At 33.5% G+C, this 56,746-nt stretch overlaps 1 protein-coding gene across 1 annotated transcript; it reads right to left on the minus strand.

Moving 5' to 3' along the window:
• Positions 1-28,617: 28,617 nt before the first annotated feature.
• Positions 28,618-37,277, minus strand: LOC143237112 (uncharacterized). The gene is made up of 2 exons (XM_076476003.1): positions 36,667-37,277; positions 28,618-30,532 (listed from the first exon to the last, which is right to left on the minus strand). Exons 1-2 carry the CDS (start codon positions 36,764-36,766, stop codon positions 30,291-30,293), a joined length of 342 nt encoding a protein of 113 aa, XP_076332118.1. The 5' UTR covers positions 36,767-37,277; the 3' UTR covers positions 28,618-30,290.
• Between the last annotated feature and the right edge of the window lie 19,469 nt (positions 37,278-56,746).

Consider the following 56,746-nt stretch of genomic DNA (forward strand, 5'->3'; position numbering starts at 1 on the left):
CTGTGTTTCTATCAGTGACAATCATCAGTGAGACTGTGTTTCTAGTGATAACAATCAGTGAGACTGTGTTTCAGAGGATAACAATCATCAGTGAGACTGTGTTTCTAGTGATAACAATCAGTGAGACTGTGTTTCTAGTGACAACAATCAGTGAGACTGTGTTTCTAGTGATAACCATCAGTGAGACTGTGTCATCTACTGTGTTTCTAATCATCAGTGAGATTCTTTCCATCAGTGAGACTGTTTCATAGTGACCATCAATTCTTTTCTTACTTGTCCATCAGTGAGAATGTGAACAAAGCAGTGAGTTTCTAGTTAATCATGAGACTGTTAGTTGTGCACATACATGTGGCATATCATGTGAAATCAGACTGTATTTTACTAGTGATACAGTTAGAGAGACAATCAAAACAATTACATCATCAATACTGTAAATAAATCAAAAGTGAGATTAATGTTTCTAGTGAATTCTATGTTACTGTGTTTTTTACCTTAGATCTGTGAGAGTTTCTAGTGACAACCAGACAGTTTCCAACAAAAAGAGAATTTTCAACAACAAAATGTACCATATCAATGCAAAGCACGAACACAAAAAACAAAGGTGGTTTAAGTTTCAAAAGAGAACAAACGAACTCTGAAAAACACCTCTTGTGGAAACCTGTAACCTGTAACATCAAAAAAAATAAAAAAGAATGAATCGTTTATCGACATTCTTCAGTAACATCTTTCGTAGAATGAATAATAACAAGGTTCACCCTATTCGATCCAAAGAAAATATCGAAACGACTTCAGAGACAGACAATGACTCTTGGAGGAAGTTCGATAACAAAGTTAATGGCGAGTTTTTTGAAATGAAGAAATAATGATTGAACAAACGGAGATATCAATATCCGGAACAGGAAAATAAAAAGTATGACTCGTTTTTCCAGGTATTTTAGTAACATTACATTTAAACAACAAACGACTGGTAAACTCACTGAAGACAAAATAAAGCTCAGAAAACAACAGAGCAAAACTGTTTTGTCCATCATCAACATTTAATTGAAACATACAGCTAAACCGAATTACCATCAGTGAGACTGTGTTTATAATGACAACAATCAGTGAGACTGTTTCTTGTGATAACCATCAGTGAGACTGTGTTATCTAGTGATAACCATCAGTGAGACTGTGTTTCCAGTGATAACCGTCAGTGAGACTGTGTTTCCAGTGATAATCATCACTGAGACAGTGATTCTAGTGATAAGCATCAGTGAGACTGTGTTTATGGTGACAACCATCAGTGAGAATGGGCTTCTAGTGAAAAACAATCAGTGAGCCTGTGCTTCAAGTGACAACCATCAGTAAGACTGTGTTTTAGTGACAACCATCAGTGAGCCTGTGCTTCAAGTGACAACCATCAGTGAGACTGTGTTTATAGTGATAACCCTCAGTTAGACACTTGTGACTTACGACCAAGTTTACTTGAAAATTTTTATACTATAAAGAAAATGGATAACATTTTGCTATTGGCATTTATTACGATTAATTGAAAACTAGAAACTTGAATAAATTATTCAGTATTATTTTTTTGCCATTTTAATGAGAAAAACATATAACTGCATAACATTTATTTGATGTGAGACAAATTCAACAGAAAAGAGATAATTACAGCATGTTTTGACTTTTCCAATGTGACTGTTTTCTAACACTTTGACCGTTTACAAAAAACTGTTTTAAAATCTCGAAAAGATAAATAAATTATTCAAGTTAAAATTTGCTGTATTATAATGCATTATTAATTTTACTTATGATTTTAATTTCTAGTCTTTACAAGACAATATGTTCACAAAATTACATTTTTGTGAAGAATCGGCTTAAAAAAAACAACGTAAAACTATTATTTTAGTGTAGTTTATGCTCTACAATCCACATTCTAATAAAACTTGAAATACTCAAATATCTGAGAAATTAAATGACTTCATCATACTTTAATATATATTTTATTGTGGGTCCAGTTGTATTTTCTTTACACAAATAACACACATGGTACAAGTTCTGAGAGAGAGATATATTTGGCAGACAAGGACTTTGAAAAAACACTCTAAGTAATAGAATCCATTTACTTACTTGAATAACCATACTTGATATATCTCCTATGTTAATTGGAAGTAACAATGTATTTTCTTGTTTTAGCTAATATACTGAAGGCATTTATGTACTTTTCTGCCATAAACCAGAGATGCAGCATCCATGCCATACTATAAATCCACACCCTAAAATTTCAATGTAGGAAAAAACAAGTGTATCTCAATAAAAAATATATATGTATATGGTAATTAGTTTCTTAACATAAAGCCACAAAGTGCAAGCATCATGTGATTTTTTGATCAGTTGTTATTCTGTTTCTTTAACAGGTTGTCCCAAGTTTATCGTGTGAATTACAGAAAATATATCATTAATGTATACACGAGGACTGGGTTGTTTAAAATATCTAATAAAAAAGAACTTCTGGTTGTTACAAGTGATTTTTTTCACAAACATTATCACTGAAAGTAGTGAAAACGAATATACTGAGTAGAATGCATTTTATAAGATCACAGAACATTGAAAAGTTATCATCTTACAAACTTGACGTGAGAACCTTAACTTTCAGATGAATCATTATTATTATTATTTATTAAAAATGAAACTTAGGACTTCAAATTACATAGATTGTCTGGAAAAACGTTTATCAAATTCATAAAAGTGTCAGAGGAATGAGTTTCTATCTCATACTGAAACATCAGGGACACAAAACAACAACAAAAATTAATCTTCGAATAAAAACACTCACTTTTAGTGATCATAAACTTTTAAAGAACAGTTTGTTTTTTATATATTTGAAAAAAAACTTTAATAGATATAAAACACGAAAACATTTTCAAACAACAAAATTGCTCTTCAAATTTGGAAATCACAAAATCATAGTTTCAAAACTTTTAACACAATAACATTCAAGTGTATGTCAAAATATAGTCAAAATTATTTCAGTTCTTGGATACTCAGATAAATATACTTATATCTCATCAGATGAAACAAATATATAATAAAAAGTGTAAATAATGTTGTATAACAAGTCTCTAGTCATGGATATTGTATGAAATGACTTCAGCTTATCACTTTTTTCTCTCTATTGTAAGCTAAATAATAAATTGATAAATACGTAACTAGCTGTTCTTTCCCATATTTAGAAGCTGAGACATTTGCTCTGGTCTAAAACTCCGTAATTTTCAAGCATTTATTACATTTTCACGTTCATCTTATTCTGTTTCAACATTAAATGACCGGTTTCTGCACAACACTTTCTGTGAAAGTTCTTACTTGGAAGGAGAAGTGTGAAATTTTACAGACGTTTCAACAAATATTGGTGGTGATAACACAAACACACATATACACATATTGTTCTCACCTAAACCACTACAATGGATAACGGTTTACAAAACAACGATACCTAACACTACAGCAGTCAAATATCTAATTATAACTATAAACAACTGCATTCGTTGATTTGACCTTCAGCACGCTGTGTTGAACATTCATGTAAAAATATAAATCTTAGCTATCGAGTTATAAACACGAAGTTACAAACACTAAATAGTTAAAGAATCATGATATAACAATGTTACATACATATACGTCACATTGTTGGACAAAGTGTAGCTTGACATATAAATAACCAGAAAAAGAACAAATTTCTACACGACGGTATCCCACTATTAAAGATACCCCTCATAATTACTTGCTTTGAGAGTAATTCCATATATGTTTTACCTGCATTATCTTTTGTTATTATTCTAATAACAAACAGCTACATTTTTGTTTGTTTCTGTTTACAACCTAATAACTATTCTCACTTTCTTCTGATTGGTTGAGTCAAACTTGTGCAAGTCATTTTGAAACTTTGTGAAATAAAACGTGGATACCTCAGCATCAAGAATATTTTATGTTAAAAATAAAAAATCACCATTCATAGTTGAGACCAAGGATAAAGAAGTATTGTTGTCCCAGAGATAAAAACCTTATTTTCAAGAGGCTGGTTCTACAATATAAATAATGTGGTGATTAGATTACTTTCTGAACAATTTGGCCGCCCAGTGGCTCACAGATATGTCTGCAGACATACCTCGCGAAAAGTCGGGTTTCGATACCCGTAGTGGGCATAGCACAGATAGTCCATTGTGTAGCTTTGTGTTTAATTCAAAACAACAACAACTGAACAATTTGCACTAAAATCTTTAAAACTCAGTTCTATATAAATAATTTCATATCACAAGTGTGCTAAGAAGGAAAGTTATTTTTCCTATTTTTGTTCTGTGTTACAACAGTTGTTTTCCATAAGGGTTTGTTCCTCAGGGAGGGGTGGTTAGCCCTATACTGTTCATCATGTATGAAAACAATATGTCACTGAGGGATTCGAACCATGGATTTTCTTCACAGTTCGCAGATGATGTGGTGGTGTGGAAAAGTGCTGCAACACCCACGATAGCAGCCACTAACATAAAACCGCAACTAAACAGAATACTGTCAAAAAATATAGAATGAAAATCAACAGCAAAACACAACTTGTAGTCTTTACGAAATTGACAAAACACAAAAAACAATAGCCAGAATTATATATGAATGACACACTACTCCAGATTACCCCATCGGCAAAATGTTTAGGTCTGACCTAGGATTCAAAACGAACTTAGATCAATCATGTGAACAAAATTAAAAATAAAGTCTGGCGAAGAACTAACTACACTAGGAGTTTAACTGGTAAAAACAGTGGAGCATCTGCAGATAACATTCTAAAAATCTATAAAACATATATTAGACCTGTAACAGATTGTTGCAGCTCCAGTATATATAAACTGTAAGCAATAAAATAATTGAAACCAAACTACAAACAATCCAAAACACACTCCTCACAACTCCATACAGAGTTCCAAGAACTATATCATCTCAGTTCATTCCCAAATAGTCGAACATACCAACGATACCAGATAGATTCCTACATCGTACAATAATGTACTTTAATAAGAATTGGATGAAAACGAATTAATATGCGAACTAGGTAGGTACCTCATACATGATGAAGCTAGTCCTAAATACCTCTCATAAGTTAACTTATATTTTAAATATATAAATAAATATATATATATATATATATATATATGTATATGTATTAACGAATAAAAAAATGCTACCAACAAACTTGACATTCTGCTGATAGAATAAAATAATCACAGTATACGAGCCACAATACATGGGCATTGCCCTGAAAAGGATCAAAATAATATTCAGTTCTACAATTATAAATACCAATCCGACAAGAACATAAGTAAGGGGAGGAGAAAGAGGTCACAGAGAACCTGACCCACCAGAGTATGAACTTTATTACCCAAACACCGACAGACATTTCCATTCAAGGTTCATGAACAGAATCACTCATTATGTCCTACACCTTCTGCAATCAGAACGCACAGTTATAAAACAGCGAGATTCCTTGTACCTGTTCTTAAACCAATAATATTTAATGAATTTACCATCCTGTACTCATTTTCACTTGTTAAAGTGTTAAAAGATATACACCTTTGTTATGACTGTTTAGTGTTTAGTTTTCATATAAATTATTTATTCAGAAACGTTCCACTGGATTAACTTATTGACATTTGTTTGCAAAAAACTCTTTCAAAAGGGGTCGGTTGTTCATAGCTAATCCAGATCTGGCTTTCAAAAGACAGTTGGCATCACTACCTGTGTTTCTACTGAAAACCATCAGAAAGATGGTGTTTCTAGTGATATCCATCAGTGAGATTGTGTTTCTAGTGACAACCATCAGAGAGTCTGTGTTTCTAGTGATAACCATTAGTGAGATTGTGTTTCTAGTGACAACCAACAGAGACTGTGCTTCTAGTGAGAACCGTCACTGAGACTGTGTTTCTCGTGATAACCATCAGTGAGACTGTATTTCTTGGGATAACCATCAGTGAAACTGTATTTCTAGTGATAACCATCAGCGTGATGGTGTTTTAGTGACAAGCATCAGTGAAACTGTGTTTCTAGTGATAACCATCAGTGAGACTGTGTTTCTAGTGATAACCATCAGTGAGATGGTGTTTTTAGTGACAACCATCAGTGAGACTGTGTTTCTAGTGATAACCATCAGTGAGACTGTGTTTGTAGAAACAACCAACAATGAAACTGTGTTTCTAGTGACAACCATCAGAGAAACTGTGTTTCTAGTGACAACCATCAGTGAAACTGTGTTTCTAGCGACAACCATCAGAGAGACGGTGTTTCTAGTGACAACCATCAGAAAACTGTGTTTCTAGTGACACCCATCAGTGAGACTGTGTTTCTTGTGACAACAATCAGTGAAGCTGTGTTTCTAGTGATAACCATCAGTGAGACTGTGTTTCTAGTGACAACCATCAGAGAGTCTGTGTTTTCAGTGATAACCATAAGTGAGACTGTGTTTCTAGTGATAACCATCAGTGAGACTGTGTTTGTAGAAACAACCATCAATGAAACTGTGTTTCTAGTGACAACCATCAGAGAAACTGTGTTTCTAGTGACAACCATCAGTGAAACTGTGTTTCTAGTGACACCCATCAGTGAGACTGTGTTTCTTGTGACAACAATCAGTGAAGCTGTGTTTCTAGTGATAGCCATCAGTGAGACTGTGTTTCTAGTGACAACCATCAGAGAGTCTGTGTTTTCAGTGATAACCATCAGTGAGACTGTGTTTCTAGTGATAACCATCAGTGAGACTGTGTTTGTAGAAACAACCATCAGAGAAACTGTGTTTCTAGTGACAACCATCAGTGAAACTGTGTTTCTAGCGACAACCATCAGTGAGACTGTGTTTCTAGTGATAACCATCAGTGAGACTGTGTTTCTAGTGATAACCATCAGTGAGACTGTGTTTGTAGAAACAACCATCAGAGAAACTGTGTTTCTAGTGACAACCATCAGTGAAACTGTGTTTCTAGCGACAACCATCAGTGAAACTGTGTTTCTAGTGATAACCATTAGTGAGATTGTGTTTCTAGTGACAACCAACAGAGAGACTGTGCTTCTAGTGAGAACCGTCACTGAGACTGTGTTTCTCGTGATAACCATCAGTGAGACTGTATTTCTTGGGATAACCATCAGTGAAACTGTATTTCTAGTGATAACCATCAGTGAGACTGTATTTCTAGTGTCAACCATCAGTGAGACGGTGTTTTTGTGATAACCATCAGTGAGACTGTGTTTGTAGAAACAACCATCAGAGAAACTGTGTTTCTAGTGACAACCATCAGTGAAACTGTGTTTCTAGCGACAACCATCAGTGAGACTGTGTTTCTAGCGACAACCATAAGTGAGACTGTGTTTCCAGTTATCAATTTTCACATTCTTATTTGCAATTCTTTTCTTAGTTTTTCACAAGTAAATCTGAACAAATCAGTGAATATTAATAAACAGCAAAATGTTAGTTATTAATATATATGTGGAATTACTTGTGAGATAATTGTATATTTTACTATGGATAAATTAAGAGCAAAAAACAATAACACATATCACTTTAACAAATCGCGAATATCAGCTTTTCATTTATGTTACGTATATTTACCTTTAATATGTAGAAAAGAATAACAGTTTTTGTGCCAACTTGAAGAATATAGAACCAAATGGAAATCTAAAGTCTTCAAAAAAGGAATTTTCGAACAAGAAAATCGACATTGTCAATGGAAAGCTGCCGAACACAAGAAACAAAGCTGGTGGTTTGAGTTTCCGTAGACGAACAACGAATCTAGAAACTCACAAACCAGTAACATTGGGAAAAATGGAAAGTATGAATCGTTTATCGAGATTCTTAAGTAACATCTTTCGTGGTTTGCATAGTAACAAGGTTCATCCTGTTCGATCTGAAGAAAATATCGCAACGGAAAGAGGCGATTTGCCAACTGAAACGACTTCAGAGACAGATAATGAATCTTGGAAGAAGTTTGACACACAAGTTGATGGTGAGAGTTTCAATGGAGAAACAATGAATGAAGAAACTCACATATCAATATCGCCGGGAAAAATGAAAAGTATTACTCGTTTTTCAAGGTACTTTAGCAACATTCCATTTCAAAAAGAAACGACAAGTAAAATTGACTTTCGACCAATAACAAATGGAAAACGTCCACATGCAATCAAACGTGATGACAATTTGAACCTCTGTGGTAAAATGGAACTTTTCACAACAATTCTGAAGGCGTTTGTGGCACCTAGTGCAGAAAAGCTAAACCATATTAAGCCCAAAACAATCTTGAATATTGGGAAAGACAACTTACAATCTACAATTACAATCAAAGAAGCTTTTGGTGGACTGACTGGAGACAAAATAAAACTCAGAAAACCACAGAGTAAAACTGTTTTGTCCAACTCCAAAACTACAGCTTAAACAGATTACCAACAATCGGGTTCATGGTGTCTGGACATAACTGATTGTCCTTTGGTATTAAGTGGAAAAATACGCTCGTATTACTGGTGAACAGGTCTCTCCTATAAAGGTTTAAACAGTACGGACTGTGAAAATCAGGGGGTAAATACTTTGTTTTACAAGGAACTACGTTTGAAGAAGGTTGGCATGTTGATGTCAAACCGTTCAGTAAAATTCCGAACTTCGTCTGCACTGGCGAGGGTTCCTGATGTTTTAGGATATTGTCAACAGTGAAGTTTTCATAGTGAAGAAACTGGTTTGTCCGAACAACTGTTATTATTCTGTCTTTCAAAATCCAGAAAAAGATAACTGTGTCATAATGTGTCTTTTACCAACGAACCTTTCAAGATAACAATATTCCTTATCAGTGTTTTGCTGTTTCTTTTGCAGATTGGAGCGTGATTCAGTCTGCTATATTTATCTTCCATAGCAATGTTACTAAGTTTGTCTGATGCCCCACGATTTTCAAGTGCCGGCCAAATGGAAACGGAAGGCAGTCGACTGACAGCACCTATCGCCAACTTTTGGGCTTGTTTTTTATTAATATATAGACGATTTAACCGTTACATTGTATTGTTTCCACGGCTGGAGAGGTAAGCATGTTCGTCACTGGATTGCGATCTCACAACCTACAGCTTAAGGGGAGGACAGTAACTATTAAATGTACTTCTTGTGAAATGTGAATTCTTGAAAGAGACAGTGTATATATATTTTTTTTAGCAGTAGAGCAATTATGGGTTAAACATATTGTGGACTGCATTACCTTAGCATTGTGACAACTTAAGCTAAAATAATATCATAATTTTCAACATTCTAAAGCTACGACTTGAAATGTTATTAAGCGTTGCAACATATACAGGAAACAGTCTGAAAACAGTACCGTGTAAAGAATAAATACACCAATAAAACAACAAAGAAAGTAACCTGTGTTTTCATAGTCAGTTAGTTATCTTGTGTGAACGCAGACGAGTCGTAATTCTGATAAAATATATGAAACTAATTCTAAACATTAGGTTTAATAAAATAAGTTGGCATCTAATCTTCACTGCGTACTTCTATTATTTTAACACTCTCATGACTGAAGAGGTGTCGCTGTTGTTCGTCAAATGTTTATTATAATAGGCCTAACGTTTAAAATTTGTTTCAAATATTTCGCCGAAATTGCGCCACTACGCGGTATTACAATCCTTGCGCACAAGATGGCTCAGTTGTAAGATAGAGCTTATAACGTTAACATTCGGGGTTTGATTTTGAACTCTGCCATTTCGCAGTGCAACTTTAGTTTAAGTCGTGTCTCTAGTTTCTTGTCATTCTCAGTTATTGTTACTCAGTTCGTAATAACCTGGTTACCTACGTTTCTTGTTACTGTTAACCTGTGATTAGACCATCAGTTGTTTGATAGGCCGGTACATTTTAAATACTAATTGTTCTCTAGTACGTTCGAGAGTTGCGGGTTTGAATCCCCGTCACACCAAACATACTTGCCTTTTCAGCCATGGGGGCGTTATAATGTAACGGCTAATCCCACAATTCGTTGGTAAAAAAGTAGCCCAAGAGTTAGCGGTGGGTGGATAGAAGGTTAAGTAATCAGTGATGACGAGAAAGTGATGACTTGCATATAAAAATATATATAGAAAAACGTCTGGTTTGAGTTGAGAAAACTTTTTATATAGAGGAGGGAACAACGTTTCGACCTTCTTCGGTCATTGTTAGGTTCACAAAGAAAGAAAGAGGTAACTGACCGATAACTGACCACATGTTTGAAAGGGGTTGTGTAATTGAGTGTAAGAATGTAGAGGGCGGTGTTAGATGTTTGATTATATTTATTAATATAGGTATAAAGGTGTTCCTTTGTATTGGTTTATTTTGGGTTTGAGTTGTTGTATAAGTAAGGCTTCTTTAATTTTGCGTTTGTTTCTTTATTTAGTATTTGGATGTTTTTTATAATTATGTTGTGTTTATTTGATTTGCAGTGTTCGAAAACGTGTGAAGGTGACTTTTTGTGTTCTTTGAATCTGGTTTCCATTTCTCCACTTGTATCTCCAAAACAGAAGTCGTGGCAATTATCACATTGTATTTTATAAATAATGTTGGTGTGGTGTTTGTCAGTGTAGTTTTTACATAGTATAGACCTCAGTTTTGTGTTTGGTATTTGAATAAATTTGGTATTAACTGGAATGTCATATTCTGTTACTAGTTTTTGCCAAATGTTGGTTATTTTTCTGCTGATGTCGGGAATATATGGTATACAGCAGTATATGGTTTCGTGGTTTTTTAATTCGTGGGATATATTTACTTTTGTTGGCTGATTTTGCTTTCTGTCTAGGTGTGTGTGTATGTTTTCTGCGGTTTGTGGAGGAAACTTACTGATGTTGATGAAGTATTGTTTAATTTTATGTAATTCATCGTTAATGGTGAGCATAGTTTTATGGCTGTGTTTATTTGGTTTCTTAGTATGTTGAGTTTTTGTTTTGTTTCATGTGCTGAGTCCCAAGGAATGTATAGTCCAGTATGGGTGATTTTTCGGTGGATTTTTATTTTGAATTGTGTGTCGGTTCTTGAAAATTTTGAGGTTAAGAAATTATATTTGATTGTTTTCTTCCTGTCCACATGTGAAGTTAATGATGGGATGTATAGAGTTAATGTGGTTGAAAAAATTAAGTGTGTGTTTTGTAGATGTGAATCACGATTGCGGATTCACATCTACAAAACACACATATCTACATATCTGTACAAGTATAGTGGTGAATGTAATGCTGTGTTAATTGCTTGTGTTTCAATCTGTGTCATAAAAATTTTGGCTGGAACTGGTGATACTGGGTTGCCCATGCTTAGGCCATTTTTTTGTATATAGTTGTGTTTGTTGAACATGAAGTTTGTCTTCATCGTGGTGAATTCTATGAGGGTTGCTAATTGGTTGCTGGGAATGTCTATTGATGGGTTAGGGTCTCGGGTTGTAAGGCTATCTTGCAGGCTTCAGCGGTTGGAACTTCTGTAAAGAGGGATATAACATCGACACTGACCATTAAGGCTTTATGATTAAGTTGATTAAGATTAGACTTGAAATTAAAAGAGTCTTTGATGAATGAGTTGGCTGATGTTACATATTTGGAGAATGCCCATGCTATGTATTTACCAAGATTGTAATTAAACGATTCATATATGGACATTATTGATCGTAATGGACAATCTGGTTTATGAGGTTTTGGGATGCCATTTATTTGTGTTGTGCGTGAGTCAGTCTTGCGAAGGTAGGAATAAAGTGTTTGTGAAATTGTGTTGGCTAGTGGGATTGACCGCACATTATAACGCCCCACGGCTTAAAGGGCGAGCATGTTTGGTGCGAAGGGGATTCGAACCCGGGACCTTCACATTACGAGTGCCTTAACCCACCTGCCCATGCCGGGCCGTTTACATAACCTTACTTGTTAGCTTACTGGACAATTTAAAACTTTTCAGTAACAGAAATCAAGAATAATGAAACACGTTTTTACTTTACAATAAGTGTAAATTTGAATAAAAAAGATAATGATAGAAGATGTAACGTTCATTACTGAAAACACTTTCAACGTAAATTCTGTAGTCAGTAGTAATCTTATAATTAATATCCATTAAGTAATAGGAAAAAAGAAACGGAAACCTATATTTAGAGTATTGTTTGTTTGTTTTTGAATTTTGCACAAAGCTGCTCGAGGATTATCTGTGCTAGCCGTCCCTAATTTAGCAGTGTAAGACTAGAGGGAAGGCAGCCAGTCATCACCACCCACCGCCAACTCTTGTGCTACTCTTTTACCAACGGATAGTGGTATTGACCGTCACATTATAACGCCCCCACGGCTGAAAGGGCGAGCATGTTTGGCGCGACGGGGATGCGAACCACGCGACCCTCAGATTAAGAGTCGCACGCCTTAACACGCTTGGCTATGCTGGGCCGTGTTTAGAGGATGTCTTTATCCCAAAGATCTATTAAAAAGTAAAATACTTACACCATCTTTCAAAATCTCAACCACCAAATAAGTAAGAACCGTCAAAAAGGGAAGATAATACTTATCACATTTAATCAAATCACAGTCAAACTAAGCCTTAATTGAAACGTATTTGTTTTCACAAAAGTATTGCTTGGACTAAATATGTCATTAATATTGTAAATAAACTGCTAAAGCGAATCAACCAAACATCTCTGTATCAGTAAATAGGAACAGCAGGACATAAAACTACCATTTATTTCGCAAGATAACGAAACTTGTGTTTCATCTACGAAGAAAGGTAACTGAGATGAAAGTTTGTTAAAGCTAGTACAAAACAGATAGTATTCTAGTAATCAAAACGATCTGACGGTTTCAACATCACGTTAGATCTAATGAAAACAAATTCAGACCGAGGCTCAATAAAATATAAAAACATTTTAGCTTCAAGACTTCACATGGATTTCGTCTGCAGATACGTACGTCCTGTCATCTACCAGCACGCTTTGCACTCTACTTTGCCTATTAAGTAAAGGATATTCGTACTGTGATGTGGAAAATACAGATGTTTAGCAACTGTACTCTATATAAGTACGAAAAAGTGATATGTACTTCATTATGCCGTTAGCAAATCTATAAATTTAAAGTGAACATGAAATAATATATTTTCACTACAGTGTTTCGTTAACATGTAAAATAACATTTACAAAAGAAATAAGACCACTGAATTACTTTTAGTTTGTCAAGGATAAATGTGTGTTTACTAACCATTTGATACAAGACTAGGAAAGCCGTATAATTAAACGTACGGAAAATGATATTGGTATAAGATCTCTGTTGTGTAGATGTAACAAATACCCTAAACAGGCAAGGATTAGGTATATTGGAAAGCCAACACAGTTTCACTAAGGGAATATCTTGTGTTACAAATCTTTTGACGTCATTTGAAAAGGTTACTGCATATGTAGATGAGGGTAATGGTATAGATTTATTGTGTCTAGATTTACAGAAATCATTTGACAAGGTGCTACGTAGAAGGCTTGTAAAGAAACTTATCTAACTAAGCAGATCGAAGAATGGCTTGATGAAAGGAAGTGGAAGGTTGTTATAAATAGAATTCAGTCAAACTAGATTCATGTTGGAAGTTGTGTCCCTCAAGGACTTAGGACTACATCTCTTTGTTCATTTACATTAACGACATAATGGTCAATAAATTACGTTTCCAGATGATATCAAGGTCTTGGGTGTTGTTGGCTGTGAAGAGAATGTTACTGATTTACAAAAGGGTTTAGATCATTTATTGAGTTGGGTAAATAAATGGTAGATGGGTTTTAATTACAATAAATACAAGGTAATACCTGTGTGATATCACAATTTGAGTTATTAGTATAATTTGGATGGGGATAATCTTAAGAGAGTCATGAAAAAACAAAGTATCTTGGTTTAATGGTTGACCGGTCTCCAAGCCTTCCAAGCAGTGTGCTGTTGTTAGGGTAGGGCAAATATGATTTTGTGTTGTATCGACAGAAATACAAGTCCAAAGAAGTTATAATTTCATTGTGTAGATCACTTGTTAGATCAAAGCTGGAGTATTGTGTTTGGTCTTGGGCTTCTTACCTCAGGAAAGACATTGAATTATTGGGAAGAGTTCTGAAAAGGGTTACTAGAATGGTACCTGGGATGGAGGGATTGTTATATGAGGAGAAATTAAGATTCTTAAAATTGTTAGAGAGGATCTGACTGAATTGTTTAATATTGTAACGGAATTGATAATGTACTTAATATCAACATTCTTCATATTTAACAGCAAGAACTATAGGACAAGAGTTTCAGTTTGACTTACAGAATGGGATGGCCGAGATGAACCAACAAGTTCTCTGTTGTCCCTAAAGATTATTTATGTTGTGTTGAAACATAACTTAAGGTAAGAAGACATATGAAAAAAAAACTACATAGAATCCAAAGGACATAGATCACAATCCTACCTTAGAACGTTTGACTAGATCAATGGTTCTAACCTTTTCTGACTTGCAGCTCACTACGACAATCTGAAAATTTTCGCGGCACACCTGGAAAGCCTTAATGATTTTTTCAGGTACACGTTATACGGCAAGTGTTAAAAGCATTAGAACGAAAATCACGGTCAAAACAGGCGATAATAATGTCATTGTGCATCACGTTTAGATACACGTAACACAGAAGAGTTAACTTAAAAATCCTTAGAACGAAAATCACGGCCAAAACAAGCGATAATGATGTCATTGTGCATCACGTTTAGATACACGTAACACAGAAGAGTTAGCTTAACAATCCTTAGAACGAAAATCACGGCCAAAACAAGAGATAATGATGTCATTGTGCATCACGTTTAGATACACGAAACACAGAAGAGTTAACTTAAAAATCCTTAGAACGAAAATCACGGTCAAAACAGGCGATAATAATGTCATTGTGCATCACGTTTAGATACACGTAACACAGAAGAGTTAGCTTAAAAATCCTTAGAACGAAAATCACGGCCAAAACAAGCGATAATAATGTCATTGTGCATCACATTTAGATACACGTAACACAGAAGAGTTAGCTTAAAAATCCTTAGAACGAAAATCACGGCCAAAACAAGCGATAATGATGTCATTGTGCATCACGTTCAGATACACGTAACACAGAAGAGTTAACTTAAAAATCCTTAGAACGAAAATCACGGCCAAAACAAGCGATAATAATGTCATCTGCACATTGACCGTGAGTGTCGTTCTAAGGATTTTTAACGATTTTGTGGTAAAGCAGAAAAATCAAAACTTTTTAATTTTACATATCTTTTCAATGTGACGCTTGTGCCTGCTTCCAAGAGCAAATCAAATTGAAGCGAAGCTCTAACGTAGACAAACAAGCTCGCATTTCATCTTTGGCTGTAAGAAGCCTCTCTTTCTTTCTGGCTTTAATTTCAGCTGAAAGTGTTTCAAAAACACCGCGGCACACCTGCCAATCTCTCGCGGCACACAGGTTGAGAATCACTGGACTAGAAGAAGGACAATCAATAAGAAGCACCTGCCGCCTGAAGCTACTATTTATTGAATAGTAGGATTAACATTACCTAACATAACACTCCTGCTACTGGGTCACATCTGATCTAAGTTCTAATATTGTAATATTTTGATCTTTAATGTCTCTGGTTGTCACGCCTACCACTTTATGCTGTTCTAATTTACTTTGTACCTATATGTAAAGCCTACCACTCTGGGGTTCATACAGTTACTGATATGTTAACTTGTTAAAACCAATACAATACTGTTCATTTGGTTCAATAATGCCCAGTTGCAACATCTAGCTCTGAGCTGTTCTTCTAATTTACAACTACTTAAATTAATTCTATGTATGACAATCAGAAATATACAATTCGTGTAATCCCCTATGTCCTTCTATAAATATATTATTCGTGTAAATCCTTATGTTCTTCCATAAATATATTATTTGTGTAATCCCCTATGTTCTCCATAAATATATTATTTGTGTAATCCCTATGTTCTCCATAAATATATTATTTGTGTAATCCCCTATGTTCTCCATAAATATATTAATTGTATAATCCTTTATGTTCTTTCATAAATATATTATTCGTGTAATCCCCTATGTCCTTCTATAAATATATTATTCGTGTAATCCCCTATGTCCTTCTATAAATATATTATTTGTGTAATCCCCTATGTTCTCCATAAATATATTAATTGTATAATCCTTTATGTTCTTTCTTAAATATATTATTCGTGTAATCCCCTATGTCCTTCTATAAATATATTATTTGTGTAATCCCCTATGTTCTCCATAAATATATTAATTGAATAATCCTTTATGTTCTTTCATAAATATATTATTCGTGTAATCCCCTATGTCCTTCTATAAATATATTATTTGTGTAATCCCTATGTTCTCCATAAATATATTAATTGTATAATCCTTTATGTCCTTTCATAAATATATTATTCATGTAATCCCCTATGTCCTTCTACAAATATATTATTCGTGTAAATCCTTATGTTCTTCCATAAATATATTATTTGTGTAATCCCCTATGTCCTTTCATAAATATATTTAGTGTGTGTTTTCTTACAGCAAAGCCACATCGGGCTATCTGCTGAGCTCACCAAGGGGAATCAAACCCCTCATTTTAGCGTTGTAAATCCCTAGACTTACTGCTGTACTGGAGGAGGTCTTATGTTTAGTATTACAATCGCTCATGATCAGTGGTGAAACACGGAGAGAATGTTGCGTTGTCAGTACTTATTAAAAGCATAAACTGTTATTAACTTAGAATGAATAAATAAATATATAAATAATGTTTGTTATTAACTTAGAATGAATAAATAAATATATAAATAATGTTTGTTATTAACTTAGAATGAATAAATAAATATATAAATAATGTTTGTTATTAACTTAGAATGAATAAATAAATATATAAATAATGTTTGTTATTAACTTAGAATGAATAAATAAATATATAAATAATGTTTGTTATTAACTTAGAATGAATAAATAAATATATAAATAATGTTTGTTATTAATTTAGAATGAATAAATAAATATATAAATAATGTTTGTTATTAACTTAGAATGAATAAATAAATATATAAATAATGTTTGTTATTAACTTAGAATGAATAAATAAATATATAAATAATGTTTGTTATTAACTTAGAATGAATAAATAAATATATAAATAATGTTTGTTATTAATTTAGAATGAATAAATAAATATATAAATAATGTTTGTTATTAACTTAGAATGAATAAATAAATATATAAATAATGTTTGTTATTAACTTAGAATGAATAAATAAATATATAAATAATGTTTGTTATTAACTTAGAATGAATAAATAAATATATAAATAATGTTTGTTATTAACTTAGAATGAATAAATAAATATATAAATAATGTTTGTTATTAACTTAGAATGAATAAATAAATATATAAATAATGTTTGTTATTAACTTAGAATGAATAAATAAATATATAAATAATGTTTGTTATTAACTTAGAATGAATAAATAAATATATAAATAATGTTTGTTATTAACTTAGAATGAATAAATAAATATATAAATAATGTTTGTTATTAACTTAGAATGAATAAATAAATATATAAATAATGTTTGTTATTAACTTAGAATGAATAAATAAATATATAAATAATGTTTGTTATTAACTTAGAATGAATAAATAAATATATAAATAATGTTTGTTATTAACTTAGAATGAATAAATAAATATATAAATAATGTTTGTTATTAACTTAGAATGAATAAATAAATATATAAATAATGTTTGTTATTAATTTAGAATGAATAAATAAATATATAAATAATGTTTGTTATTAACTTAGAATGAATAAATAAATATATAAATAATGTTTGTTATTAATTTAGAATGAATAAATAAATATATAAATAATGTTTGTTATTAACTTAGAATGAATAAATAAATATATAAATAATGTTTGTTATTAACTTAGAATGAATAAATAAATATATAAATAATGTTTGTTATTAATTTAGAATGAATAAATAAATATATAAATAATGTTTGTTATTAACTTAGAATGAATAAATAAATATATAAATAATGTTTGTTATTAACTTAGAATGAATAAATAAATATATAAATAATGTTTGTTATTAACTTAGAATGAATAAATAAATATATAAATAATGTTTGTTATTAACTTAGAATGAATAAATAAATATATAAATAATGTTTGTTATTAACTTAGAATGAATAAATAAATATATAAATAATGTTTGTTATTAACTTAGAATGAATAAATAAATATATAAATAATGTTTGTTATTAACTTAGAATGAATAAATAAATATATAAATAATGTTTGTTATTAACTTAGAATGAATGTTTGTTATTAACTTAGAATGAATAAATATATATAAATAATGTTTGTTATTAACTTAGAATGAATAAATAAATATATAAATAATGTTTGTTATTAACTTAGAATGAATAAATAAATATATAAATAATGTTTGTTATTAACTTAGAATGAATAAATAAATATATAAATAATGTTTGTTATTAATTTAGAATGAATAAATAAATATATAAATAATGTTTGTTATTAACTTAGAATGAATAAATAAATATATAAATAATGTTTGTTATTAACTTAGAATGAATAAATAAATATATAAATAATGTTTGTTATTAACTTAGAATGAATAAATAAATATATAAATAATGTTTGTTATTAACTTAGAATGAATAAATAAATATATAAATAATGTTTGTTATTAATTTAGAATGAATAAATAAATATATAAATAATGTTTGTTATTAACTTAGAATGAATAAATAAATATATAAATAATGTTTGTTATTAATTTAGAATGAATAAATAAATATATAAATAATGTTTGTTATTAACTTAGAATGAATAAATAAATATATAAATAATGTTTGTTATTAATTTAGAATGAATAAATAAATATATAAATAATGTTATTTGAAAGAAACAGTAAGTACTTTTCTTCAGACAAATTTTACATTTTTATTTATGTTACATTTTTATTTGTCTCCAGGGAAAATGTTGAAAAAAACTCTGAGCATGATTGTGTGACTATGACTAGAAAATAAATCAAAATACTTAGTTTAATTTATGTTGAAATAACTTGAGAGTGATTCACAAATATAGCAGTGTGAAAAAGTTCATATTGTTCGTAACTTGAATGGAGACGTCTTAAAACACTTTTTACTTACACAACAATCGTACGTTTATGCAGGAATTTCAGAAGTATGCATAACTGATGCTACAAATATATTTGTGTGTTATTTAGTCAGGCCAGTGTTTAAAAGTCAATTACTAAATGCCAAACTAAACAATCATTTGATTTAGAACACAGTTCCAAGATACACGGGCATTGTGTTTCCGTAACGATTTATTGTTTACTACTTACAGCTCTAATCTTCCCATATTTTCATTGAGTACTGTTAGTGAAGCAGGGCTACATTACACACCAGTACCGGTGTTTACTGTTAAACCAAAAACATACAAATTTACAGTCATTATAAGTTTAAAGAAAAGAACTGCTGGTATTCAATATTTCAGTACACTCGGCTATCACCGTCTTCTAAAACATAATAGATTATGAACTTACAGTCGCGACAGTAAACATAACTCGGCTTACATACTCTAGTCCTGTAAGTTAAAAACAGAGACAAGTAAACGCAAGAGGCCTCCCATTTCCTGTCGAGGACATTCCGCCGCACAGGTGGTTCAGGTACGCGACTCGTAATCTGAGGGTCTCGGGTTCGAATCTCCGTCACACCGAACATGTTTGCCTTTTCAGCCGTGGAGACGTTATAATGTGATGGTTAATCCAACTATTCGTTAGTAAAAGAGTAGTCCAAGAGTTTGCTGTGGATGGTGATGACTAGCTGCTTTCCCTCTTGTCTTACACTGCTAAATTATGGATGGCTGGCGCAGAACGCCCTCGAGAAGCTCTGCGCGAAATTCAAAACAAAACAAACCACATAACTTCAAGACACCATCTCATAATCAAACATCTGTAATCCAGAACAATTAGTGCACTATCTATCCTAATTAAATTTTTACTGTGTATAGAGGGAAGGACATATCTGTACATTCTCCCGCTTATATAGTACACACAATCAATCATACCTCTTATGTCTTGGTTGTTTGGAATATCTGTAGTAGTTTTACCGTTACTACCTCTGTAACAGTTGATTTATTATTCCTTGTCTTATAAACATTAATGTTCATATTATCTTCTTAATTTGTTTCTAATCTTTATTCATACAAGCTATCCAACTTTTACTGTTTTCAATGAAATCCTAATATTTTGGCCCGGCATGGCCAGGTGGGTTAAGGCGTTCGACTTGTAATCTTAGGGTCACGGGTTCGAATCCCCGTCGCACCACACATGCTCGCGCTTTCAGCCGTGGGGGCGTTATAATGTGACGACCAATCCCACTATTCGTTGGTAAAAGAGTAGCCCAAGAATTGGCGGTGGGTGGTGATGACTAGCTGCCTTCCCTCAAGTATTGCACTGCTAAATTAGGGACGGCTAGCACAGATAGCCCTCGAGTAGTTTTGTGCGAAATTCAAAACAAACAAACAAACTCTAATCTTGCCAACTTTGTATGAATGATTTTTAATGAATTTTCTTTTCTTAATTTTTTGGTAGAAAGTTGACGTTAGTTTTTTCCACGAATTCTCTCACCAGTTACCATGTGTATCTGTTTCAGGAAGTCCCAACCCTGGCCATACAAATGTCGGTGAAATAAGATCAGTCTATATATAGTTTTAGGGTTAACATTGTATGGTGTTTGAAGTATCTTTCACTCACACTGAAAATCTATAATTTATAACATTTTATGTTCAATTTTTGATTGATTTCTTTCAGTATTTTCGTAAATTGTTGTTTGTTTGTAATTAAGCACAAAGTTACATAATAAGCTATTTGTGTTCTGTCTACCTCAGGTAACGAAACCCGGTTTCTAGCGATATTAGTTCGCACATGTACCACTAGGATTATTTTTAACGAATTCTTGTTACAAAAACATTCATTACGAGACAAAGCTACAGGTCAGACTATTGGACAGTCTGGGAACTGTGAGTAACAGAGAACGAAAATTGTGAGAAATATATTTATTAAGATACCTAACTTGTAGAGGTGGTCTGTACTTACTAAGATACCTAACTTGTAGAGGTGGTCTGTACTTACAAAAATACCTAACTGGTAGAGGTGGTCTGTACTTACTAAGATACCTAACTTGTAGAGGTGGTCTGTTCTTACTAAGATACCTAACTGGTAGAGGTGGTCTGTACTTACTAAGATAACTAACTTGTAGAGGTGGTCTGTTCTTACTAAGATACCTAACTTGTAGAGGTGGTCTGTACTTACTAAGATACCTAACTGGTAGAGGTGGTCTGTACTTACTAAGATAACTAACTGGTAGAGGTGATCTGTACTTACTAAGATACCTAACTTGTAGAGGTGGTCTTTACTTACGAAGATACCTAACTTGTAGAGGTGGTCTGTACTTATGAAGATACCTAACTTGTAGAGGTGGTCTGTACTTACTAAGATACCTAACTTGTAGAGGTGGTCTTTACTTACGAAGATACCTAACTTGTAGAGGTGGTCTGTACTTATGAAGATACCTAACTTGTAGAGGTGGTCTGTACTTACTAAGATAACTAACTGGTAGAGGTGATCTGTACTTACTAAGATACCTAACTTGTAGAGGTGGTCTTTACTTACGAAGATATCTAACTTGTAGAGGTGGTCTGTACTTATGAAGATACCTAACTTGTAGAGGTGGTCTGTACTTACTAAGATACCTAACTTGTAGAGGTGGTCTGTACTTACTAAGATATTCAACTTGTAGAGGTGGTCTGTACTTACTAAGATACCTAACTGGTAGATGTGGTCTGTACTTACTAAGATATTCAATTTGTAGAGGTGGTCTGTACTTACTAAGATATTCAACTTGTAGAGGTGGTCTGTACTTACTAAGATACCTAACTGGTAGAGGTGGTCTGTACTTACTAAGATACCTAACTGGTGGAGGTGATCTGTACTTACTAAGATACCTAACTTGTAGAGGTGGTCTTTACTTACAAAGATACCTAACTTGTAGAGGTGGTCTGTACTTACTAAGATACCTAACTTGTAGAGGTGGTCTGTACTTACGAAGATACCTAACTTGTAGAGGTGGTCTGTACTTACTAAGATACCTAACTTGTAGAGGTGGTCTGTACTTACTAAGATATTCAACTTGTAGAGGTGGTCTGTACTTACTAAGATACCTAACTGGTAGATGTGGTCTGTACTTACTAAGATATTCAATTTGTAGAGGTGGTCTGTACTTACTAAGATATTCAACTTGTAGAGGTGGTCTGTACTTACTAAGATACCTAACTGGTAGAGGTGGTCTGTACTTACTAAGATACCTAACTGGTAGAGGTGATCTGTACTTACTAAGATACCTAACTTGTAGAGGTGGTCTTTACTTACAAAGATACCTAACTTGTAGAGGTGGTCTGTACTTACTAAGATACCTAACTTGTAGAGGTGGTCTGTACTTACGAAGATACCTAACTTGTAGAGGTGGTCTGTACTTACTAAGATACCTAACTTGTAGAGGTGGTCTGTACTTACTAAGATATTCAACTTGTAGAGGTGGTCTGTACTTACTAAGATACCTAACTGGTAGATGTGGTCTGTACTTACTAAGATATTTAACTTGTAGAGGTGGTCTGTATTTACTAAAATATTCAACTTGTAGAGGTGGTCTGTACTTACTAAGATATTTAACTTGTAGAAGTAGTCTGTACTTACTAAAATACCTAACTGGTAGAGGTGGTCTGTACTTACTAAGATACCTAACTGGTAGAGGTGGTCTGCACTTACGAAGATACCCAACATTTAGAGGTGGACACCTATGTTCCTGAGAACAATAACAATGTAGATCCTGCAGTTTGCACAAAGTACAGATAGAATATTAAACTGATGTGAGATAATAAACCAAACATATATTTGAAAAATCTCTCTATCTTTAAGATGTACATAAAAATCAGACTTAAGCTCAGTATTGAGAGCCCAAACAACTAAATAATTGAAGGAGAAACACGATAAGTTACTATACTGACAAATAAACAAACATTTGTAAGTATAAAGAAGTGATGTAATCATAATGGAACATAATGTGTATTTCAACAGAACATAAGTGTATTAAAGAGGTGATTTAATAATAATGGAACATACTGTGTATTTCAACAGAACATTTGTCTAATAAATACAAGATTTAATCATGGTGGAGCATGCTATGTGTTTTAAGAAAACACCAATGTAATAAAGAAGTGATTTAGTCATAATAGAACATAGTGTGTATTTCATGAGAAAACAATTCTAACAAATAAGTGGTTTAACCATGGTGGACATACTCAGTATTTCAACAAAACATCAGTCTAATAAAGAAGCAATTTTAGTCATGGTGGAACATACTGTGTATTTAAAATGAACACCAGTTTAATAAATAAGTAATTTATTCATGGTAGAATATACTGTGTGTTTCAGGAAAACACCAATGTAATAAAGAAGGGGTTTAATCATAATGGAACATACTGTTTATTTCAACAGAACATCAGTCTAATAAAGAAGGGATTTAATCATAATGGAACATAATGTGTATTTCAATGGTACATCAGTCTAATAAATAAGTGATTTAATCATGGTGGAACATACTGTGTATTTCACGAAAATACCAATCTAATAAAGAAGTGATTTAAACATTATTGAATATACTGTGTATTTCACGAGAACACAAATAAAATAAAGAAGTGATTTGATTATGGTGGACATACTATTTATTTCAACAGCACACCAGTGTAGTAAAGAAGTGATTTAATCATTGTGAAACATACTGTGTATTTCAACAGAACATTAGTCTAATAAATAAGTGATTTAATCATGGTGGAACATACTGTTTTATGAGAACACCAGACTAATAGAGAAGTGGTTTAATCATGGTGGAACATACTGTGTATTTCACGAGAACACCAATCTAATAAAGAAGTGATTTAAACACAGTGGAACCTTCTGTGTATTTCAACAGATCATTAATCTGATAAAGAAGTGATTTAAGCATGGTGGAACATACTGTTTATTTCTACAGAACATCAGTCTAATAAAGAAGTGACTTAATCATGATGGAACATATTGTGAATTTCAGGAGAACACCAGTGTGAGAAAGAAGTGATTTAATCATAGAGGAACATACAGTTTATTTCAACAGAACATCAGTCTAATAAATAAGTGATTTAGTTATGGTGGAAGCTACTGTGTATTTCACGAGAACACAAATAAAATAAAGAAGTGATTTGATTATGGTGGACATACTATTTATTTTAACAGCACACCAGTGTAATAAAAAAAGAGATTTAATCATGGTGGAACCTGCTGTGTATTTCAACAGAACATCAATCTAATAAAGAAATGATTTAGATGATGGAGAAAACTACTGTGTATTTTAGAAAAACACCAGGCTAATAAAGAAGTGATTTAATCATGGTGTAACCTAATGTGTATTTCTAGAGAACATTAGTGTAATAAGAAAGTGATTTAATCATGGTGGAACATACTGTGTATTTCACGAGAGCACCAGTCTAAAAAAAGATGTGGTTTAATCATGGTGGAACATACTGTATATTTGAATAGAACATCAGTCTAAGAAAGAAGTGATTTAATCATGGTGGAATATAGTGTTTATTTGAACAGAACATCAGTCTAAGAAAGAAGTGATTTAATAATGGTGGAATATAGCGTTTATTTCAACAGAACACCAGTGTAGTAAAGAAGTGATTTAATCATGCTGGAACATATTTTGTATTTCAAAAGAACATCAGTGATATAATAAGTGATTTAAACTTTGTGGAACATAGTGTGTGTTTCATGGGAAAACCAATGTAATAAAGAAATGATTTAATCGTTGTGCAACCTAGTGTTTATTTCAAGCAGAATATTACTCTAATGAAGAACTGATTTAAGCATGGTGGAACATACTGTGTATTTCAACAGAACTTCATTTGAATAAAGTGATTTAGTTATGGTGGGACATACTGTGTATTTCAACAGAACACCAGTGTAGGAAAGAAATGATTTAATAATTTTGAAACATACTGTGTATTTCAACAGAACTTCAATATAATAAAAAAGTGATTTTAATTATGGAGGAAACTACTGTGTATTTCAAAAGAACGAAAATCTTATAAAGAAGGGATTTTAATTATGGAGGGAAACTACTGTGTATTTCAAAAGAACGAAAATCTTATAAAGAAGGGATTTTAATGATGGAAAAACTACTGTGTGTTTCAACAGAACATCATTCTAATAAAAAGAGTGATTTTAATGATGGAGGAAAGTACTGTGTATTTCAACAGAACATCAGTCTAATAAAGAAGTGATTTAATCATAATTGAAGGTACTGTGTATTTAACAAGAACACAAATATAATTAAGAATTATCATGGTGGAACATACTGTGTAATTGAACAGGACATCAGTCTAATAAGGAAGTGATTTTCAATCATAGTGGAACATACTTCGTATTTCAACATAGCATCATTTTAATAAAGAAATGATTTAGTCATAATGGAAAATACTTTGTATTTCACAAAAATACCAGTCTAAAAAAGTAGTCGTTTAGACATGGACGGACATACTGTGTATTTCAACAGAGCGCGATTTCAGTAAAAAGTGGTTTAATGATGTGAAATATAGTGTGTATTTCACGAGAACAGCAGTGAAATAAAGAAATTATTTAATCATGGTGGAACATACTGTGTATTTTACGAGGACACCACTGTATTAAAAAGTGTTTTAATTATGGTGGAACATACTGTGTTTTTGAACATGACACCAGTCTAATAAAGATGATATTTAATCATGGTGAAACATACTGTGTATTTTCACCAGAACAACAGTGTAGTAAAGAAGTGATTTAATCATGGTGGAACATACTGTGTATTTTAACAGAACATCAGACAAATAAATAAGTGATTTAATCATTGTGGATCTTACCATGCATTTTATGAAAACACCAATGTAATAAAGAAGTGATTTAATAATAATGGAGCATACTGTGTATTTCTCAAGAACACCAATGTAATAAAGAAGTGATTTAATCATGGTGAAACATAATGTATATTTCTCAAGAACACCAGTCTAATAAATAAGTGATTTAATCAAGGTGGAACATAATGTGTATTTTAAGAGAACATCAGTCTAATAAAGAAGTGATTTAATCGTGTTGGAACCTACTATGTATTTTATCAGAACAACAGTGTAGTAAAGAAGTGATTTAATCATGGTTGAACATACTTTTTATTTAAATAGACCACCAGTGTAGTAAAGAAGTTAATTAATCACTGTGGAACATACTGTGTCCGTTCACAGAACATCAGACTAATAAATAAGTGATTTAATCATTGTGGATCTTACCGTGCATTTTATGAAAACACCAATGTAATAAAGAAGTGATTTAGTCATGGTGGAACATAATGTGTATTTCACAAGAAAACCAGTCTACTAAAGAAGTGGTTTAATCATGATGGAACATACTGCATATTTTGCGAGAATACCAGTGTAATAAAAGTGTGATTTAAAGAGACTTTAATTAGCCATAATGGTATGTGCTGACCAGTGAATACAGCAGTGTTATCCAAGAACAGACGCAATTCATCCAAGTATGTCCCACTGAGGAAGGAAAACACAACCCCAGGTGGGATGCTTTGATAAGGAACGAAGTTTCAAAGCATACATTAAAGACAGTTACAAACAGTGGAGGTGCATGAGCCTCTACATATAAACTCTGACCTGGGGAAGTGCGAAAAGCCCCAGTGCAGAGCTGAAGTCCTTGATGATGAATGGGCCAAGATTCTGGTAGAGCCATAGACCAGTGATTCCTAGTCCAGTTTCAATCTAATAAGAGCACGATATATCTCATAGTGTACATCATCAGGTCCAACCGATGTACTGCCAGACTGATGAAGGGTCAGTTTGAGTTCCACCAGTGGAAAGGGACGATTATAGTCATTGAGACAATCAGCTCAAAAGGAATGAGGTGATCGCTCTGCCCAAGTCTTGATGGCTAAAAAGATGGAGGAAGAAGCAGAAGTGCTACATACCTGGCAAAAGCTTTCACCTAGAGTATCGGCAAGGCTCCAGGTATCAGCTACTTCTTAGCCATGAGAGAGCAAGATCGAGAAGGGGACAGAATTATGTTGCCCACTGACCTTTCGAATCTTGTCCCATATGACTTTGGAACTGGTGGTGGAAGATATGATGGTTGTGAACTTAATCCAAGAGCCTTTCTGGATTTCACGTCTTACCCATCAAGCATGTGCATGGGCCTGTTGGAAAGCGATGTGGTGCGAGAATGTGGGATACCTTCGTAAAGTATGCCAGGCCCGTGTTTGAGTCTTCCATGCCACGTGGCAAGCAGGATTCCACCACGGACGAGGATATCGTAAAAAATGTGTCAAGGTTTTAGGAATACATTGAACAGCTGCTTGTATAATACAGTCAGTTACTGCTGCCACACAGTCGTCTATTGATGGCAGGATCAAGTTCTGTGAGAGCAGTGAAAGAGGGCCAGTTTGCTTGATCCAGCTTCCATGCAGGTCAGGTGGCATTGACCACAGCCAGTCTCTCAAAATTGTAGGAAAATGATCACTGCCTAGTGGATTATTGTCAACCCTCCATGAAAAGAGTGAAGGGGAACAAACTAAGAGATCAATAGCAGTAAAGGACTGACTAGATGCATGGAAATAAGTAGAAGAACCAATATTGTAAAGAGAAAGATCGTAATTGGAGAGCATATCCTCTACGAGCGACCCCTCCCATCAATATCAGCACTTCCTCAGAGGGGATGATGTTCATTTAAGTCCCCCAGGATTAAAAAGGGAGACAGCAACTGTTCAACGAGAGCATCAAGGTCTGATTGATCATATGTCTCTCCAGATGACAGGTAGAGAGAACAAACAGTAATGGTATGACCCAAGGAAACACAGATCAAGTAGCAAAGACAGGGTGGGCACATGCTGATCAACCAACAGTGCCACCCCTCCATGCACTTGTCCATCATTTCATATTTCACAGTCATACTCTCTAGTTGGTTCTATGAGTTTCTTACTTTTTGCTGGATTATAAAGTTTTGTATTTTTACCTAATTTCTAGTTAAACTATTTAGTTCTTTATCTACTGTCTGGTAGAACTACTGGGTTTCATACTTTCGTACAAACACAGGGGAACAAAAATGCATCATGTCTGAACCAAAATAGCTTAGAAGCTTTAAATACATTATATCATTTTGAAAAGCTAATACGAGAAAGAATGCAGCCAAAGTTGGATATGTACAAGTGTTTTATCATCTTCTACATGATTCACAGATAACTCCTGTTTTAAGTTTATATGCATCACAAACTTGTAAAGTAAAGTAATACTATTAGATAACTCGTAGACTGAAATTACGTCTTCAATATTATAGCTAGAAAGAAACTTCACAATCCACCTTTTACTTGCTAATGATGTAACCAGTCATTACCAAATGGTTCATAATAAGTAACAAGACACGAAAGAAAAACAAAAACTAACAATTTATTTGGAAACTTCGTGCTGCATTTCTGTGAAACATAGATGTATTCCTACATAGCGCCTTCTGGTGGACAATACAATATTATACACAGGAAGCTAAAACAATATTTACACAAACTGTACACAACATAGGGCTAAATGTTTTATATACATAATCACAATAGCCATTCAAGAAATACAAATTACCTAAATATTGTTCATCACCAGATTTGCTACTTTAACATATGTTAATTATTAGCATCCTACCTTTCAAAACAATATAATCTCAGCCCTAAATAAACATTGATTTAAACAATATCTTAAAGAGATCATAGTCTCAGACCTAATAAAAACAAATTAAACAGTATCTTTAACAGATTGTAACCTCAGTCATAACAAAACAGATCATAGTTTCAGACCTAATAAAACACTTAAATTAACCAGTACTTTCAACAGATCACAGTCTCAGTCCTCATAAAACACTTCAACATTTTTCAACAGATTACACACAAATCAGTAAGTAAAATCCACAAAAATATTTAATTTACTGCTATTTAAAAATAATTTTACACATTACCCCATTACCAATGTAATATGTTCCCAACAGCTTCAATTCTACAAATAAAAAACCAACAAAAAATATAGCGATTCCAATAAAAATCGTCTTTCCACTTTTTCCTACCAGAGGGCTTCTCACAGTTGAAAAGTATTTTGACAGAACAACGAACTTGCTTCATATATATTACATTTTCTTCACAATCTTTCCTTATTTTCTCTTTTGTAAAAAAAATACAACAAAAAACAAATAAATGTAATATTCAGAACAAAAACTGCAAAATATCATTGGGATTTTCTGTTTCAGATAAATGTCATTTGTTCTGTTTGGCCAGATTTAAAGTCACAACAAATGTATACTGTAAATAAAAAAAAAAAACCAACAATAAAAAAGATTACCAAAAATACCACCATCTCTTAGAAGCCACAAATGAATATTTTTCAAATTCAATGTAACATACATCACAAGAAGATTCTATACCACCATCTCTCAGAAGCCACTAATGAATATTTTTCAAATTCAATGTAACATACATCACAAGAAGATTCTAGGTAATATATAGGATCTTTAAGAGTATTTAGTGCCCTTTAGTTGTTTTTAACAAAAAGCTTCAGCTGTATTCACTTTTAATTTCACTGAATTGAAATATGGTTTGAGTATCACATAGGTGGCGAAAATTTGTTAAACAGCACTAAAAACTATGATAATTTAACGTTTTCTAAATTTGTCAAAACTATTCAAGCAAGAAAGAAAACAAATTAAGATTAATTTTATAAATATTGAAACAGTAAGGAAACACAGTAGAATCACCAATACGTATTGGTAACTATTGAAAATAGTAACGTTAAGATTTAAGTCCTAAACCTTTTTCCAAGGCCTAAAGGACTGCAACAGGAACCTGATAAGTTATGTTCTTACGAATAACATAGACTCATTGCTTCTATAATAAATGATTCATAAAAAAACTGGCCGTTAAATGAAGGTAAATCTGTGCTTCAAAACCGTCACTAAGACCAGCTCAAATGGGGTGAGAGTGGACAACCATTGTAAAGTTATGACCAATGAAAAACAAGACTTTGCCAAGAGGAAAGATTTTAGATCATCACATAAAACAATTAACGTCACACAAGGGTTGAAAGTTCCATGCTATGGGCTGTGACATCAGGCCCTATTAGGCCTGATTCTCGGAGTTGACTAAGCCTACTTTCTACCCTCTCTCTACTGGCTTGAGTCTTTTCCCACTGCCACAGGTAAACGTTCTGTACTGAGATTGCTCCACAGAAAACGATTCCAAGGCCTATTACTATGCTTGTTACAATGGCTGGAACCTCATGAAAATGGATAAAGGTGAACAAGATGACACCTACAATAAATAAATATGTAGAAATAGAAAAAACTTTAAATATGTTAACAGATAAAATGATGCACTAATAGAGAAGTACAAAAATTATAAACACGATGATAAAAAATTAGGGTTTGTGTCATAATGTATTTACATGTTATTATTTCCCAGATCATCTTCAGATGCTAAAACATAGATTACCTAAGAGTAAACAGTAAAGGTATGGACTGTTAAGTTATCAGTGAAGAACAAGGGTATGGACTGTTAACTTACGAGTGAAGAACAAGGGTATGTATTATTAACTTACCAGTGAAGAATAAGGGTATGGACTGTTAACTTACCAGTAAAGAGCAAGGGTATGGACTGTTAACTTACCAGTGAAGAGCAAGGGTATGGACTGTCAACTTACCAGTAAAGAGCAAGGGTATGGAATGTTAACTTACCAGTGAAGAATAAGGGTATGGACTGTTAACTTACCAGTGAAGAATAAGGGTATGTATTATTAACTTATCAGTGAAGAATAAGGGTATGGACTGTTAACTTACCAGTGAAGAGCAAGGGTATGGACTGTTAACTTACCAGTAAAGAGCAAGGGTATGGACTGTTAACTTACCAGTGAAGAGCAAGGGTATGGACTGTTAACTTACCAGTGAAGAGCAAGGGTATGGACTGTTAACTTACCAGTAAAGAGCAAGGGTATGGACTGTTAACTTACCAGTGAAGAACAAGGGTATGGACTGTTAACTTACCAGTGAAGAGCAAGGGTATGGACTGTTAACTTACCAGTGAAGAGCAAGGGTATGGACTGTTAACTTACAAGTAAAGAGCAAGGGTATGGACTGTTAACTTACCAGTGAAGAACAAGGGTATGGACTGTTAACTTACCAGTGAAGAACAAGGGTATGGACTGTTAACTTACGAGTGAAGAACAAGGGTATGGACTGTTAACTTACCAGTGAAGAACAAGGGTATGTATTATTAACTTACCAGTGAAAAAGAACGGTATGTATTATTAACTTACCAGTGAAGAACAAGGGTATGGAATGTTAACTTACCAGTAAAGAGCAAGGGTATGGACTGTTAACTTATCAGTGAAGAACAAGGGTATGGACTGTTAACTTACCAGTGAAGAACAAGGGTATGGACTGTTAACTTACCAGTGAAGAACAACAGTATGTATTATTAACTTACCAGTGAAGAATAAGGGTATGGACTGTTAACTTACCAGTGAAGAATAAGGGTATGTATTATTAACTTACCAGTGAAGAACTAGGGTATGTATTATTAACTTATCAGTGAAGAATAAGAATATGGACTGTTAACTTATCAGTGAAAAACAAGGGTATGTATTATTAACTTATCAGTGAAGAACAAGGGTATGGACTGTTAACTTACCAGTGAAGAACAAGGGTATGTATTATTAACTTACCAGTGAAGAACAACGGTATGGAATGTTAACTTATCAGTGAAAAACAAGGGTATGTATTATTAACTTACCAGTGAAGAACAACGGTATGGAATGTTAACTTATCAGTGAAAAACAAGGGTATGTATTATTAACTTATCAGTGAAGAACAACGGTATGGAATGTTAACTTACCAGTGAAGAACAACGGTATGGACTGTTAACTTACCAGTGAAGAATAAGGGTATGGACTGTTAACTTACCAGTGAAGAATAACGGTATGGACTGTTAACTTACCAGTGAAGAATAAGGGTATGTATTATTAACTTACCAGTGAAGAACAACGGTATGGACTGTTAACTTACCAGTGAAGAATAAGGGTATGTATTATTAACTTACCAGTGAAGAACAACGGTATGGAATGTTAACTTATCAGTGAAGAACAAGGGTATGTATTATTAACTTATCAGTGAAGAATAAGGGTATGGACTGTTAACTTACCAGTGAAGAACAACAGTATGTATTATTAACTTATCAGTGAAGAATAAGGGTATGGATTGCTAACTTACCAGTGAAGAACAAGGTTATGTATTATTAACTTATCAGTGGAGAATAAGGGTATGGAATGTTAACTTATCAGTGAAGAACAAGGGTATGTATTATTAAATTATCAGTGAAGAATAAGGGTATGGAATGTTAACTTACCAGTGAAGAATAAGGGTATGGACTGTTAACTTACCAGTGAAGAACAAGGGTATGTATTATTAACTTACCAGTGAAGAGCAAGGGTATGGACTGTTCACTTATCAGTGAAAAACAAGGGTATGTATTATTAACTTACCAGTGAAGAATAAGGGTATGGACTGTTAACTTACCAGTGAAGAACAAGGGTATGGACTGTTAACTTATCAGTGAAAAACAAGGGTATGTATTATTAACTTACCAGTGAAGAATAAGGGTATGGACTGTTAACTTACCAGTGAAGAGCAAGGGTATGGACTGTTAACTTACCAGTAAAGAGCAAGGGTATGGACTGTTAACTTACCAGTGAAGAACAAGGGTATGGACTGTTAACTTACCAGTGAAGAACAACAGTATGTATTATTAACTTACCAGTGAAGAACAACGGTATGGAATGTTAACTTACCAGTGAAGAACAACGGTATGTATTATTAACTTACCAGTGAAGAACAAGGGTATGGAATGTTAACTTACCAGTGAAGAATAAGGGTATGGACTGTTAACTTACCAGTGAAGAACAAGGGTATGGACTGTTAACTTACCAGTGAAGAACAACAGTATGTATTATTAACTTACCAGTGAAGAACAACGGTATGGAATGTTAACTTACCAGTGAAGAACAACGGTATGTATTATTAACTTACCAGTGAAGAACAAGGGTATGGAATGTTAACTTACCAGTGAAGAATAAGGGTATGGACTGTTAACTTACCAGTGAAGAACAACGGTATGGAATGTTAACTTACCAGTGAAGAACAACGGTATGGACTGTTAACTTACCAGTGAAGAATAAGGGTATGGACTGTTAACTTACCAGTAAAGAGCAAGGGTATGGACTGTTAACTTACCAGTGAAGAACAACAGTATGTATTATTAACTTACCAGTGAAGAACAAGGGTATGGACTGTTAACTTACCAGTGAAGAACAAGGGTATGTATTATTAACTTACCAGTGAAGAACAACGGTATGTATTATTAACTTACCAGTGAAGAACAAGGGTATGGAATGTTAACTTATCAGTGAAGAACAAGGGTATGTATTATTAACTTACCAGTGAAGAACTAGGGTATGTATTATTAACTTACCAGTGAAGAATAAGGGTATGGACTGTTAACTTACCAGTGAAGAATAAGGGTATGTATTATTAACTTATCAGTGAAGAACAAGGGTATGTATTATTAACTTATCAGTGAAGAACAAGGGTATGGACTGTTAACTTACCAGTGAAGAATAAGGGTATGGACTGTTAACTTACCAGTGAAGAATAAGGGTATGGACTGTTAACTTATCAGTGAAAAACAAGGGTATGTATTATTAACTTATCAGTGAAGAACAAGGGTATGGACTGTTAACTTACCAGTGAAGAACTAGGGTATGTATTATTAACTTATCAGTGAAGAATAAGGGTATGGACTGTTAACTTATCAGTGAAAAACAAGGGTATGTATTATTAACTTATCAGTGAAGAACAAGGGTATGGACTGTTAACTTACCAGTAAAGAACAAGGGTATGTATTATTAACTTACCAGTGAAGAACAACGGTATGTATTATTAACTTACCAGTGAAGAACAAGGGTATGGACTGTTAACTTATCAGTAAAGAACAAGGGTATGGAATGTTAACTTATCAGTGAAGAACAAGGGTATGTATTATTAACTTACCAGTGAAGAATAAGGGTATGGACTGTTAACTTACCAGTGAAGAATAAGGGTATGGACTGTTAACTTACCAGTGAAGAACAAGGGTATGTATTATTAACTTACCAGTGAAGAGCAAGGGTATGGACTGTTCACTTATCAGTGAAAAACAAGGGTATGTATTATTAACTTACCAGTGAAGAATAAGGGTATGGACTGTTAACTTACCAGTGAAGAACAAGGGTATGGACTGTTAACTTATCAGTGAAAAACAAGGGTATGTATTATTAACTTACCAGTGAAGAATAAGGGTATGGACTGTTAACTTACCAGTGAAGAGCAAGGGTATGGACTGTTAACTTACCAGTAAAGAGCAAGGGTATGGACTGTTAACTTACCAGTGAAGAATAAGGGTATGGACTGTTAACTTACCAGTGAAGAATAAGGGTATGGACTGTTAACTTACCAGTGAAGAACAACGGTATGGAATGTTAACTTACCAGTGAAGAATAAGGGTATGGACTGTTAACTTACCAGTGAAGAACAACGGTATGGACTGTTAACTTACCAGTGAAGAATAAGGGTATGGACTGTTAACTTACCAGTGAAGAACAACGGTATGGACTGTTAACTTACCAGTGAAGAACAACGGTATGGACTGTTAACTTACCAGTGAAGAATAAGGGTATGGACTGTTAACTTACCAGTGAAGAACAACGGTATGTATTATTAACTTACCAGTGAAGAACAACGGTATGTATTATTAACTTACCAGTGAAGAACAACGGTATGGAATGTTAACTTATCAGTGAAGAACAAGGGTATGTATTATTAACTTATCAGTGGAGAATAAGGGTATGGAATGTTAACTTATCAGTGAAGAACAAGGGTATGTATTATTAACTTATCAGTGAAGAATAAGGGTATGGATTGCTAACTTACCAGTGAAGAACAAGGGTATGTATTATTAACTTACCAGTGAAGAATAAGGGTATGGAATGTTAACTTATCAGTGAAGAACAAGGGTATGTATTATTAACTTATCAGTGAAGAACAAGGGTATGTATTATTAACTTATCAGTGGAGAATAAGGGTATGGAATGTTAACTTATCAGTGAAGAACAAGGGTATGTATTATTAACTTATCAGTGAAGAATAAGGGTATGGATTGCTAACTTACCAGTGAAGAACAAGGGTATGTATTATTAACTTACCAGTGAAGAACAACGGTATGGAATGTTAACTTATCAGTGAAGAACAAGGGTATGTATTATTAACTTATCAGTGGAGAATAAGGGTATGGAATGTTAACTTATCAGTGAAGAACAAGGGTATGTATTATTAACTTATCAGTGAAGAATAAGGGTATGGATTGCTAACTTACCAGTGAAGAACAAGGGTATGTATTATTAACTTACCAGTGAAGAATAAGGGTATGGACTGTTAACTTACCAGTGAAGAATAAGGGTATGGACTGTTAACTTACCAGTGAAGAACAAGGGTATGTATTATTAACTTACCAGTGAAGAGCAAGGGTATGGACTGTTAACTTATCAGTGAAAAACAAGGGTATGTATTATTAACTTACCAGTGAAGAATAAGGGTATGGACTGTTAACTTACCAGTGAAGAACAAGGGTATGGACTGTTAACTTACCAGTGAAGAATAAGGGTATGGACTGTTAACTTACCAGTGAAGAATAAGGGTATGGACTGTTAACTTACCAGTGAAGAATAAGGGTATGGACTGTTAACTTACCAGTGAAGAACAAGGGTATGGAATGTTAACTTATCAGTGAAAAACAAGGGTATGTATTATTAACTTACCAGTGAAGAATAAGGGTATGTATTATTAACTTACCAGTGAAGAATAAGGGTATGGACTGTTAACTTACCAGTGAAGAACAAGGGTATGGACTGTTAACTTACCAGTGAAGAACAAGGGTATGGACTGTTAACTTATCAGTGAAAAACAAGGGTATGTATTATTAACTTATCAGTGAAGAATAAGGGTATGGAATGTTAACTTACCAGTGAAGAACAAGGGTATGTATTATTAACTTACCAGTGAAGAATAAGGGTATGGATTGCTAACTTACTAGTGAAGAACAAGGGTATGGACTGTTAACTTATCAGTGAAAAACAAGGGTATGTATTATTAACTTACCAGTGAAGAATAAGGGTATGTCTTATTAACTTACCAATGAAGAACAAGGGAATGTATTATTAACTTATGAGTGAAGAATAAGGGTATGGACTGTTAACTTATCAGTGAAAAACAAGGGTATGTATTATTAACTTACCAGTGAAGAACAAGGGTATGTATTATTAACTTACCAATGAAGAACAAGGGTATGTATTATTAACTTACCAGTGAAGAATAATGGTATGGACAAAAAAAAACCACCAACAGCAATTATTCTTGTAAAGGAACTTTTCTTCAAGAATTTGTTCGTCCTGAAAGACAACATATTAGTTAAAACACTAATTTGTTGTAAAACATTACTCTAACATATAATGTGTAGACAGTTAAAACACTAATATGTTATAAAGCATAGCCCTACCATATAATGTGTAGATCGTTAAAACACCGATGTGTTGTAAAACATGGCCCTACCATGTAATGTGTAGACAGTTAAAACACCGATGTGTTGTAAAACATGGCCATACTATGTAATGTGTAGATCGTTAAAGCTAATATGTTGTAAAACATTACCAGATTATGTGGAACAAAGCGAGCAAGGCCTCATGGATAAAAATGGTAACAACGAACTGAGCAACATTGTATGTATGGCATAAATAAAGTTATTGTAATGACAACTTTATTAGAGGAGGTTTCAAACGAAGTTCATTTCATGTACACCTGCAACGTTACCATGTCGCACATTTTCCACCTTAATTACTTACAACAAATGTTATGAATATCTCACCACTGAAAGTGTTAACAAATATTATTAAATATATTTATATTTAACATTAATACCGAGAAAAATGATTGGCTGTCTGACACAAAATGCCCACAGGAATATCTCATTTCTTTTATATAACTTATAAATCGACCAGAAGATGGCGTTGTAAGGTATTCTAACTTTTTTTAAAACAACTTTAAGGAAATATGCACAATAAATCATAACAAAGTGATTATAAGTTTTAAAAGGGACATACACATAATATGCATGTTTCGTAAACATGCCTGTCATTCATAGGGGAAAGTCTGTTAAGTTAAGGAAATTATATTTGAAGTATGTGTTCCGATGATAAAGAAACTTAACTTTTCTTAGATGTATGTATGACCAGAGAATTCTGTAATATTTTATGATGTGGTGAATTTGGCTTCAGTAGTTATTGTAACGCTGTTTTGTGCGATATTCGTAGCCCTTGTATACGATGTTCATTTCTCGTATAATGTTTCAAACTTTGATATGTGATATCTATAGCATTAAGATTCTTTAACCCTTTAGTTTTTTTACATATTGCTATTAATAACTTATGGGTAAAATTTACCTACTTGTATCCCTATACAATATACTATAAAATTATTAATTTTTGTTAGTACACAACTTGAACAATTAATACACAGGAAAGTTAAAGCTATAATGATTAGAAAAACACTCGCTGGTTAGTTGGTTAGCCTTGGTGTTTCAATGTTTGGTCATAATTCAATAACACATCACTAGATTCTGCTAGCTAAGGAAAGTTAGTTTAGTTCTGAATCCACATACAACACTCGTTGTAAAATAAAATAAATAATATTCAAACGCACTTTAAACATTAGAACAAACAGAATTAACAAAGTAAATTTAACGTAAAATGAAAAAAGTTACTACAAGTAAAAATATGAAAATGGTTCCTCTACCGTCCTCCATGTTGTTTGTGTGCGGTACTCGTAAAGTTCTGAGAATGTTCGAAACCTCGCTTTTTTGAATATGAAACATTTAAAAGAGAATTTAAACCAGCAGGATTTTAAGCGTTAGAACAGAACTCATTTATTAAAATGTAAATTTACAACAATCATTTAATACACGAAAAATTTATTACGACTGCGAATGTTTACGTAACAGTTTGAAATGTTCAACGAGGAAACGTTGTTTACTTTATTGTTTTCTTTAAAGAATAACGTAAATCTATAACTATATTTAAAGATTAATTAATAATACAAACAAAACAGCAGTCATCCCATGGATACCAGTTTATAGTCGCTACTAACAACGACGATAAATCAGCTACAACATAACGATTCTCCATTTACAATTTGTTCGGTGAAACATTTTCTTTATAGGAAGACTTTTAAACAACACAATAAGTATTATCAGGCGTCCATCAGAAGTTTATCTTTGTTAGAATATTATCAGAAGTTTATCTTTGTCAACATATTATCAGACGTCCATCAGAAGTTTATCTTTGTTAGAATATTATCAGACGTCCATCAGAACTTTATCTCTGGTAGAGAAGAATATGCAATGCCACTTTACGACCGTTATTTTAGTGTTTACTTAAAGACTACATCAACAAGCGTAGATTTACACACAAAAAGAAATTTTATTACATTCATCGGCTTTTGACAAGTGACCTAATGATAACAACAAACATTTTCTCTTATATGTACATGATACTGAATATTTTTTATGTTTGCACACCTCTAGGCTTCTGTAGCAACAGAATGAAAAAATAACAATTAACAAACACCCCGTTTAAAAATTGTAGGGTTAACGACAATATGGAGTCGATCCCTGCGATGCGTACAGCAAAGGTTGACCAATAACAAAACAACAAACTGTTTGAAAGTTTAAATAAAAACGTAACTTCGCTCCACCTAACGAAAGGTTGAAACATTTTAAAATTCCACAATGTATCTCTATTATAGTTTGAATAACGTTCTTTACATATTATGTGATGTAACCTTATAAGCTAATATTTGGTTTTGGAGTAGATAGAAACTATCAGTTAATAATTAGTTTAGGTGTAAACAGAAACTATCAGTTAATAATCAGATTAGATGTAAATAAAAACTTGTATATAATACTCAGTTTAGGTGTAAATAGAAACTATTAGGTAATAATCAGATTAGATGTAAATAAAAACTATTATATAATAATCAGTTTAGGTACAAATAAAAACTATTATATAATAATCAGTTTAGGTGTAAATAGAAACTATCAGGTAGCAATCAGTTTAGGTGTAGGGTAAAACTCTACCAAATGATGTTATTTGTAGAATACTGATGAAACTAATATTTGTCTTGGAGTGATAAATATTTGTGATGTTCTTTTGTACACATAAAACAGTTTTGTTCAACGAAATACACTGGTGAAATGATGACGTAGTAAGATATGGAATGATATGTTTCAGAGTTTCTGACGTATGAAGAATGTTATATATATTTCACAGTTTCTGACGTATGAAGGATGTTATATTAATATTTCACAGTTTCTGACGTATGAAGAATGTTATATTAATATTTGAGTTAAATTCTGCTCCCTTTACCTCCACTAACATTCCATAATATAAAAACTTTCTTCAGACGGAGAATAAAAAAAATGAGGTTTAGCTACGTTTAGTTCTTTACATTAGAACCAGGTACACAGTTGAACACTTTAACTAAAGAAAAACCAAAGTGTGTTACTCAGTCCAACAAGATGTGGAGGTGTACGTACAGCTAATTTTAGAAAGTATTTCAGACACGCCAGAACGTAAACATTTAAATAGTAAAAGCTGTAGAACTAATACAAGGTACTCTGAAAAAGTGTACCATTCTTTCACATATAAGTAACTTCAGAAGAAATCATGTATTCATTCAATCTAACGTCAGGCTGTTAATAAAGGTGAACGTGTTTACGTAGAGAACAAAAGCATATAACAACCACATAAATTACACACTTCTACTGTTATCTATTGAATCATGATAATAATAATGTCGGATGGCTCGATTCCTTCTCTTTAACAAATCAAAGTCCGAGTTATTTCTGTCAATAAAACTATCCAGCTCCGTTGAATTGTTTTAGAATTGAACGAAAGGCAAACAGTTACTTGTGGAACACGAGAGATATGAAGTTCACTTTGGCTTCTTAAACAGTTACTTGTGGAACACGAGAGATATGAAGTTCACTTTGGCTTCTTACACAGTTACTTGTGGAACACGAGAGATATGAAGTTCACTTTGGCTTCTTAAACAGTTACTTGTGGAACACGAGAGATATGAAGTTCACTTTGGCTTCTTAAACAATTACTTGTGGAACACGAGAGATATGAAGTTCACTTTGGCTTCTTAAACAGTTACTTGTGGAACACGAGAGATATGAAGTTCACCTTTACACACTTTTAAATCCAAATGTATGTTCACCTGTGTTTATGAGATCATTGTGGTTTTGAGCCTCTGTGTTACAATCTACCCTCTGTTCTTCTGGTGTATGTCTAATAGTCTTTACCTGTATCTAAGATATTATTGACAATAATTTTATCATCGAAATATTCACTTTTGGGGATTGGATGTTTGTACACCAGGGGAAACAAACAGTTCTGTGATACCGATGTGTTTACATCATACTTTTGTACTAAAATGATGGTAAAACATCGTTCAGAAACAGCAAATATTAAAATATTTTGTGGTTAATGCAAACGACAGAATTATTTATAATTTTACTAAATACCTCCGTGATGTATGTATGTCTTTACGTAAACAATATGGCCCAAGCAAGTCCTAGTTTTTGTTTGTTTATATTAAGCACAAAACTACACAAATAGTTATCCGTACTATGTTCACCAAGAGTATTGAAACCCGATTTTAAGCGGTACAAATCCTCATATTTACCCCTAAGCTAATAGATAAGCGAGGGGCGTGGCTTAACTGTCAATTGTCATTACAATTGAGTTTTATTGAGGCACGCGTGATAAAGACCTGCACACTCACTACGGTCGAATCTCAGAACGGCTGGGCTGGTATGGGTATTAACACTTTTATTGATAAGGAGAGAACAACGTTTCGACCTTCCTAGGTCATCTTCAGGTTAAGAAACATGACCTAGAAAAGTCGAAACGTTGTTCTCTCCTTATCAATAAAAGTGTTAATAACCGTATCTGAGATACATTTTTATTTCAAGTGGGTTTCTCGTCATCAAGAATGTATTCATATGTGTTCATTATAACTATAGCATTGCATTTGTCTGGTTTTACAATTTTGATGAGGTCCAGCACGGCCAGATGGATTAAGGCGTGCGACTCGTAATCTGAGGGTCGCGGGTTCGCATCTGTTAATTACGAGGTTTGTTGCTGGTTCGTCGTGTTGGCATCTTTGTTGTTGTTGTCACCTAGTGACAACATCTAGTGTCTTGTTGTGACGGACCTTCTTTTCCTTAACGTTCTCACCAGAGTTGATTGATGTTGCGTTGTACGAGTCCATAAATGTCTGGTTGAATGCAGCAGGCAAAATGATAGTTTACATTAATATTTTTGTCATTTAGTTCTTTATATATCGAGTTTAACATAGATTTTAGTAGCTTTTCTCTGTAAATTACGGATAATGTTTGTACACAGGGTAAAATTCTTCGATAGTATTGTTCTGGAAAGTCACTGTATGCGTAGTGTTCATCTTCCGTATTTTTTAGCAAGTGTTACTGTGTAAACACTTGTACGTTATGTGCGCGGAAATACTTCAGCAAATGTCGCACACACAAGGACTATTTCTTCAGCACAGCAGGCTGAGTAGCAGCGATATTTTATCATTAGAACATTTCTGTCTTGTTACTAGAATCGCTTCTTCACGGAGCCCATGTTATCTTACATTTAATCTGACTTGTGGTTTCTACCACATTTCTCCCCGAGGAAGGGTTGTTCCACATTTCAAAAGCTAAAATCTAGTGATGATGTACATTTTTCACATATTTGTTAAAGCTAAAAGACAGCAATTAGATACCTTCAAAACGAAGATGTAATTTATTCTTAAATTAGTCGTTTAGAAGTTGTAATTTATTAATATCCGTGTTATCAGGAAGAGGACGTTGCTACTTTTGTTTTCAACTCTATCTTCAGAGCATCGTTTGTGTTACTGATTCAGTAATTAGCATAAAGATCTGACCAACAATAGTACAAAACCAAAGTGACTTGGTTTACGCTAAAAACAACTTTTCTGGTTAGTCCAAGCACCAGTTTTAGTATAGTGTATTTATTCTACCAACACATTCTTCCAGGTTAGTTCCAGCATCAGTTTTAGTATAGTGTATGTATTCTACCAACACATTCTTTCAGGTTAGTTCCAGTATCAGTTTTAGTATAGTGTATTTATTCTACCAACACATTCTTCCAGGTTAGTTCCAGCATCAGTTTTAGTATAGTGTATGTATTCTACCAACACATTCTTTCAGGTTAGTCCCAGCATCAGTTTTAGTATAGTGTATTTATTCTACCAACACATTCTTTCAAGTTACTACTAGCATCAGTTTTAGTATAGTGTATTTATTCTACCAACACATTCTTTCAGGTTAGTTCCAGCATCAGTTTTAGTATAGTGTATGTATTCTACCAACACATTCTTTCAGGTTAGTTCCAGCATCAGTTTTAGTCCAGTGTATGTATTCTACCAACACATTCTTTCAAGTTAGTCCTAGCATCAGTTTTAGTCTAGTGTATGTATTCTACCAACACATTCTTTCAGGTTAGTCCTAGTATCAGTTTTAGTATAGTGTATGTATTCTACCAACACATTCTCTCAAGTTACTCCTAGCATCAGTTTTAGTATAGTGTATGTATTCTACCAACACATTCTCTCAAGTTACTCCTAGCATCAGTTTTAGTCCAGTGTATGTATTCTACCAACACATTCTTTCAAGTTAGTCCTAGCATCAGTTTTAGTCTAGTGTATGTATTCTACCAACACATTCTTTCAGGTTAGTTCCAGCATCAGTTTTAGTATAGTGTATTTATTCTACCAACACATTCTTTCAGGTTAGTCCTAGTATCAGTTTTAGTATAGTGTATGTATTCTACCAACACATTCTCTCAAGTTACTCCTAGCATCAGTTTTAGTATAGTGTATTTATTTTATTTAAAACATGTTTTAACGTTCATGTGCATCTGGAACATCACATGTATAGTGTATAACCACTTGAAATATATGGTTTGGCATAAAGGTGAATAGATGGCTGTTTAGAAAGACAAGCGATCACTGCTCGAGAAGTGACTGTATATAAAGACCAGAGTTAGAACTACTTCACTGCTAGTTAAGTGACTACGTATAGAAAGACCAGAGATAGTACTACTTCACTGTTAGTTAAGTGACTACATATATAAAGACCAGAGTTAGTACTACTTCACTGCTAGTTAAGTGACTACGTATATAAAGACCAGAGTTAGTACTACTTCACTGCTAGTTAAGTGACTACGTATATAAAGACCAGAGTTAGTACTACTTCACTGTTAGTTAAGTGACTACGTATATAAAGACCAGAGTTGGTACTACTTCACTGTTAGTTAAGTGACTACGTACAGAAAGACCAGAGTTGGTACTACTTCACTGTTAGTTAAGTGACTACGTACAGAAAGACCAGAGATAGTAATACTTCACTGTTAGTTAAGTGACTACATATATAAAGACCAGAGTTGGTACTACTTCACTGCTAGTTAAGTGACTACGTATATAAAGACCAGAGTTAGTACTACTTCACTGTTAGTTAAGTGACTACATATATAAAGACCAGAGTTGGTACTACTTCACTGCTAGTTAAGTGACTACGTATATAAAGACCAGAGTTAGTACTACTTCACTGCTAGTTAAGTGACTACATATATAAAGACCAGAGTTAGTACTACTTCACTGTTAGTTAAGTGACTACGTATATAAAGACCAGAGTTAGTACTACTTCACTGTTAGTTAAGTGACTACATATATAAAGACCAGAGTTAGTACTACTTCACTGTTAGTTAAGTGACTACATATATAAGACCAGAGTTAGTACTACTTCACTGTTAGTTAAGTGACTACGTATATAAAGACCAGAGTTAGTACTACTTCACTGTTAGTTAAGTGACTACGTATATAAAGACCAGAGTTAGTACTACTTCACTGTTAGTTAAGTGACTACGTATATAAAGACCAGAGTTAGTACTACTTCACTGCTAGTTAAGTGACTACGTATATAAAGACCAGAGTTAGTACTACTTCACTGTTAGTTAAGTGACTACGTATATAAAGACCAGAGTTAGTACTACTTCACTGTTAGTTAAGTGACTACGTATATAAAGACCAGAGTTAGTACTACTTCACTGTTAGTTAAGTGACTACGTATATAAAGACCAGAGTTAGTACTACTTCACTGTTAGTTAAGTGACTACATATATAAAGACCAGAGTTAGTACTACTTCACTGTTAGTTAAGTGACTACATATATAAGACCAGAGTTAGTACTACTTCACTGTTAGTTAAGTGACTATGTATATAAAGACGAGAGTTGGTAATACTTCACTGTTAGTTAAGTGACTACATATATAAAGACCAGAGTTAGTACTACTTCACTGTTAGTTAAGTGACTACATATATAAAGACCAGAGTTAGTACTACTTCACTGTTAGTTAAGTGACTACATATATAAGACCAGAGTTAGTACTACTTCACTGTTAGTTAAGTGACTACATATATAAAGACCAGAGTTAGTACTACTTCACTGTTAGTTAAGTGACTACATATATAAAGACCAGAGTTAGTACTACTTCACTGTTAGTTAAGTGACTACATATATAAAGACCAGAGTTAGTACTACTTCACTGTTAGTTAAGTGACTACGTATATAAAGACCAGAGTTAGTACTACTTCACTGTTAGTTAAGTGACTACATATATAAAGACCAGAGTTAGTACTACTTCACTGTTAGTTAAGTGACTACATATATAAAGACCAGAGTTAGTACTACTTCACTGTTAGTTAAGTGACTATGTATATAAAGACCAGAGTTGGTACTACTTCACTGCTAGTTAAGTGACTATGTATATAAAGACCAGAGTTGGTACTACTTCACTGCTAGTTAAGTGACTACATATATAAAGACCAGAGTTAGTACTACTTCACTGTTAGTTAAGTGACTACGTATATAAAGACCAGAGTTAGTAGTACTTCACTGTTAGTTAAGTGACTACATATATAAAGACCAGAGTTAGTACTACTTCACTGTTAGTTAAGTGACTACGTATATAAAGACCAGAGTTAGTACTACTTCACTGTTAGTTAAGTGACTACGTATATAAAGACCAGAGTTAGTACTACTTCACTGTTAGTTAAGTGACTACGTATATAAAGACCAGAGTTAGTACTACTTCACTGTTAGTTAAGTGACTACGTATATAAAGACCAGAGTTGGTACTACTTCACTGTTAGTTAAGTGACTACGTATATAAAGACCAGAGTTGGTACTACTTCACTGTTAGTTAAGTGACTACGTATATAAAGACCAGAGTTAGTACTACTTCACTGCTAGTTAAGTGACTACGTATATAAAGACCAGAGTTGGTACTACTTCACTGTTAGTTAAGTGACTACATATATAAAGACCAGAGTTGGTACTACTTCACTGTTAGTTAAGTGACTACATATATAAAGACCAGAGTTAGTACTACTTCACTGCTAGTTAAGTGACTACGTATATAAAGACCAGAGTTAGTACTACTTCACTGTTAGTTAAGTGACTACGTATATAAAGACCAGAGTTGGTACTACTTCACTGTTAGTTAAGTGACTACGTATATAAAGACCAGAGTTAGTACTACTTCACTGTTAGTTAAGTGACTACATATATAAAGACCAGAGTTAGTACTACTTCACTGTTAGTTAAGTGACTACGTATATAAAGACCAGAGTTAGTACTACTTCACTGTTAGTTAAGTGACTACGTATATAAGACCAGAGTTAGTACTACTTCACTGTTAGTTAAGTGACTACATATATAAAGACCAGAGTTAGTACTACTTCACTGTTAGTTAAGTGACTACATATATAAAGACCAGAGTTAGTACTACTTCACTGTTAGTTAAGTGACTACGTATATAAAGACCAGAGTTAGTACTACTTCACTGTTAGTTAAGTGACTACATATATAAAGACCAGAGTTAGTACTACTTCACTGTTAGTTAAGTGACTACATATATAAAGACCAGAGTTAGTACTACTTCACTGTTAGTTAAGTGACTACGTATATAAAGACCAGAGTTGGTACTACTTCACCTGTTAGTTAAGTGACTACGTATATAAAGACCAGAGTTAGTACCACTTCACTGCTAGTTAAGTGACTACATATATAAAGACCAGAGTTAGTACTACTTCACTGTTAGTTAAGTGACTACGTATATAAAGACCAGAGTTAGTAGTACTTCACCGTTAGTTAAGTGACTATATATAAAGACCAGAGTTAGTACTACTTCACTGTTAGTTAAGTGACTACGTATATAAAGACCAGAGTTAGTACTACTTCACTGTTAGTTAAGTGACTACGTATATAAAACCAGAGTTAGTACTACTTCACTGCTAGTTAAGTGACTACGTATATAAAGACCAGAGTTAGTACTACTTCACTGTTAGTTAAGTGACTACGTATATAAAGACCAGAGTTAGTACTACTTCACTGTTAGTTAAGTGACTACGTATATAAAGACCAGAGTTGGTACTACTTCACTGTTAGTTAAGTGACTACGTATATAAAGACCAGAGTTAGTACTACTTCACCGTTAGTTAAGTGACTACATATATAAAGACCAGAGTTAGTACTACTTCACCGTTAGTTAAGTGACTACATATATAAAGACCAGAGTTAGTACTACTTCACTGTTAGTTAAGTGACTACATATATAAAGACCAGAGTTAGTACTACTTCACTGTTAGTTAAGTGACTATGTATATAAAGACCAGAGTTGGTACTACTTCACTGCTAGTTAAGTGACTACATATATAAAGACCAGAGTTAGTACTACTTCACTGTTAGTTAAGTGACTACGTATATAAAGACCAGAGTTAGTAGTACTTCACTGTTAGTTAAGTGACTACATATATAAAGACCAGAGTTAGTACTACTTCACTGTTAGTTAAGTGACTACGTATATAAAGACCAGAGTTAGTACTACTTCACTGCTAGTTAAGTGACTACGTATATAAAGACCAGAGTTAGTACTACTTCACTGTTAGTTAAGTGACTACGTATATAAAGACCAGAGTTAGTACTACTTCACTGTTAGTTAAGTGACTACGTATATAAAGACCAGAGTTGGTACTACTTCACTGTTAGTTAAGTGACTACGTATATAAAGACCAGAGTTGGTACTACTTCACTGTTAGTTAAGTGACTACGTATATAAAGACCAGAGTTAGTACTACTTCACTGCTAGTTAAGTGACTACGTATATAAAGACCAGAGTTGGTACTACTTCACTGTTAGTTAAGTGACTACATATATAAAGACCAGAGTTGGTACTACTTCACTGTTAGTTAAGTGACTACGTATATAAAGACCAGAGTTAGTACTACTTCACTGCTAGTTAAGTGACTACGTATATAAAGACCAGAGTTGGTACTACTTCACTGTTAGTTAAGTGACTACGTATATAAAGACCAGAGTTAGTACTACTTCACTGTTAGTTAAGTGACTACGTATATAAAGACCAGAGTTGGTACTACTTCACTGTTAGTTAAGTGACTACGAATATAAAGACCAGAGTTAGTACTACTTCACTGTTAGTTAAGTGACTACGTATATAAAGACCAGAGTTAGTACTACTTCACTGTTAGTTAAGTGACTACGTATATAAAGACCAGAGTTAGTACTACTTCACTGTTAGTTAAGTGACTACGTATATAAAGACCAGAGTTAGTACTACTTCACTGTTAGTTAAGTGACTACATATATAAAGACCAGAGTTAGTACTACTTCACTGTTAGTTAAGTGACTACATATATAAGACCAGAGTTAGTACTACTTCACTGTTAGTTAAGTGACTACATATATAAGACCAGAGTTAGTAATACTTCACGGTTAGTTAAGTGACTACATATATAAAGACCAGAGTTAGTACTACTTCACTGTTAGTTAAGTGACTACATATATAAAGACCAGAGTTAGTACTACTTCACTGTTAGTTAAGTGACTACGTATATAAAGACCAGAGTTAGTACTACTTCACTGTTAGTTAAGTGACTACATATATAAAGACCAGAGTTAGTACTACTTCACTGTTAGTTAAGTGACTACATATATAAAGACCAGAGTTCGTACTACTTCACTGTTAGTTAAGTGACTATGTATATAAAGACCAAAGTTGGTACTACTTCACTGCTAGTTAAGTGACTATGTATATAAAGACCAGAGTTGGTACTACTTCACTGCTAGTTAAGTGACTACATATATAAAGACCAGAGTTAGTACTACTTCACTGTTAGTTAAGTGACTACGTATATAAAGACCAGAGTTAGTAGTACTTCACTGTTAGTTAAGTGACTACATATATAAAGACCAGAGTTAGTACTACTTCACTGTTAGTTAAGTGACTACGTATATAAAGACCAGAGTTAGTACTACTTCACTGTTAGTTAAGTGACTACGTATATAAAGACCAGAGTTAGTACTACTTCACTGCTAGTTAAGTGACTACGTATATAAAGACCAGAGTTGGTACTACTTCACTGTTAGTTAAGTGACTACGTATATAAAGACCAGAGTTAGTACTACTTCACTGTTAGTTAAGTGACTACGTATATAAAGACCAGAGTTGGTACTACTTCACTGTTAGTTAAGTGACTACGTATATAAAGACCAGAGTTAGTACTACTTCACTGTTAGTTAAGTGACTACATATATAAAGACCAGAGTTAGTACTACTTCACTGTTAGTTAAGTGACTACATATATAAAGACCAGAGTTAGTACTACTTCACTGTTAGTTAAGTGACTACATATATAAAGACCAGAGTTAGTACTACTTCACTGTTAGTTAAGTGACTATGTATATAAAGACCAGAGTTGGTACTACTTCACTGCTAGTTAAGTGACTACATATATAAAGACCAGAGTTAGTACTACTTCACTGTTAGTTAAGTGACTACGTATATAAAGACCAGAGTTAGTACTACTTCACTGTTAGTTAAGTGACTACGTATATAAAGACCAGAGTTAGTACTACTTCACTGTTAGTTAAGTGACTACGTATATAAAGACCAGAGTTAGTACTACTTCACTGCTAGTTAAGTGACTACGTATATAAAGACCAGAGTTAGTACTACTTCACTGTTAGTTAAGTGACTACGTATATAAAGACCAGAGTTAGTACTACTTCACCGTTAGTTAAGTGACTACGTATATAAAGACCAGAGTTGGTACTACTTCACTGTTAGTTAAGTGACTACGTATATAAAGACCAGAGTTGGTACTACTTCACTGTTAGTTAAGTGACTACGTATATAAAGACCAGAGTTAGTACTACTTCACTGTTAGTTAAGTGACTACGTATATAAAGACCAGAGTTGGTACTACTTCACTGTTAGTTAAGTGACTACGTATATAAAGACCAGAGTTGGTACTACTTCACTGTTAGTTAAGTGACTACGTATATAAAGACCAGAGTTAGTACTACTTCACTGCTAGTTAAGTGACTACGTATATAAAGACCAGAGTTGGTACTACTTCACTGTTAGTTAAGTGACTACGTATATAAAGACCAGAGTTAGTACTACTTCACTGTTAGTTAAGTGACTACGTATATAAAGACCAGAGTTGGTACTACTTCACTGTTAGTTAAGTGACTACATATATAAAGACCAGAGTTAGTACTACTTCACTGTTAGTTAAGTGACTACATATATAAAGACCAGAGTTAGTACTACTTCACTGTTAGTTAAGTGACTATGTATATAAAGACCAGAGTTGGTACTACTTCACTGCTAGTTAAGTGACTACGTATATAAAGACCAGAGTTAGTACTACTTCACTGTTAGTTAAGTGACTACGTATATAAAGACCAGAGTTAGTACTACTTCACTGTTAGTTAAGTGACTACGTATATAAAGACCAGAGTTAGTACTACTTCACTGTTAGTTAAGTGACTACCTATATAAAGACCAGAGTTAGTACTACTTCACTGCTAGTTAAGTGACTATGTATATAAAGACCAGAGTTAGTACTACTTCACTGCTAGTTAAGTGACTACGTATATAAAGACCAGAGTTAGTACTACTTCACTGTTAGTTAAGTGACTACGTATATAAAGACCAGAGTTGGTACTACTTCACTGTTAGTTAAGTGACTACGTATATAAAGACCAGAGTTAGTACTACTTCACTGCTAGTTAAGTGACTACGTATATAAAGACCAGAGTTAGTACTACTTCACTGCTAGTTAAGTGACTACGTATATAAAGACCAGAGTTGGTACTACTTCACTGTTAGTTAAGTGACTACATATATAAAGACCAGAGTTGGTACTACTTCACTGTTAGTTAAGTGACTACGTATATAAGACCAGAGTTAGTACTACTTCACTGTTAGTTAAGTGACTACGTATATAAAGACCAGAGTTGGTACTACTTCACTGCTAGTTAAGTGACTACGTATATAAAGACCAGAGTTAGTACTACTTCACTGTTAGTTAAGTGACTACGTATATAAAGACCAGAGTTAGTACTACTTCACTGCTAGTTAAGTGACTACGTATATAAAGACCAGAGTTAGTACTACTTCACTGTTAGTTAAGTGACTACGTATATAAAGACCAGAGTTGGTACTACTTCACTGCTAGTTAAGTGACTACGTATATAAAGACCAGAGTTAGTACTACTTCACTGTTAGTTAAGTGACTACGTATATAAAGACCAGAGTTAGTACTACTTCACTGTTAGTTAAGTGACTACGTATATAAAGACGAGTTGGTACTACTTCACTGTTAGTTAAGTGACTACGTATATAAAGACCAGAGTTAGTACTACTTCACTGTTAGTTAAGTGACTACATATATAAAGACGAGAGTTGGTACTACTTCACTGTTAGTTAAGTGACTACGTATATAAAGACCAGAGTTAGTACTACTTCACTGTTAGTTAAGTGACTACGTATATAAAGACCAGAGTTAGTACTACTTCACTGTTAGTTAAGTGACTACGTATATAAAGACCAGAGTTAGTACTACTTCACTGCTAGTTAAGTGACTACGTATATAAAGACCAGAGTTAGTACTACTTCACTGCTAGTTAAGTGACTACGTATATAAAGACCAGAGTTAGTACTACTTCACTGCTAGTTAAGTGACTACGTATATAAAGACCAGAGTTAGTACTACTTCACTGCTAGTTAAGTGACTATGTATATAAAGACCAGAGTTAGTACTACTTCACTGCTAGTTAAGTGACTACGTATATAAAGACCAGAGTTAGTACTACTTCACTGTTAGTTAAGTGACTACGTATATAAAGACCAGAGTTAGTACTACTTCACTGCTAGTTAAGTGACTACGTATATAAAGACCAGAGTTGGTACTACTTCACTGTTAGTTAAGTGACTACATATATAAAGACCAGAGTTGGTACTACTTCACTGTTAGTTAAGTGACTACGTATATAAAGACCAGAGTTAGTACTACTTCACTGCTAGTTAAGTGACTACGTATATAAGACCAGAGTTGGTACTACTTCACTGTTAGTTAAGTGACTACGTATATAAAGACCAGGTTAGTACTACTTCACTGTTAGTTAAGTGACTACGTATATAAAGACCAGAGTTGGTACTACTTCACTGTTAGTTAAGTGACTACATATATAAAGACCAGAGTTAGTACTACTTCACTGTTAGTTAAGTGACTACATATATAAAGACCAGAGTTAGTACTACTTCACTGTTAGTTAAGTGACTATGTATATAAAGACCAGAGTTGGTACTACTTCACTGCTAGTTAAGTGACTACGTATATAAAGACCAGAGTTAGTACTACTTCACTGTTAGTTAAGTGACTACGTATATAAAGACCAGAGTTAGTACTACTTCACTGTTAGTTAAGTGACTAAGTATATAAAGACCAGAGTTAGTACTACTTCACTGTTAGTTAAGTGACTACATATATAAAGACCAGAGTTAGTACTACTTCACTGCTAGTTAAGTGACTATGTATATAAAGACCAGAGTTAGTACTACTTCACTGCTAGTTAAGTGACTATGTATATAAAGACCAGAGTTGGTACTACTTCACTGTTAGTTAAGTGACTATGTATATAAAGACCAGAGTTGGTACTACTTCACTGTTAGTTAAGTGACTACGTATATAAAGACCAGAGTTAGTACTACTTCACTGCTAGTTAAGTGACTACGTATATAAAGACCAGAGTTAGTACTACTTCACTGCTAGTTAAGTGACTACGTATATAAAGACCAGAGTTGGTACTACTTCACTGTTAGTTAAGTGACTACATATATAAAGACCAGAGTTGGTACTACTTCACTGTTAGTTAAGTGACTACGTATATAAAGACCAGAGTTAGTACTACTTCACTGTTAGTTAAGTGACTACGTATATAAAGACCAGAGTTGGTACTACTTCACTGCTAGTTAAGTGACTACGTATATAAAGACTAGAGTTAGTACTACTTCACTGTTAGTTAAGTGACTACGTATATAAAGACCAGAGTTAGTACTACTTCACTGCTAGTTAAGTGACTACGTATATGAAGACCAGAGTTAATTACTACTTCACTGTTAGTTAAGTGACTACTTACATAAAGACCAGAGTTGGTACTACTTCACTGCTAGTTAAGTGACTACGTATATAAAGACCAGAGTTAAGTACTACTTCACTGTTGGTTAAGTGACTACGTATATAAAGACCAGAGTTAGTACTACTTCACTGTTAGTTAAGTGACTATGTATATAAAGACGAGAGTTGGTAATACTTCACTGTTAGTTAAGTGACTACATATATAAAGACCAGAGTTAGTACTACTTCACTGTTAGTTAAGTGACTACATATATAAGACCAGAGTTAGTACTACTTCACTGTTAGTTGAGTGACTACATATATAAGACCAGAGTTAGTACTACTTCACTGTTAGTTAAGTGACTACATATATATAAAGACCAGAGTTAGTACTACTTCACTGTTAGTTAAGTGACTACATATATAAAGACCAGAGTTAGTACTACTTCACTGTTAGTTAAGTGACTACGTATATAAAGACCAGAGTTAGTACTACTTCACTGTTAGTTAAGTGACTCACGTATATAAAGACCAGAGTTAGTACTACTTCACTGTTAGTTAAGTGACTACATATATAAAGACCAGAGTTAGTACTACTTCACTGTTAGTTAAGTGACTACATATATAAGACCAGAGTTAGTACTACTTCACTGTTAGTTAAGTGACTATGTATATAAAAGACCAGAGTTGGTACTACTTCACTGCTAGTTAAGTGACTATGTATATAAGACCAGAGTTGGTACTACTTCACTGCTAGTTAAGTGACTACATATATAAAGACCAGGTTAGATACTACTTCACTGTTAGTTAAGTGACCACGTATATAAAGACCAGAGGTTGTGGTACCACACTGTTAGTTAAGTGACTACGTATATATAAAGACCAGAGTTAGTACTACTTCACTGTTAGTTAAGTGACTACTGTATATAAAGACCAGAGTTAGTACTACTTCACTGCTAGTTAAGTGACTACGTATATAAAGACCAGAGTTAGTACTACTTCACTGTTAGTTAAGTGACTACGTATATAAAGACCAGAGTTAGTACTACTTCACTGTTAGTTAAGTGACTACGTATATAAAGACCAGAGGTTGGTACTACTTCACTGTTAGTTAAGTGACTACGTATATAAAGACCAGAGTTGGTACTACTTCACTGTTAGTTAAGTGACTACGTATATAAGACCAGGAGTTAGTACTACTTCACTGCTAGTTAAGTGACTACGTATATAAAGACCAGAGTTGGTACTACTTCACTGTTAGTTAAGTGACTACATATATAAAGACCAGAGTTGGTACTACTTCACTGTTAGTTAAGTGACTACATATATAAAGACCAGAGTTAGTACTACTTCACTGTTAGTTAAGTGACTACGTATATAAAGACCAGGTTACTACTTCACTGTTAGTTAAGTGACTACGTATATAAGAGACCTTCACTGGTACTACTGCTGTTAGATAGTGACTACGTATATAAGACCAGAGTTAGTACTACTTCACTGTTAGTTAAGTGACTACGCATATATAAAAGACCAGAGTTAGTACTACTTCACTGTTAGTTAAGTGACTACGTATATAAAAGACCAGAGTTAGTACTACTTCACTGTTAGTTAAGTGACTACGTATATAAAGACCAGAGTTAGTACTACTTCACTGCTAGTTAAGTGACTACGTATATAAAGACCAGAGTTAGTACTATTACTCACTGTTAGTTAGAGTGACTACGTATAAAAGACCAGAGTTAGTACTACTTCACTGCTAGTTAAGTGACTACGTATATAAAGACCAGAGTTGTAGTTCTACTTCACTGTTAGTTAAGTGACTACGTATATAAAGACCAGAGTTAGTACTACTTCACTGTTAGTTAAGTGACTACGTATATAAAGACCAGAGTTAGTACTACTACTTCACTGTTAGTTAAGTGACTATGTTATATAAAGACCAGAGTTAGTACTACTTCACTGTTAGTTAAGTGACTACGTATATAAAGACCAGAGTTAGTACTACTTCACTGTTAGTTAAGTGACTACATATATAAAGACCAGAGTTGGTACTACTTCACTGTTGGATGAGTACTACATATAAAGACCAGAGTTAGTACTACTTCACTGTTAGTTAAGTGACTATATAATATATAAAGACCAAGAGTTAGTACTTACTTCACTGTTAGTTAAGTGACTACATATATAAGACCAGAGTTAGTACTACTACTTCACTGTTAGTTAAGTGACTACATATATAAAGACCATAGTTAGTACTACTACTTCACTGTTAGTTAAGTGACTATGTTATATAAAGACCAAAGTTGGTACTACTTCACTGTTAGTTAAGTGACTACGTATATAAGACCAGAGTTAGTACTACTTCATGTTAGTTAAGTGACTACGTATATAAGACCAGAGTTAGTACTACTTCACTGCTAGTTAGTGACTACAGTATATAAGACCAGAGTTAGTACTACTTCACTGTTAGTTAAGTGACTACATATATAAGACCAGAGTTAGTACTACTTCTGTTAGTTAAGTGACTACGTATATAAAGACCAGAGTTAGTACTACTTCACTGTTAGTTAGTTACTATTTGCATATATAAGAGACCAAGTTAATTACTACTTCACTGCTAGTTAAGTGACTGTATATAAAGACCAGAGTTAGTACTACTTCCACTGTTAGTTAAGTGACTACGTATATAAAGACCAGGTTAGTACTACTTCACTGTTGGTTAAGTGACTACGTATAGGGCAGAGTTCAATTTTCACTTCACTGTTGGTTAGGTGACTACGTATATAAAGACCAGAGTTAGTACTACTTCACTGTTATTAGTTAAAGTGACTACATATATGAATATATAAGGATTGGTACTACTTCACTGTTAGTTAAGTGACTACATATAAAGACCAGGAGTTAGTACTACTTCACTGTTAGTTAAGTGACTACATATATAAAGACCAGAGTTAGTACTACTTCCTGTTAGTTAAGTGACTATGTATAAAGACTAGAGTTAGTACTACTTCACTGTTAGTTAAGTGACTACGTATATAAAGACCAGAGTTAGTACTACTTCACTGTTAGTTTGACTACATATATAAGACCAGGTTGGTACTACTTCACTGTTAGTTAAGTGACTACATATAAGACCAGAGTTGGTACTACTTCACTGTTAGTTAAGTGACTACGTATATAAGACCAGAGTTAAGTACTACTTCACTGTTAGTTAAGTGACTACGTATATAAAGACCAGAGTTAGTACTACTTCACTGTTAGTTAAAGTGACTACGTATATAAGAGAAGAGACCAAGGTTGGTACTACTTCACTGTTAGTTAAGTGACTACGTATATAAAGACCAGAGTTGGTACTACTTCACTGTTGGTTAAGTGACTACATATATATAAGACCAGGTTAGTACTACTTCACTGTTAGTTAAGTGACTACGTATAAAGACAGAGTTAATTACTACTTCACTGTTGGTTAAGTGACTACGTATATAAAGACCAGAGTTAGTACTACTTCACTGTTGGTTAAGTGACTACGTATATAAAGACCAGAGTTAGTACTACTTCACTGCTAGTTAAGTGACTACGTATATAAAGACCAGAGTTAGTACTACTTCACTGCTAGTTAAGTGACTACGTATATAAAGACCAGAGTTAGTACTACTTCACTGCTAGTTAAGGTGACTACGTATATAAAGTTAGTACTACTTCACTGCTAGTTAAGTGACTACATATAAGACCAGAGTTAGTACTACTTCACTGTTAG

Source organism: Tachypleus tridentatus, chromosome 2 (assembly GCF_004210375.1).
Source record: "Tachypleus tridentatus isolate NWPU-2018 chromosome 2, ASM421037v1, whole genome shotgun sequence".
Taxonomy (NCBI): domain Eukaryota; kingdom Metazoa; phylum Arthropoda; class Merostomata; order Xiphosura; family Limulidae; genus Tachypleus; species Tachypleus tridentatus.

Coding starts and splice junctions, on each gene's coding strand:
- LOC143237112 (XM_076476003.1), bottom strand. CDS start 36,766: ATGTTGTCTTTCAGGACGAACAAATTCTTGAAGAAAAGTTCCTTTACA. Junction 30,533..36,666: donor CATACCATTATTCTTCACTG/GTAAGTTAATAA, acceptor TATTTATTGTAG/GTGTCATCTTGTTCACCTTT.